General features: G+C 55.0%; 2 protein-coding genes across 12 annotated transcripts; both read right to left on the bottom strand.

Moving 5' to 3' along the window:
- Positions 1–375: 375 nt before the first annotated feature.
- ZC3H11A (zinc finger CCCH-type containing 11A) lies at positions 376–18,736 on the bottom strand. Of its 4 annotated transcripts, none has more exons than XM_075722594.1 (18): positions 18,718–18,736; positions 11,426–11,478; positions 10,832–11,033; positions 10,511–10,630; positions 9,621–9,744; positions 8,977–9,180; positions 8,543–8,659; positions 7,928–8,005; positions 7,344–7,454; positions 6,528–6,590; positions 6,172–6,267; positions 5,897–5,962; positions 4,854–5,354; positions 4,166–4,239; positions 3,121–3,445; positions 2,619–2,788; positions 2,132–2,199; positions 376–1,514 (listed from the first exon to the last, which is right to left on the bottom strand). In XM_075722594.1, exons 3-18 carry the CDS (start codon positions 10,883–10,885, stop codon positions 1,250–1,252), a joined length of 2,436 nt encoding a protein of 811 aa, XP_075578709.1. In that variant the 5' UTR covers positions 10,886–11,033; positions 11,426–11,478; positions 18,718–18,736; the 3' UTR covers positions 376–1,249. The 4 variants fall into 4 exon arrangements, with proteins under 4 accessions (XP_075578709.1, XP_075578707.1, XP_075578708.1 ...); XM_075722592.1 differs by having other exon boundaries at positions 11,426–12,914; positions 18,718–18,732; XM_075722593.1 differs by lacking the exon at positions 18,718–18,736 and adding an exon at positions 12,859–13,381.
- A 3,308-nt stretch (positions 18,737–22,044) lies between these two features.
- ATP2B4 (ATPase plasma membrane Ca2+ transporting 4) lies at positions 22,045–52,253 on the bottom strand. 8 transcript variants are annotated; one of them, XM_075722432.1, is made up of 21 exons: positions 52,049–52,253; positions 47,389–47,586; positions 46,258–46,515; positions 45,324–45,449; positions 45,028–45,160; positions 42,797–42,831; positions 41,313–41,474; positions 40,976–41,190; positions 40,642–40,884; positions 40,281–40,522; positions 39,734–39,968; positions 38,403–38,582; positions 38,035–38,122; positions 37,788–37,894; positions 35,907–36,098; positions 35,584–35,797; positions 34,914–35,125; positions 34,432–34,539; positions 33,894–34,076; positions 31,240–31,356; positions 22,045–25,731 (listed from the first exon to the last, which is right to left on the bottom strand). In XM_075722432.1, the coding sequence occupies exons 1-21, from the start codon at positions 52,242–52,244 to the stop codon at positions 25,426–25,428; spliced, it is 3,750 nt and encodes a 1,249-aa protein (XP_075578547.1). In that variant the 5' UTR covers positions 52,245–52,253; the 3' UTR covers positions 22,045–25,425. The 8 variants fall into 8 exon arrangements, with proteins under 8 accessions (XP_075578547.1, XP_075578549.1, XP_075578548.1 ...); XM_075722434.1 differs by lacking the exon at positions 31,240–31,356; XM_075722433.1 differs by lacking the exons at positions 31,240–31,356; positions 42,797–42,831 and adding an exon at positions 43,116–43,151 and having other exon boundaries at positions 45,035–45,160.
- Between the last annotated feature and the right edge of the window lie 16,119 nt (positions 52,254–68,372).

Here is a 68,372-nt window from a genome sequence, read left to right as displayed (position 1 = left end):
ATTCAAAATATATCTGCTAGGGAAAACGATCACTGGTGGCAGGGTACACAATACACCCCAGTCTCAGCTCTTTTCCGCAGGGTCACACATTCGGACTGCACGTAGACGCCCGAGGCAGACCAGGAACCTCCAGTCCTGCCTCCAGCACGCACGTCTCCAGGCAGCTCGAGCCTCAGTGGTGGGGCAGGGGCGCAGGGGAGGCCAAAGGGAGGATCCCCAGGGCGTGCCCGAAAAGGAGAGCAGTGCTGCAGCAGTACCAGGTTCCAAGATCACCGGCCCCTTGGGTTGATGCCAACGAGGGTGCGGCACGGCCAGTGGAGGTCAAAGCCTTTGACTGACCTCAAAGGTTTAAAGGTTTGAAGGTGAGTCCGAGCAGCTGATGCTTCAGACGAGCCAGCACCTCGGGGGAGCGATTCTTGGAACCAAGAGGCACTTAAACCAATTCTTAGTTTACCAATTTACTGCAGACTACGAGAGGAATCCTGACTACCCACCCCAGAACGTTATTCACATCAGCAAAAAGCACCAACCCCCCCCAAGCTTTGGTACAGTACAACAAAACAAGAGGGGCGTATTCTAGCTGTACTGGAGAGCTGCTGCTTTTCACACCGATATTCTATCATCCCTGATAATTCAAAGTAAGGCTGGAGGGACTGACCCCGACCACCACCCTTGGCAGCATGTTTGGTCCAAAACACTAGAGTAATTGTTCTGCTCCCTCCCACCCTGACATTGTCATTAAGTTACCCTAAAAGCTTAAAGTCAAAACAATAGCATACATAAATAAAATTCAAGAGTTGACATAGTAACTCCAGGCTTTAGGTACCAACTGTCCAAGAAATCAGAATACCAAAGCTTTGAAACGCGCTGAGCATTTGAGTTTTGCCAAGGGGGAAGGAAGGAAGAAGCTTTAAGTTTAAGCCTTCAGAGCATCGCTGAATCAGTAGATCAGTTCACAACCACCACAGTCTGTAGATGGGCACGTCTCTGTCCCAAAATAAACAAGTGCTTTGTCCTCTTAATGTCGAAGGTAGCCACCGATAGTTACAGAATGGATGCACAGGACCTTGACTCTGACCAGCAGGGAAATTTGGGACAACTGAGTGCAGATACTGCCAATTTCTACCAGTTCAACTGTGCTTTAAGACTCATTGCAAAGCCTCAGCTAGAAAAAGGATCACCTCCGGGTATCCAAAGAAATACAAAGTTTTAATTTTTTTTTTTGTTTTAAACCTTAAGACTATGAAGTTCAGCTGTCAATCATTTCAGAAAGTTCCAACAGGAGGTCATCCTCATCCTTCCCTGGGTCCAGGTCAATTTCTGCTTCCAGTTTGCCTCCTGAGATTTCCCAAATAAGCTTCTCAAAGTCATCATCTACAGATAAGGGTGCTTTCCCAGCCCCTGTGGAGCTCAGCCGGCGCGTCTTCGCTGCCACTTGTGGAGAAGCTGAAGTGGAGCTTGAGACCTCCGACTGTGGCACAGAGTCTGCCTGGCTTCCAATATGCAGTTCAGGACTTGGAAGAACAAGAAAGAGAGCAAATCAGTGTATGACATTCCTTAACCAGAGAGATGTTTTCTGCAAATCAGCTCTTAAAAAATGTACTTCATCCCTCCTACACCTCAACCTTACACAGGGATTGTTACTCAATTCACCTGGGGCTACTTTTAGAGTCCAATGTATCAGCAGGTACATTTTTCAGTTACTAAATCCAAAACACGGCACTATGCCAGCTACTAGGAAGAAAATTAACTCTATCCCAGCCAAAACCAGGACAGGGATTTGTCCGTGAAGACACGGCATGTGGGGTCTGGCAAAGAAGGTTCAATTTTTGCAGCCAGAGACACTTTGCCACCTTTACTAATTTGACTGTAAAAAGGTTAAGAAGTTAACCTCTGCAGTCATTCAGAAAACCCGAAGTCACTCAAAAGCTGTACCAACTTGCCACATTTTAAGAAAAGAATCTAAATAAGCATTCCTGCTAGCTTCTAGAAAATTATTTCAGATGACTTGTTCCTTTGTTGGATTTTGGCATTAATTATCTCAAAACTCTAGTTCTTCCACATGTGAAAAAACTTACGTTTCACGTGAAAGACACACTGATCAAGAAAAAGAACAAGTTGTGGTTGTTACCTGGTTTGGGGTTTTTCTCTCCCAGGTATGGAGACCAGGCTGTCCTCTGGCAAAGCAGGAACAACGGCCTAGGAAGAAGGAAGACAGTTTTTATGATACAAAGGTAAAAGACTTCTTAACAGATTCTTCCCCCACTGCTTTTCCTCCGGCATTGCTGAGCCTTAAGCAAAATACAGAACTAGGGCACTCCTGAAAAGTTGGTGTTCACTTGACGTTTAGTAATGACCTTGTGTCTTTATGAACACAGCATTAATGGACAAGATCCTTCACGCCACAGAGAAACCACAGCAGAGTATTATGTAAACACTGCCATTCGTCTAACCAAAAGCAGAAAGGTACTACAACCATCCTGTAGACCACTTCTGGATTTAAAAGGGAACAGAGACCTGTAGAACATTTCAGTTTTCCATCTTTCCTCCAAGAGGAGGGTAAAACCTGGGCATAAATTTTACCAGGGACCCACTACTGCCCCCGGCGCCGTCCTTACCACAGCTGCTTTTTTGGCTGAAGGCTCCTTCATGTCACCACCAGTGGTACTCAATGGCTTCACAGCCGCCACAGCCGAGGGGTGACTCTCAGCTGCCTTACGTTTCAGTGTCTGCTTTGTGGGGGAAGTGGCTTTCCCATCCAAAGGCTTCAGGCACACCTTAGATTTGGCTAGAGTAAAAGGAAGAGAGAACTGATAGTCATGCTCTGCTTCGGGGGGCGGGGGGGACACACCAAACCACCACAACCCAAAAAACTAACAGGTTCTCTTAACAGTCCCATAATCCTCCTATCTAAATGCATTTGACCAGCACAATTACACTGCCATTTCCCAGATTCTCAGCGGTATTTTTCCACATAGTAAACTCTGTTTACCAACAAGGCATAAAAATGAGCAAAGAAGTTACAGAAAGGAGCCAGTGTTACAATGTGAAAATTGTCATCTTCTGCCTTTCTTTCAAAGCACGACCTAAATAATTCTTTAACATACAGTCAACGCTTACTTTTAGCTTTTCTTTCCAGAAGTTGAGCTGCCTGTTTCCCTGGTGATACAGCAGCATCCTTTCCTGGGCTTTCAACCCCATCTTCCGCAGATTTCACCAATATCCTCTTTGCAGGCTGATAAGCTGACCCTGAAACCACAGTGGATTCAGGACTCCCTGATGCTGGAGTTTTATCCTTGATTGCTTTTTCAACAGGAGATGGCACAGCAGCTGCTTCCTTCTGAAGCTTCTCCTCTTGGCATTGTTTCAGTTGCCGCTTCTCCCTCATTATCTCTTCAAGGCTCTTCACTTGAACTTTAGAATTAGTTGCACTCTGATCAGAGGGCTAGAAAAAAAAACAAAAGAGGAGGACTGATAGGACAAAAATCTGTGGAGATTTCATTAAGAAAATCTGAGTGGCAATCCCTTCAAAATGGCTCCATGTGGAACAGAGCATGTTAATACCATTCAGATCTGACATTTTTTCCATAAAATGTTACCTGTGTTTTCATAAAATGTTTCCATGCTTTGCTATGGAAATACTGTTTCAAAAGCCTGCAATTGCCAACACAGCAAGCTTCTTTAATAGAGCAGAAGACTCTAGCTGTAATCTATTACATTCTTTTTAAGCAACAGAAAGTCGTACAAACTCCCCAATACAGCATTCACTGACAGACTGATTTTCTCTAATACAAAGCTCTAGCCTTTCCTATTAAAATACTTACCTCAGGATTTTATGATATCCTTCAAGTCTGACAGATAAAGTCACCGAGAACAACAACATTCCCTCCACATCAACCTCGCAGATTTTATCTGGTGCTAATAGGGTTTCTTATTCATTGTCAGGTATAATCAGATTAATTCAAAGCTTGAGGATTACAATGCTGTCTGGAAATGCTATTGAAAGTGACAGGACTTATGACTTCACTGCAGCGCTTACCAAATGCAGAAAGGCAGAAAGGTAGGAACACACTCAAACTGGGAGCGTGCAGCAAGTTACAAACAAAACATAACACAATTTATCAAAAACTATATGAATATATGTATGTCTTCACAAAGGACTCACCTCTGCAGGTGCAGAGACAGCTTTGGGAGAAGACTTGCTCAATTCCACTATCTTCTTTTCTTCTTTTCCAGGTGCTTTAAAATAGGCAAAAAAAAAAAAAAATCATTTTGTCAACAGCAGAAATAAAGAAACCTGGTTATCTCTGTTTCCTTGGTGGGTTTATATCCTCATGTCTAATAATGGGACAGAGGGAAAGGCTACAGTAGGCAATCCATGCAGCATTCGAGCTCCCTCTCCCTCAATCACACCATCTCTTTTCATGTGGCTTATATAATCTTAACAATGAGAACTTTAATATTCTGTCATTTTTGACAAAAACTGGTCCTCACATTAAGAGACATCAATAAGTGAAACAACATATATGCCAAAGAGGAAGGTAAACTTGAATTCAGCACAGGGAAAATCCCGTACCACAAACAGATGGCAGAAAAAACAGAAGAGAGAAATTAAGGCTACAAAGTTCCTCAATGAATGAGTTTTCCAGTGGAAGTACAGAAAACTGTCAAGTAATTAATGGAAAATAATATGGTTGCATATTCTGGCACTTTCTTGCCTTTTGACTTCGTAGCCTTGAACTCTTTTATACTCTAGTAAACACAGAAGGAAAAAGCAAAACAAATCCTGAGCAAACCAAATTTGCTTGATAGGGCAAGGCTTCACCAGGGCAGGTACCAAATCATCTTATTACCTATTAGCTTTGTGATCCGTAACAATCTCCTCCCTGCTGGGGCAGGCTCAGGTTGTGCTGGTGGAGTCGGCACATTTTCTCCGCTCTGCTGCATCCGCAGAGCTTTCTCCTGCTTGATTTCCTCCAAGGTTTTAATACGCACTTCTCCTGCTGCCTTGGCTTTACCTGCCGGCTCTGCCCGCTGCACTTTGCTGGGCACAGATGGAGCAAGTACGCTCTGCTTCTTGGGCTCACTCTCAACTTTTGTCTTGGTAGGAGACTCTTCTGTTTTTTGCTTCTCTTCTTCCAATCGCTTGTGTTTTTTTCCAGCCAGGGCTCCCGAGAAAGTTTTGATGCGAACTGCAGGGGAAGGTCTTGCCCCTGCGCTGGGATCTTCTGTTTTACAACGTCCTTCAGTCTGGGGTTTTCCTTGAGGTTCTCCTCGTCTCTGATTAGCTCTCTCAAGACGAATTTCCTCCAGTGTTTTCACATGGATCTCTCCTGTTGGCTTAGCAGCCTTCTCTGTCATCATCAAAAAAACAGAGAAGCACCAACATTTAAAGAGAGTCCAACAGTATTTAAAGTCTCCAAAATTTGTCACAGCACTAAGGAAAACTAGGTTTGAGTGTTCCCAAGAATGCATCTTAGGACAGTATCATTCCACATAATATTCTCCTCCTCCTTTAAGTCACTTGTATTTTGAAAACCAGTGCTATCCAGAGAGAGTTGCGACACAAAAAACATTAGTCTATTTTATCTTGTTGCTTTCTCAGACTGTGTCTCTCTGTTAGCATCTCACACTCTTGCTCCTGGCAATGGTTCTATTCTACTTGCGCGTAAGCATACTGCAGCTTCTGACGGTTCACAGCAGGAGCATGAAACCTTGATGAGGCACAAGTGGAAAACACACGCACCTAGAGCCAGATTTCTGACAGCCGCCATCAGGACAGCTTCAGCACTCGAGCAAGAGGAATCAGGCAGTTTTTTAAAAATAACTTTTAGGGCTGTATGGAAGTTCACGGAAAGAAAAAAAGAGGAAGGCATATTTAATATCCAGTTATTACCTGTCTCTGTACTGGTCTGCTCAGAGGGCAATCCTAGCCTCTCCTTCAGAGACTTGGGGACTTGAACTACAAGGCAGAACAGGAGAAGTTAGGGAGACTGCATAAATCTCAGTTTTGTGTTCACATTTCAAGATGAGACAGGAGATCACTTCACTGGGATTCAAAGTTACCTTGAGCCCTCAACCAACATGCAAAAAGAATCATTAGAAGGACAAACAGAAAGCCTAAACAGAAAAGCTGTGCATCAAATCCAGATGTCTGTTTAGCAGCTGTACCTCTCTTTGGTGCTTTGTCAGCATTCTCCAGAATCTCTATCTTCTTCCCCAGCCTTTCAGCAAGGTTGCGCTTTAGTGGAAGGACACTTTTACCAGCTTCAGAAAGACAGAAAACAAGAAATACTTTAAGAACATTTCTCTGGAGAAGGATTTTAGAACAGTCAGACACAAACTTCAATTATGCCAGGTATATTTTCTTACATTTGCCTTTCAGTTGCTAACAAAATTTGCCATTTCTGCAGTCAACACAGAACTCTAACAAAATGTATTTTCCTCCCGTGTACAGCAAAAATACCCTTAAATATAGTCATGTTTAGATGAGGGCACCCAAACAACAGCTCACAAAAAGCTCTTACCTATGGAGGCTTTCCGTTTTCCCAGTCTCTCGGCAAGATTCAGTCGAATCACGGGCTCCTCCCCTAAAACAAAGAATAATCTCCTTAGTGCACAGGAACCAGTACTCAGTAAAAACGCTGTCCTTCTAGCCCATGTCCCCCAAAAAGATGCTATTTTGGTAGCCAAACCACATAAACGAACAACTACGAGTCAAAGTAATTCTACATAGTTTTTGCCTTTAAAAGGAATTTGTGCAGATCTAAACACCACCATTTTACACAGACTCATATCACACTACTGCCCACAACTGCCACTGCCAGCCCCTTCAATGCTTCAAAAATTGCCTACTTTTATAATAAATACCCTCTGCTATAGGTCCTCCCTTTCATTACTCCTGTTTTTCAGTTATACCCTTATTTGCATACAGACACTTGTTTTGACATTAGCCTCTCTCTCTGCTGCTACTGCACTTAACCCAAACACTAATTCTGTCACATGCTGTCAACACATCAGCTCATTCACAAATCTCACTCAACTTCAGGAGCACAAAAGTCAAATTAAGCACACTTGAGAGTCTGTAGGATGGTGGTAATATATGATCAGCTATGGCTTCATGGCAGGCTGATAACAAAAACACTTCTTGATCTTTTATTGCAATACAACAAACTGAGCACCTACAAATGCTGTATCTTTCCAGTACAACCAGGGACTTTCAGCATAAAAGTTTTAATTAGAAAAAGCAGCACCAGCAGACTAACATGTCTGAATTATCTTAATTATTACTTAAGCTTTCAGTTTAGGAGCCACAGAATGGAAACAATAGTATTCACTATTACCTTGCTTTGTAGACAGAGTCACAGTTCTCACCACTGTCCGTACATTTTCCTTTTCTGGCACAGGAATAGTCCGAGATTGGAGCGGATGAACAGAAACTCCCGAAGGACCTTCTGATCAGAGCAAGCAAAACATAAGGAAGCTTAGGAAAAAAACCCAACCAAACAAAACAGAAGAACTATCACGAAGTCCAAAAACATTAGTTATTCACTACTGTCAAACATACAATGACCAGTGCATGCAAATAAGAGAGATGAGCGGTTCCTTCTGATTTGCCCTTGGAATTTCAACCTAGAATACCAGCTGCTTGAGTTTAAAAAAACAGGTTGCATGCCAAAATAGCTCAAGGCCCCCAGCTAAACATAGAAGTCTGTCCCTCAAGCAGCTCTCTGCTGCAATCATCTCCCAGTTTGAACCCAATAGTGCAAAAAACCTTCCTTTCTTTTGCAAATAATTGTATTCACCGATGCATAGCCAGCTATCCAGGTATTATCAGAAGGGGGGGGAAGAAAAAAAAAAAGAAAAAAAAAAAAGAAGGTGAACAGAAGGCAGAAGGGAAGGAAAGCAGGGGATATTAACTCATCACCTTGTTTTTTTGTTTTTTCCTTTAGTTTCTTCAATTTGATTTCTTCAAGTGTTTTTATTCCAAAATTTAAATTGTCATCTGAAAACACAAAATGGTTCATGAAACTGAGGCTTAAAGGCACATGCTGAAGAGCACAGATCCTCAAGCTTCTTACAGCTCAGAACCTTTCCAAAGTATTTCAAATAAACCCTGTCAACACTCCCCACAAGTAAGAGCAGCCACAGAACGGATAGTATGTTGGTAAGCAACTAGCACCTTTCTTCACCCCTCCTCCCACCCTTCAGGGTAAAACCTATAGTTTTAAGCATTTTAATCCATCTACACAGTATTAGATTCCTCTATCATTACACATGGCTTTCCACAATGTTTGAAAGGACACATTTGCAGGCATTTAAACTCCACTCTGTGGCTCTACTTTGTTCTACAGAAGGAAACAAGGAGGAGTCTACCTGTCTGACCCAAGGGACATATGACAGTATCAGACAGGAATGAGCTCATGGAAATAACCGACTCCACCCAGCTACCCTATGTTCTGTCATATTTTTAGAACATATTGCTTTTGAATTACTTGTCAAATTCTCCTTCCAATCCATCCTACTACAGCTGTCAGAATACCTTGTTTTGTGTTAGCATTGGATTTCCTAGTGGAAATTATCCGCAATCCATTATGGGCTTCTGTAGTTGGTTGCTGGACAGGTGTTTTAGTTTCATCTCCTTCTTCAGAAAGCTGGTCTGAAAGGCAAAAATAAACTTATTCAGTTATGCAGTAGGGATGAGACAAGATTTTTCATGTCTATGTAGCTCATACAATGACATTTCAGTCAATGTTTCATATTCTTTTTGTATTCTTAACCACAAATGTTTATAGAAGGATTTTTTTAAACAGCTGTATTGACTTGATGAACTCCTAAGAGAGCTATACCAGGAAAAAAACATATTTAGGACTCCAGACTCTCATCTATAGCGTTAACCACTACACAATTCAGGTATTCTGTGATTTATACAGTCACTTACAGCAGAAATGCCTTCAAGAAGTAAAAAATGCTCACCATCATCGTCTTCATCATCATCTGCAGCATTGATCACAACTGGAGGATGTGTGGGACTTGGGACATTTTCAGAGTTTTCCACTTTCATCACCCCCCTCAGCTGCGGAGAGGGATTTGACTGAACAGAAAGTTTGTTTTGCTGCAGTGACATCTGAGACATTTTCACATCATCTTCTGCAGACTCAGGTGGACTTGGAAGCGTAGCTAGAGGAAGAGGAGGATGATCTGTAATTTGGCCATTTAAAACTCTGACCCCAATGTGGCACTCACTGCGTAGATATGGTAGTTAAGGTAGACAACCCACCCAGCTACTGAATTTAGAGTCTCCTATTCCCCACCCCTGGTTACACTATGAACAATGGCTCCCCTTTGCACACAAGTCTCACCGTCCTACCACCCGGAAAGGATTAAATGAGGGGAAAGCAACCTGAAAGGCAACAATCACACAAAGCACAGAGAAGCTGAGCATGAAAGAAGAAATTAAATACCAGAATTACATTACGTTTAGCTGAGAGCCTACAACTGCAGGCTTCTCCCTGCACTCAAATGAACACTTACTTGATGTCTTCTACGGTGTTGTACCCACTTATAAGTAATATTCAAAATTATGTAATACTTAAAGAAAAAAGACCTAAGAAACTCACTTTTGCTTGGCGGTAAGAAGAGTCCATCAACATAACGTCCTTTCGTGTGATGAAAAGCACAGTTGGATTTCTGACAGCCTACTGGTTGATTCTCCCAGTAGCAAGGAATCTCACTGCGTTTTTTCTGAAGACAGAAAGAAAAGCTCATGGTAACATTCACCTTAAATTTGCAAAGAGACACAGTTCCACATCATGCCAGAGACAGGACTATTGCAGTGCAGCACTGAAACATCATTCCAAAGGTCAATTTATCACTAAAATAAAGTATTTCAGGGCATATACGCTAAGTTTGCATACGCTGTAACAACTACACATTATCTAGCTTTCCTACCATTCAGTCTGAGAAGACAGGCACTCTCGCACATCAGTTCAGGGAGGGTTAAACTAATGCAACTCAGGATTATTCAGAGGGAAAAATGTTTTAAATCGCCTTGGTCAAATTTATCTGAACTTCACTTTCAGAGCCTTAGCTCCTTCCCATCTTTTCTCTCCCTGCCCTGTACTATCCCAAGGGGTTAGAACACCGTTATCTGAAGGAATCCGGGACAGAAGAGACCCAGGCCACTATCAAACCTAGCCTTCAGGAGGTTAGTGCCCGCTGTTTACTACCACCCTGCTCCAGCACATTTAAGCAGTCTGATCAATGTGGTTGCTTTTGCCTCTCAAGAAAATAACGTCAGCACCTAATACAAAAATTTCTTGCCAAGATATACCCAAGACATTGATTTTTCTTTCCCCAACTTCCTCCTATCCCCCTTCCCAGTAACAGAAACCAGTATCATTTTATAGCAAGTAAAACCATCACATAAAAGCACATTCAGTCCACCTACAGCAATGAAAAATGCTTTCAGTGATTTAGTTTGAGAACACATCTTTAGGCGAACACTCACATCGATTTCCATGTGTCTGAATCTGCAGATATTCCTGAAACAGCGACCCTCCTGCCAGAGTGTGCAGACTGTTTCATTGCCCAGAGCAGCTTCACAGTGGCGGAAGGAACAGCTGTCTCCCTGTAACCAGAAGGAAATCAACAAAAAGGAAAATAAAATAGTACAGCCTAAAAAAAAAGTCCATGCTATCAGAAATGGAAGCAGAATCTAACTGCCTATTAAGTTACCAGAAATCTGTGTGTCTCCTCCTGCTCTTCCCCCTCCTCTCTTAAAAACTAAAAAGGGAAAAAAAAACCCAAAGCAAAAGAAACCCAAACATACCTTGTTACATGTGGAATAGAAATAGAAGTAGCAGTCATCTCCTTGGTTAGACATAATGGACAAATTCTTAGAACAAGCTCAGGTTCTAAGGGTTCACTCAACAGGGACTTCCTCCACTCTTGGCAAGAGCTGGCTTCACTCTTTCTTGGACTGAAAGTCTTCTACTGGCTTGGTCAGTGAAATCTTCTTTTTAAAAGTAACCCTGAAGAAAGGTGTAAGTGAAAAATAGTTAAGTAATAAGCATTTTTACAGCCACTTTCTGTTAGTCAAATTAGTCTCGAGGGGGGCAATGTCTTGAAATCAGCTGGTCACAAAAACTATCCTAATGCCAAGTCAAACTTCTGTAAAACTGCATGGGTTTTGTCAGCAAGCATTCTCTTCTGTGCCCTTAGTAATAGTTATAAGCCTTGGAGTACAGAAAAAACTACTGCGTGTGGCTGTAAGCCCCACAAGAGGAGAGTCACTTCTTAAAAAATTGGTCATACATTTGAGTTATCAGTCAATGACTAACTGCAGGTACTAAAAATTTCTATAAAATACACTGACATATTAAACATTATTTTCCAATCACCACAGATCTTCAAGTTCACATACCTGGACAACTTCAGCAAAGATATTGATCTTCAAAGACTTCCAGTTAACTTCTCCTGTAGGCCGAACCAACACTGAATCCGTGAATTAATAATAAAGGGGTAGAAAGAATTTTCCTCCTCACATTGCCAAGGGAACCTCTCATCCACAATTCAAACATAGGATGTGCTTTTAAACATCTTACAACTAATGGAGGAAGCAAGTCCATTTGAATACTGTCAGACTGGAGACAGCCAGGGTTAGTTAGCTCTTCAAAAAAAAAAAAAAAAAAACCAAAAAACCAACAAAAAAAACCCAGTGCATTTAAAGATGAACTTGTGATTCAAAGTGGCTGCAAAAATGAGGATCCATCTTCCACAGCCGGGCAATTTTAATTTTTTTTTTTTTTTTTAAATTTAAAATTCAGTAAGTTGCAATTTCTGGTCTTCAAGATCTCTTCACCTATTAAGAAAACACAAAAACCTTCCCCCATCTTTATTACCTGTACATCAAAAACATACTTGTGCGTATAAATACACAAATATGTATATACATACACATATGTGTTTATACACACACCAAGAGTGAGCAATAATAAAGTCAGCAAGAGTGAAAGTAAAAATTAGAAATTTTTGGCTATTTGCCACATAAGACTGCATAAAAAGTCTCTCATTTTGAGGGAATTGGCAAAAATGAAAGATCTACATAATATTTTGATGGATATGCCTTCGTGGCTGATGCTTTAAAACATGAGTGATTTGGGGGCCAGCACACAAATATGCATACGTATGAACATGCATACAGTATAAACATATCTATACACACAAGCGTGCACAGTATATGTTGTACGATATCCGTATCGAGAACAACTTTTAGCCCTGATCAGACACGTAGAGTTGCAATCAATTAACAGCAGGAAGACAGCAGATCAAGGGTACAGCAAGCTTTGAGAGGAAGGGAAATGCTCACTTTGCAAGTGGCATGGCTGCATGATACCAAGAATTTTGAATTATTTTGATTGTAGGACATAATTTGTTTTCTTTTTACATCAGAACAAATACTAGAAGTTTGCCATCACATGCTGTTCCCTAATCCATACAGCCATCGTTATCCGTTGCTGCGAGATCACAGAAGGTTTGAAAAGATGGCTTAGGTCCAATTCAACAGCTGATGATTTTTTGGTGCCACCAGAGCTGAAACTGATTTTATTTAGCCACAAGCAGTTTTGTTTTGTTTTTTTTTTTTATGTGAAGTCAGATACTTTGATTCTTATTTTTTTAAATATACTAAATGCCATAAAACCTGCAACCAGACCAGATAAAGTTCAAATTAAAGTGATTCTGAGCCCTTTCATTAAAATGCTGCACATTTCTGTGCAAAAGTATTTCTGTTTTGGACAAAACTGAATGAAATAGTTCTTACAAATTAATAATAAAAGGTTGGAACCTTTTACTCACACAAACACTAGTGAATTTTCCAGGGTATTTTTTTTTGGCAGGGAATTTTCCCAAATCTAAAATAAAGAGAGGAAAAGTTGGGTTCTCATATTAGTTATTGTTTTTTTGACTGCTTGACAAAGGGAATAAAAGCAGTAGTTAAGTGCAAGGTTTTCTTCCCTTCTTCAGTATCGGTGTGACTATTCACTTTTGACCTTTAGCACCTTCAAAAACAGACTTTGTGTCATACAGATTCCTATGCATCTACTTCTAAAATTACTGGTACTCCTTCAGGTAGAAGTTTGACAAGAAACATTTTCCCGTATGTGTTACCAATACCATCGATAGTTAAATTAAATTGCAAGCACGATTTTTTTTTCAGTTTGCACAAGCTTAAATAGATGGCAATTAAGGACCACTGCTTTGCTAAGCAGAGGCATTCAAATACAAATCAGAAGGAATTCATGGTCCAGAAGGCAGCACTTCTTTTCCCTAGGAAGTGAGACACACCTGTATAATGCAACATCACTATATCCACCACTACGGGGGGGGGGGGGGGGGGGGGGGGAAGAAATCCCCTCAGATTTAGCTCTTTTGAGTGCCCAAGCAGCTCAGCATTTTGTTTGTTGCCTTCCATATGCCTGAGCAGACTTCAAGAGCCGTTCAGAATTTGAATGGATCTTGTTTAAGGAATGGGAAAAAAAGCAAAACTTTAAAACAAAACAAAACCCCCCAAAAACCTCATAGTTCTAAACTCCATAAAAGTCCTTTCATTTTAAAAAAGGTTAAAAAAAAAAAAAAAACACCCAACGTTTTTGAGCTAAAAAAAAACCTGCTATCAGTTAAGATGGCAATCTGAGTGCTAAACAGAAATCAACGGAACTAACCCCTGAAAGCCTGAATAAAAATGAGTAACTCTGGTGCACTCAGCAGGTCTCTGATGGAAGTTGATAAGAATTTTAAACACTTCTTTTTTTTTTCTCCAGAACTCTAGTAAAGTTTTTAAGAGATTTTGAATTCATTTTGTAAAAAAATAATAATAATATTAAAAAAAATTACAGATGCAGTAGCTAGGGGTCAGGAAAAACATGCCAAGTGCCATAAACTTTATCTTTGCTAAGGGAAGACAAACAGCACAATGAAAGTCTGTCTAGTTTGTTTTACAAGCTTGTCTTTCCTGATCCTGAAGAAACAGCCCTATTCCCTGGCCTAACTTTCCAGCTTGCTGACCTGCCTTTGCCCTGTACCGAAGAGCAAGAAGGGAACAAAAGTTTTTTGCACCCCAACAAATGCATGAGAGAAGTATTATCGCACCTACCTATGGCTCCTTTTTGGTTATAAAGCACAAAGTATTTCACTTGGACAGTCTCTCTTGCTGCTCTGCTTTATGCCTTTAATTTCTTACAAAAATATTAAAGATGCTTAAACACCCCTAAATACCAGTAGGATGACAAGGAAAGAAGAGCAGCAGGCACTCCATGTTCTAATCCCCCTTGTCAGCCCGTCAGCATTACCCCAGCTGCAAAGCAGCCGCTGCTGATTTACCTGCTTGTTACCGCACCGCACAGGCTGGGTGTGCGGCGTGCGCTAGGCGTCACAATTTACATATGGAACACCGCGTTATGATGCATACGTAAACCACACATCTTCGCGTCGTCTGAAGCACATTAGAACCTCTTGCTAACACGTCTCATTCCCTCTATGAAAACCTAAAGCTAAGCGGTCCCAAGCTGAAGCAGAATAGTTATAATTTCTAGTCTTTACATTTCTTTTAGTCAATTCTAGCTGTTACATGCTGTCTAAACCTGGACTGGGGATATGTGCTGAGACTGGGCGTTACAGCGCTCAAGACCGACTCAGAATAAAGACTGCAAGGTTGCCAGCCCAGGAGCAAAGGTTAAAGCAGATGATCGTCTCAGCTTCCTCCACCAGCGAGTCAAGAGTCACCTTTCATCGTGATCTATGAGAGTCAGAGCCACGAGTTACCACAGCCACGAGGCACAGCTGCCCCTTGCTGGCTGGAGCAACTCTGTTTGAAGATGTGCCACTTCAGGGACCTGAATTAAGACGTTCTTCCTTAAGATGCGAGGCAAATCAATCTGTTCCTGAACGGGCTGATAGGCCTGGTGTTTCTGTAACTGTCAAAGAATAACCCTGTACTGAAGCACTCATCAGATCAGACACTGCTTCAGTACAGATCTGTCTTTAGCTTGACCCATCAAGATGCAGGAGAAGGAATTCTTCAAAGCAACCTTTAAAACAGGGATCTAGTAAAGTGGCCAAGACAAAGCATTCAGATTTGAGCGCACCACTCTACAGAAAATCAGTTTCAAGCCTAAGATATTTCACCCATCTTGCAGTTCAGGAGTGACAGTGACACCTTTGATTTGAAAGTCTTTCCCCGTGCTCTGGAAAGCCAGAAGGATGTGACCGATGGCAGAACTTGACTAAGAACTGCAGTTCCCCACTGGCCTCTACCTGCAGGCCAAGAATCTTGCACCTATCAGGCATCTGGGGCCACTGGAATGAGCTGAGAATAGTCCCATTCTCCCTCCCAGGCAGACGCTGCTCGACCTTCTGCTGTTTTAAACTCACTTTAACATATAAAAGGTGGAGAGGGGTTCACTGAGCAGCTATTTCCTGCTTCAAGTGATCCTGTGGAAGATGGTTTGAATGCTGGAGTTCCTGAAGAATTTGATGGGCCTCAGCAGAATGAGCAAGCAAATCTCTTAAGCATCTGCTAACCTGTTCACATCGCTCCTATGCTCAAAGTCCTGAATCACTGATTTTAAAATATAAGTAAAACATGGCAGCTGGCACCTAGCACTGCACACACAGCGTCAGCAGTGCTGTCAGAAGCTGGAAAGCCAGGGGTGAGGCAATTAAGGGAAAGCCACACATCAATTTGGTAATTTGGTTCTTGTAGGACACTTCCTACTACAGAAGTTTTAGCAAAGCCAGTGGGAGGGAGCTGCCTGTTTTCTAAAAGGGGTCTTGGGCTGGTGCAGCGTATCCAAAGATATCCTTGGGCCACCACTGCCAAGTGCATTCAGAGTCATTCAGAGTCATTCAGAGTCCACATATCAACAGTTAAATGTGTATTTTTGTGTTGTGCTTTCTCCAAAGCTATGAAAAATTTTTCTTTTACAATGCTGTATAGTCACGTGTTATAGATGGGAACTGTCTGGTGCCACAATCTGTATGAACTTCTAATAAGCTGGCATTGAAAAAAAGTGTCTTCAGTAATCAATATTTAAGTTCATTCTCGTATCTGAGTTTCTTCACCGCAGTACGCAGTTGAGAGTCCGAGTCCCATGGTTAAGATTTATGTCCCTTCTCCAACCAAGCACCTGCTCAGTAGGCAAAATGGAATAGGAACACCCAAGCCTGAAGAAGTTAAACCACAACTGGCTCTAAGCCTATCTGTTGAAAAGAAATAGCTCAATACAGGACCTTCATGGGGGAAAAAATTCATGTGGAACAGTAGAAACATCCAGAAGTGCTTCCCAAGCTTCAGGCTACCAACAGCACCATCAGATTCAGGTCCTGGCCCAGCGTGCAGGATGCGTGGTCTGCAAGTGTTGCTGCAACATGAACTGCCAAGGTGAGTCCCTGCCCTGCCCAACACACTTTTTAAACATTGCAAGGAGTGTGCCAGGTATACCAAGGGTCAGCTGAGAAGTTCCAGACAACAGATGTGTTTGTCCTAATTTCTGGCATCAAAAGGCTTTTGACAGTATTGCTTCCATGAAGAAAACTCCTATCTTCTCCAGATGCTCCAGGATCCGCTATTGCTGCAGCTGCAACAGCTACACTGGTACAACCCACATCTATGGCAAATCTCTTTGACGGTTCTTTACCCAGGCACATTTGCAGTCTGCTCTTCCTCTTCCAGCCGAAAAACCAACCCGCTGGCTCTGCCACACTGTCACTGCCAACGTAAGAGCTGAGAACGTACGTCAAACTCCCGCTGCTCAAACTGCTGTCTGGGGACATGGCTGAGAGACACACGTTCAGGCATCTACACCCTCCCTACAGCGCTTACAGCTGACACAGCTGGCTGTTAGCCACAGCCCAATGTACACAATGCTCTGCTTGGAGATGTCACCAAAGAGTCAGTGTCCCCAGATGAGTACCTGGCTTGCCATGGTTGATTTTTTTTTTTTTTTAAACCATATGCTGGGTATGGCACACCTGGTGAACCATGGATCCGAAGTTCCACCCAAGGAAAGTCTTTGCTCTTCTTCAGACAACAGTGCCTGCTTTAACATGCTGCGTTCAATAAAGCAGCTCTCTCCATCTTGCTCAGTGACAGCAGGCATGACTGCAGCACACACAGGTGTAGCAGTATCTGCAGGTCCCAAACCCTTAACAAATTTTTAGATAGCACCAATTTTTTTATGTAGTGGCTCTCCCTTAATGCATAACCCCTTCTCTTCCATACTTTTAGTGGGTGGCTCTCCTCTACTGTTCTCTCTGTCCACCATCTTTTCCTCCTCAATGTCCCATTGAGGGAATCAATTCCAAACTAAGGGGACTGCTAAAGCTGCTACGTCTACTCTTGGGTGAGACAGGCACACTTACGGAAAAGACACTCATTCTTTTTCTATTTCTGAAATCAATGTCGGGGCCTGGCAGCAATTTACTGTGACGATTCGCCTTCCTCACTGAAATGTTTTATTAAATCTCAAAAAGAGCCAATTTCCCCCGGAAGCAGCCATTTGGAAGGGTGCCATTTTAGATGAGAAGCAACAGCAAGAGGAAGTTTTCTCTAGACTAGCTTTCCTCCTGAAAATCCTGGCCATCCAGCAACAAATTCAGCCTATCTGTTCAGCCTGATCAGTTTAATGTGTGTCCAATTCAACCACGTGCCACAGTAGTGGTTCTGATATCGTTTCAAAATCCTCTATCCCCAGGAGATCTCCTTTTTTACAATCAAATAACACAGTGTCTTATTTTCAAAGTATGGCCCAGAGCTCAATCTCCGAGTGCAGCATGCACCCCAAAGCACCACTTCTGGGAACAATCTGTAGGCTCCACATACTGATCCTGCAATGGTAAAAATCACTTTTGCACTCTCATTATAAACATCAATGTAAGAAAACAGAAACCTCTTAGATCCAATTCTTAAGAAACAAAAACAAACGTCACCCAATTGGGTTGCTTTAAACAACCTAAAGGAGAAATTAAGATGACAAGCGGGTGCATCCAGAGTTAGTCAGATCCTGAAGGCAGTTCCTTTGGGGAATGGAGGAGCAATTTGTCAGATGACTACATTACAGCACGCCCCTTATACGCATTGCTACAAAAGGAAGACACAAGGTTTTAACCGAAAATAACGCATACTCATAAGGCACCTGCACTGGGATGTTCCATTTGCCCAACCGAACCTCTCCAGAGCCTGCCCAAGGGTTCCGTTTCCCCGGGAGACCACCGGGAGCGGGACGCGGCGGGGGACACACACGGAGGCGGGGAAGAGCCCGCAGCCGAGCCCTCCAGAAGGGCTAACGGCCGAGGAAGGGCAGGGGCGGGGAACGGGAGGGCTGCCCCGGGCTGCAGCCCTCTGAGCCGGGGGAGAGGGGACCTCGGGCCTACCTCGGGCAGCGGCTCCCTCTCCCTGAAGTCCCGGGGCGCTGAGGCCGGGGAGAACACCTCACCCCCACCACCGCTGCCGGAGGGCCCGCACTGCCCCAGGGACCCCCGCGGCCTCCCCTGCCAGCCCCAGCGGCTACGGACACCCCGGTGGGGAGGGCTCGGGGACGCGGCCTGGGCCGCCTGCCCCGCCGGGCGCGGGGGACGCGGCCTGCTTCCCCGGAGGGGACCCGGGCCTGGCGAGAGGCCATTCCCCCGCCCCTGCGGCCCACGAACGGCTCTAGTTACCGGCGAGCAGGGACTTTACCGAACCCCAGGGGGCCGCCGCCGCCGCCGCGTCGCCTCGATCCGCCGCGGCCGCTGCTCAGGCCGTCTCCTTCCCCACTGCCAGCCTCAAAGATGGCGCCTAACATACGGGCAACCTCAGCTCGCCCGTTGCTAAGATGGCGGGCGGAACGGCTTCACCCATGGCCCACTTCCGTCCGTTGAAACCGGCGGGGGCGGGGCTCCGCGCAGGCGCAGCGGGCGGGCGGCACCGCCCACCGGGATGACAAAAGCGGGGCGGGCGGGGCCCGTAAACAAAGCGGGGCGGGCGGGGCCCGTAAACAAAGCGGGGCGGGCGGCTTTTCTGCCCTTCACTCCTCAGGGGGGTCCCGCCAGCGCCTCCAAGCCCGGACAAAGCCCTTCCCTTCAGCGCGGGGCGAGCAGGGGAGTGCCCCCTTCCCGGCCGCCTCCGCCCCGGCCGCGGTGTCCCACGCCCGCCTTTCTGTCAGGGCATGCCCCCCGCCTGCCATGGTGCCAGGCCTCAGCCCCGGAGGTGGCCGTCCCCTCCCGGGCGCTGCCTCAGGGTTACGCTTTCCGAGCTGGAAGCTCTTTCACACTTTCAGTCTGGTTTCCCGGGCCGGCAGGCGCTTGCCCTGGGCCTTCGGGCTGTGCTGCGCCCCGGGGAGGGAGGCCTGGGCCTGGCGGGGTGATTTGGGCAGCAGCCGTTTCTCTGTCAGGGCAGCACGGGCCTGCTGAGGCATCACGGCAGATCACGCACCTAAACCTGCCTCCCTCCGCTTTTCCGATCTCCGTCCACTGCCGTGTCCTGCTTGCCCTGCTTTGGCCCTGCCGCAGTGCTGAACAGCCACCTCGGCAGCTGGAGCAGCGTCCGCCCTCGGGGAGAGGGTGCTGGGGCCAGCCCCGCTGCGCGGGTGCAGCCATTTTCCCCATTAAATGACTAAAAGTCCTCTGATTTGTTTCTTTCTTTGCATCGTGCCCGGACTAGGTTTAAGAAAAGAAGCGGTTGTGGCAGTGCTGTTTAATTAAGAGCTGGAGGACGCTGTCAGTACAGACACTTCCCAAAAAAGCAGGAAAGAGGGTGACGCTGCACAGTAAAGCTTTTACGCCCTGTTCGTATCACTTGGCATCAGCTCCAAGGGCCGGACCCTCGGCTGCCACAGTTTAGATTGACCTTCCTCACAGCCAGCCTTCCCCAGCTTGATTTTCTCATCACGGCTTCGCCCTGGAGTTATTAAAGACACAGAGAAGCAACAGCCTCTCCACCGAAGCCGGGGAGCTGAACAGCTCCAGTGCAGTCAGCCTGCTTGGGAACGAGAGCGTTTCAGAGGCCAGTTGCTTTTATTTCCCGTCGTCCTTCTTGTCTGAGCAAAGTGCCTCTATGGAGGCAAAATAGTCTCAGTACAGAGGCGGGGTGCAGCTCAGAGGTGGAGATCACACTCTCGCCCACGCAACACCTTAGAGGCACCGCAGACACGGCATCAGGGAAGGGGACAAGGGAGGATCTTTGCTCAAGGGCGGCTCGACGCATAGCCCAGGAGCACTGGCCCGGATGGTATTTGACAAGCAATTCTGGGCTTTGCTTGGAGATGGAAGAAGCCATGCCTGAGCCGAAGTGCTGGGCGCAGCCAGCCAGCCTCCGCCTCTCAACAGCGAGGCTCACGCAGAGAGAAAACCCGCGCTAAGAGGTGCTTTTGCAGTGGTGGGGTTGCTTTTGATCCCCATCCCTCTTTCCACCCCGCAGGCCCCGCTTTCACGCTCCGGCTTGCTCCGACGGGAAGCCCAGCCACTCATCCAGCGCTAGGAGAGGATGCGGGATTGATTTCGCAAGCTGGTGGACACACGGAGGACGTCAACAGTTACATGTGGGCACATTTTATTCTCTGGATGCACTTGCGCATTGTTTCTGCTCAACAGCCAAAGCTTTATTGATTCAAAACCATTCCCCTTCTCCCCCACCCCCAGCACGCTTTATTTTTTTTTGCTATGTACCCCCTTTCCCACCCCTCAACCATTTGTCCGCTTCCACTTTGAGTATTATCTCTGCTTGGAGTCTGTTTTCTCAAAAGAAGCCAACTGACAATTCATTCAAAAATTTTTTTCTCCCAAGAACCATATAAATTACATGCAAAACATTGTACATAGAGATTAATATCAAAATGCAATACAGATCAGGTGCACTTTAAGCTGGACTCTAGGATATGGCAAACACACCAGGGTACATATTGCTTTGAAACCACCATTTTTTTTTTAATGTCATGCATACCACATAATATTCAGTCGTTTGTTTTGTATTTTTCTGTTTTTATACAAAAATACCAGTGCTTATTATACTTAGTTACTGGAAAAGAAAAACTCAGATCTGCGTGCCCTCTTCAAAAGAAAGTTTTGTTGTGAGAGCATTGGATAAATATATATACACACACAACTGTTGGTTTAATACTGTATATATATTTATTTATTTAAGGGGAGGAAATAAACTAAAGGCAGTTTTAGCCATGGGCTTTGCTGGATGAAAATTTTATTATTTTTTGTTGAGCAGGAGGGTATCAGAGGCAGGACAGCCAGACATCTGCCAGTCTTGGTGGCAGGGGACAGCCTTGGCACAGAGGTGCCGGAGAGGAACAGCCGGGTGCCAAGAAAAACGCTGGCGTTGCCCCGCAGCCTCGCTGTTTGGGGCAGGAGCAGGAGAGCAGCGCTCCCACCTCGCCGTGCCCCGCCGGGGAGAGCTGCATTTGCAGGAGGGAGTTTTACAGGTTGCATGCTCCACGGGTCGATGGACTTGGAGGAGCTGGACCCGGCTGTGAGGAGCGATGGCAGGCAGGTACATGTGTCCTTCCCCCGAGAGGTACAAAAGCCTGCAGGGACTCTTCTTTAAGGTGCTTGGTCCCTGCAGTCATGGAGGGCAAGAGGAGTTGGCAATGGCATCTCGGAGATGCCCTCCCTGGATCTGGGATGGGGCTTTTCCATTCACCCCAACGTCACATCACCCCGAGAAGCATTTCTAAAGAGGCTGAGCACTACAGGACATCTACTCCTCAGCTGGGGAAAGCCAAAGGCTGCCCATGCTAAAATTTGGTTTAGTTTTTTTCCTTCTTGAGATCGTTTGAAAATTTTCCTCAAAGCTTATTGCACAAAACCTTTGAAAATTAAGTATAACCCCTGTGCAAATCAAAGGAAACCTTATCACGTAATGCAGATGCCTAAAAATGCCTGTTCAGCAATGCACACAGGACGTGGTGTAATGTCTTTGGTACCAATCTGCCAATTTATTTAACAGAAAACCACCACCACCACCAGAGACCCTACTGTTATTAAGAACTGGATGCAAAATTATGTTCAGAGTGTTTTAATAACAAAGCATTCCAAGGCAAGTTAACACGTATCACAGGGTATGACTTCGGTTCCTGTCTGGCATGGCACTCTCCCCCGTGCACACTCGTGGCAGTTCAAACAAAGCGGGAAAAAAAAAAATATATATCTCCCCCTCTTTCAAGGCATGTTGCAGAGAGTCCCCAGAAGTTCGTGCCGCCGACCATGCCTTTCAGCGTAGAGCACCAACCTCCCCCAACTCTTTTGTAAATGTCCTCAATAACTTAACCCAATAGTCATCTGCTGCCAGTATATCACTGAAACTAAACAGGAAAAAAAAAAAAAAAAAACCTTTACAGAAAAGATGTATGCACAATAAACATTTATACTTTAAGCAACCAGCCATACCAACATAATTTTTGTAAAAAAACCCCCATTTGTGTCATCCAACTAACGTCTAGTATAAAGATGGCTGCTCAGAGAAAAGGAAGCTGACTGGCATCCGACCGCTGATATCGCTGATACACTGAATTAATTACCTGTCACTCTGAACTGCCGTCGCACAGTCACGCGCCGTTGCAGACGCGGGATTCAAGATTTTTTTTTTTTTCTTTAAACAAAATACATATGGCTGACGTAAAAATATCAGTTTCTGATCTAAAGAAAACTATACTTTTTTGCATAATATTTATATATAATTATTTCTCCCCCTCCTAATATGGAAACTAGAACAACAAAAATATATCGCCTAAGGAACAACCAGACCCTTGTGGCAACCTGCCAGTCACAGATTTCTGGGAGTGACTTTGAGAACCTCCAAAGTTGGCTTTTTGTAAGTTTTTGTTGGCTTAAGTCTCTTTTTTTTTTTTTTTTTTTTAAAACAGGTCTGAGGTAATAAAAAAATATCAAAAGAAAAAAAGAAAAATCGGTGTATCCCCCCCAAAGTATTTAATAAATATCTATGTAAGCTTGTAAGAACACCATATTTTCACCCTTTTTTTTTTTTTTTTTTGCAAGTATTTAAAATAGAAAAAGTGATCTTTTAAGCAATGTCACCTTTAGTACAGAACCAAACCCCACAACCACCCCTTTTGTCTTTCCTGTCACCACGTGTGTCTAACCCAAGAAAACACCCCCCCACCCCCCGGTCCTGCCCAAGGTATTTTTTCAGCTCGTGCGAGGAAGGAACGGGGAGGGCAGTGATGGGTTTGTCTGCGCGGGCAGGGGGCTTGACATTGAATTTGCAACTGAGATGGGCAGTGGTGGCAATTTCCTCTTGCTGTTGGCAGTGTACGGAGCCCAGCCTTCACCCCCTTTGCCAGCACCGAGGCAGGAGAGCTGGGAGAAGGACCTTTCCTCGGCTACCTGGGGCAGGAATGGGGCGACCTTGTCCTTCCCTCCTCCCACCCCAAGGAAGGGACGAGTCGGTGCTGGGCTGGAAACAAAACAAAGACACTTGGTTTGTGTGGTCGTTTAAGGAACACTTATTTTTTGGCAAAGTACTGGGCCCTCGCGTGGCAGGCGGTGCTGCAGGCAGTGCTCGGAGAAGGCACGGGAGATTCTGCTGTGCGTTCTTAAAGGAAAGAAAAGAAGAAACCAGCCAGCCCACCCTCTCGCTAAAACCTCTCTGCTTCCAGGGATGGAGGCTGGGCAAAGACAACGACATTGTACAGCCAGTTACAACCAGGTTCCCTCTGCTTCCAACCAAGCCAAAGAGGACAAAGAAGAGAAGGCAGCAGAGCGAGCTTCCTCCAGCCCTGCCTGCCTGGGGCCAGTAGCCAGGGGTGCACCAGCAAGAGCCCATGGGGAAGAAACTAAGCCCAAGCAAAGCAAACTCCCGCCTCCTGCTCAGTCCCATGGCTTCACAAGAGGGTCAGTTCAGGGCCAACTTGCCCCCGACACCTGGGGCCTCTGCTCCAAAAAACCAGGACTCTCACCAAATGGTTACGAGAGACCGAGGTGAGGCAGGACACACAGGGTGAAGAGATGACATTCAAAAAAAAAAGCAGCAAGTGAGGCAAAGCCTCCATGCAGCACCTTCTCTGGAAGACCTGCAGCCGACCAACCAACCTACCACCTCTGCGAGGAATTGCCTCCACGGGCAAACCAGCTACAGAAGTGCTACAGAAATCAAGGGCTCTCCCATCGGCCATGGAGCCTCCCTCCCTTCCACCGGCTAAAGAGACAACTTGACTCACCCTTTCCATGATCTAGGAGTTGACCCACTGTACTGTCAATAACCCGACGCTTGTTCTCCTTTCAGCCTGCTAACGCTTTGGCAGCGACGCGCAGAGCTGGTGGGCACGGCTGGAGCATCCTCTGGGGTTCCTCAGCAGTTAACCAGAGCTTGTACTCCAAGGCTGAAGGTTTATTTACCTCAACAGTACGGACAAGCCAGAAGGGGCAAAAGTCCCTCTGCTCTTGATGGCAGGAGCCGTTAAACCTTTGCAAGGCTCTTGCCAAAAGTTTCACAGCTGTCCAAGAGCAGGAGAGATGCATCTTTTAAGACTCCCCAGGAAGGAGCCCCATTTCTCACAACCATGGGGTTTTTCTTCACCACCCTTCCACTGCCAGTTCACCTCCATCTTGCTTTGTAGAAAAATCAGAATCTTTTCCATCCAGCAAGGTTACAGCCAAGTCACCTTTGTTCCTTGACTACCAATTACTGCTTTGGAAACAGAGAGAGGAAAGTGTGTGCGCGCACACAGAGGAGGAACTGTAAAGGCTAGGTACCATTTTTCAAGGTGGAAGACTGGTGTACATCCCTGTATCTATCAACCTGTGAGTAAACACCTTCCCCCTGGCTGGTTTGTTTTTGTTTATTTTTAAATTTTCGCACTAGAGTGCTAACTCCCCCACTTCCCACTGTGAAGTTACTGGGGGCAAATCCCACAAGCAAAGAACAAACCCCAACATTAGAAGAAAACCCTATAAACCACAAGTGGAAAAAAATAAAGTCACTAAGTGCACCCCAGCCCTCGGGCTGAGAGCGTGCATGTTAGACTACAACAATTTGAACTTTCTTTGAACATGCATTTTTCAAAGTGAAAACCTCCTCTACAGACGCATGGAGCCCAACTCTCGGAGAGGAAATAACCTGGCTGCTTCACTTGGATGAGTACCACTGAAAATTAGGGATGGCGATGCACAATTTTGGCTTAGCCTCTCTCCCAACACCCAGCATCGTGGTACTCTGGTTCCCACTGCTAAATAATGGTTAAAACAAAACAAAACAAAACAACCCAAAACAAAACAAAAACCCCTGAAACAAAACACCAAAATGATATACGTATGAGCAGTTTGACACGAAGTGACCGCAGTGTGTGATCAGTTACTGGTGCCAATATCACACAGGGCGAGGGGCGAAGGTGGAGGAGGAGGGGGGGGTTTGAAGTTCTAAGGTCAAACCGATGTCTCCAAGCTGTGTAAGGGGCTTTCGAGCTCCGGGACGGTGACCTCAGCTTGATCGCTGTCCACTGCATTGTTATTTCTGTTGAGGGATGTAGATCCACCCAGGCTACCCCCACCTCGCTTTTTGAGTCCATCAGTCTCGGGGTCGTCTTCAGCGCCGTCAAGGAATGGTGTTCGAGGCTCGTCTTCCTCCAGGATGAACTCTGGGTGAGTCATGAAGTTATGGATGGAGCTTCTGGATTCGGGTTTCTCGAGGCCTTCGTACAAGGAGCTACGGAACGCATTCACCACTTTGATCTGCCGGGAGGCGAGGAGCATGGGGGATAAACAAAAGAGGGGTTAGTAGGGGCTACGAGAGGCCAGAGCTCCCAGGAGAAAGTAAAAATAATAAAAACACAGTAAAACAAAAAGCACAACAACAACAGCAACAACAGTCACCACCACTGAACAGACAGCTAAGTCAAAATGAGAGATCTATGGTGAACTAGGAGGGCCAACATGGATCAGACTCAGGCACTAGGTGTGTGATGGGGAATCAACCGACTATGGGGCGACTTCAGAAGCTGCAAGAAAAGACACAAAAAAACCCAAAAAAACCAGATCACTTCAAATGAATGGAAGCCAAAATGCATTAGTTGTCATTATGTGTGCGCACGCGTATCTGTGTGTATAAACAAGGACAAAAAAGTGGAACTACAACTCAAAAAAAGAGGTGGGTTAGACAAACAGTGGGTTCACTTCAAGGCAAAAAACACTACTGTGGGAGCGATGTGTGTGCGTGTTCTATTTCATTTTTAGACCTATAGGAAGGAATGGGCTTTAAAAAGGTGTCACAAACTTTTCAAGCCCATGTGAAGCAGTAGGTCCAAGTGGATGCCATGACCAGCAAAACCAGACCCAGCCAAACATGCAAGAAGGAAGCCAGATCTGTGCAAGTTTCCCCACATGGCTGCCACCTGGATCCCAGGCTGGAGCTCTGGATCATTCCCTACACTGACATGCTGAAGACGACCCAGCGGTTTCCAAAGGCAGCTAATTCTTTTGGATGCTCTGCACAAAAAACAATCCCAAACCGTGCTAGACAGCCTGGCCACACACGGCTTCTGTGAAACCCACAGGCTGTCAGCACCACCAAGCTCAACACATTGCAAGCAGGAGATGCAGAGCCCCGTTTGGACAACCGGGGAATGGCTCTGCTACCTCCATTGCACTGGAAGGGAGAGGTCTGGAGACAAGCCCGGATGGTGGCGAGCAGTGGATTCACTGCTTCCTCCAGTTCCTCTGGAAATCCAGCCTTGAACCCTTCCCGCTCTTGCCCTCCCTCGCAGCCAAGTCACAGTTGTTCGGATGGTGGCAAGGGTCAGATCCAGCGAGCAAAGGGGCAGGAGATGGCAGCGCAGTGGGGCCGCAGCGGACCTCTCCGCCCCGGTGCTGCTGTCGCGCTCGCCCTGGCACCCGCAAGGCAGCGACGTGCAGACACTGCCACGTCTCAGACAACCAACATACGCACCTTGGGTGCGGCAGAGCGCTCCAGCTCTCGTGGATGACTCAGGGCTATAATCACTCAAAAGATGTCAAAAGGCATAAACTGAAGGAGAGCAATGCAAGATGTGGGCTTTTGAAGCAGAGCCAACAAACCGAGCAGCTGAAGGTCTCCCAAGCCTTAAAGGACCTGATGAAATCACACACGGAGCTTTGCCTTTTGCTGCAAAGCCGAGAGCTACCCCACCGCACAGTGCCCTCCAAAGCATCCCTTGGGCTGCTCTGCTCTGTCCTACACCGATGCTCTCCCCGCTGACTCTTTCAGGCCAGAGCCAGCACATTGCCTCTCCCCAGAAGTCCCCCCCAGTCTTGCCACAGAAGGTCACACCAGCACCCTCCTGGCTCGTGGCACCCTCCCAGTCACCCGGGAACTGAGCTGTCTCCTCCCTTTATAGAGGAGGAAGCTACTGACAGAAGTTGTCAGCAGGGACCAAGCATCTTGCACAAGCTCTTGTGTATTTTAGGGAAGCAACTGAAGTCTTTGCTCTGTTAAGCAGAGTTCATTTGGGACCAGGAGATCTACTCAGCTCCTCCCCTCCAAAGGAACTGCCCCAAACCACTGTTAAGACTTTGTTCAGCAACGCTGGGAAGTCAGTAACACCTCCTGCGTTACTGCACTACCAGTCGTCCTGCTGTCTCCTGCCCCGTGGAAGCAGCATTGCTACTCACGAGCTACCTTTACCTGCTCCCAACACCCGAGGAACCCCGTCCCCACCCATGTCCCCTGCCTGCTCTCTTGGTGTCACTGTGGACTGAAGCTGGGGCACAAAAGGGAGGAGAGCCAGAGATCCCACAAAAGGGGTGCTCCTCCACAGCGTCCCTATGCTACACCCCGGGGAACCTCCCTGTCACTCGGCTGCCGGCCGAGGGAGCGGAGAGCATGCACAGCTGCCAGAGGGAGAATGATTTAGATATCCCCTTGCACGCTGATGAGGCAAATAAAGATACGTGTGCATTCTGCCACTTCTTTGCGAATGGGCTGCATATCTGGTGGGTGAACAGAGATGACACCCCTCTTCCTGGTGAGATGAGCCGGGTTAAACTGTCCACCTCGGTCTGGTACACGGGCAGGCGAGGAGGGAAGTCACCAAACAGCACTCACAAAACCAGGCCAGAGAAGTTACTCAAAGAAGAGTCTCGTGCCTGGAACCCTGGAGGTTTTACCTGCAAGATGTTCCAGGGTTACCCTCTCGTGAGGGATGCCCTTTGAGTCCACTCTCCATCTGGCTCAGGAAGATGCTGCTGCACCCCATGGGGCAGCAACGTGGCATCCCCCTACCACAGGCTCAGCACATCCCGGCTAGAAACAAGCAAGCCAGCTTTTGCATGCACACACGGACCAGCACACACGTGCAAGCTAGATGACAGACACTCATGAGATGAGCATGGGCCAGGTACCCCCCATGATGCTGGAACACCAGCTGGCCTGCGAAAATGGAAAGTTTATGTAGCTGGGAACAGAAATTCAGAGCTGTGTTCGCTGCACTAACAACCACAGTAAGATCCTGGATAAATTCAGTGTTTAGTGTGAACGCACAGGACAAGGGAGATCACCGAGCAGGCCACCTTCTACCAAGATTGGTAACTTGTCACATCATCAACATCTTGAGAACAGCAACTGCAAGCACTGACAAAAGCACTGACCCCTAAAATGCAGTGTGCAAAACCAGCTAAACCAAGTATAACCAACCTGAACAAGCTAATGAGAGCCTAGGTGACTGCCAAAGCAACTAGGTGGTCAGTCTAGCACAAGCTCAGAGGTAGGAGTAGCTTCACAAAAGCCCTCCCTGCCCCACCACCTCAAGCATCGGTGAGTCCAGACCCTATCTACCACATCACTGCCTTCAGTTCCACCAACAAACTTCTGCTGCAGCTTTCCTCAGATTTTCTTACTTCAACTTAACCATCTTTGTCAGCAACCCCTGTGAAATGAATTCAGCTGTTCCCTTGTCAAAGGAACTTAACAGCAAGGAAATGCGTTTTGAATGAGCCAGGCAGTGCAAACAAATGAAATCCTCCCCAACCAAGTTGAGAGCCCACGTCCCTCCCTGCCCGTGGTCAGGCTCACGCCTCCTCTCCACCCAAAACCTTTGCAACCTGAATAACCTGCAAGCTTAGAATTCATTCTCATTTCACACCATCACTGCAGCACCGCAATGGGCCGGACAAACCCACATGGGCAAACATGGAGATGGAAATTACATCTTCTGCACGAAGCCAGCATCAGCTCCACCACTGACCCCTGGCTTGTTTCACCCAGCTCCCTGAAACCAGGGCAAAACCCTCAAGGGAGCCCAGCTCCACTCTGCAAACCATCCCGAGGGTCATTCCCGAGACCTCCCGCTCCTCCATCACCCCAACGGGGCACAGCGGGTGGGGCTGCCGAGGTCCAGCCCTGGAGAACTCATCCCACAGAAGTGCAGTGGAAGAGAGGGACACCATTACTCTGTATGGAGGGAAGTGGAGCTTTGAGAGAGAGAGAAGGGAAGCGGCAGAGGGAAACAGAGAGAAGTCTAGGCAGAAAACAGAGGGAAGACTTAGCGACCTGGGTTAGCTTCTGGTAAAGTTGTTTGCTGCCTGGAAGGGCACAAGCTATCCAAGTTATCTATTCCCTTGCTGCAAATCGGGGAGAACATTAATCCACAGACTGCAAAAAACCCTGCATTTTCATCTTGCCCACCCAAGCCCACTACCCTGAGACCCCTCTAAGCAGGTTTTCTTCCGATTAGAAAGCCTTGGTGGTGCACAGATGCAGTCGGGAACAGAAGGCAGCTGCGCTGCTTCAGAAACACTGGGGTTAAATAAAATAAAATTCAAACATCAGTGTCAGCTAAATAGAGAGAAAACAAAATTATCAGAAATTCTCTCTTCTCTCCCACAGTGCATAAACAGTGGAGACTGAAAGCTATTCAAAAAGTCACCAAGGGTATTTCTTTAATAAGAGGAGAACACAGAAAATGACTGTGCAATAAAAAAGCCAATTATCCGGGAAAGATACACTACCTACTCATAGCCTGGCACAGCACTGCAGAGAGAATTCACGCTCACGTGCTCACAAGCCCATATACGCAGCTCACAATGAACACGGAGCGGGGCACTGCACCGGAGAGGGCTTTTCTTTGGTCTGGAAACCCACAGCTAGATCCAGGATCCAGCTTTGCCACTGATGTTCACAGCAGGGCCGTGTTTTCCGTCTCCGTCTGCATGCAGAGTCGCGTGTCTCTGCATACACCGAGAACCAGCATGTGCAGAACAAGCCGGGCACCGATGAGCCGCTGCAATGGGGCAGCGATGCTCTGGCCATGACAGGGGACCAGCAGAGCCCTGTGCTGTCCCCGCAGAGCTCCAGGGCAGCAAAGGGCACGCTTACGTGCGCGGGCTCGCTCAGCTCTGTCTCGCACAGCATGCAAGTTCACAGGCGGGACAGGGGAGGCTGCTTGCTTATCAGCCAGCTCTGAAACAGCGGGCCGAGCTGCGGGCGAGCGGCTCCGAGCAGCTCCGATGCGTCACCACCGGCCAGCTGAGCCATGGCAACCGGCCGCTCTCACACACCGTCCAGGCTCCCAACCAAGGCAGGAGGCAAACACACCTCCTCACACGTGTGCAAGAGGCAGAGAGCACGCAGGCGGCCCGTTACCACGGCTCAGCCGACCCCAGCAGCGCACTAACTGCTGTGGGAAGGTCCGAGCGGCCGCTCTGCCTCCCAACAGATTTAACAGCTTCGGTAAAGCAACGCCTCTGCCCATCCCTGCCCTCCTGGGGCATCCTGGGGCTGGGCAGAGCCGCATCGGAAAGAATTGGCAGCTTCTGGGTGCAGTGTGCCCTTTTCACAGCAATGCTTTTAGTTGCTCATGAACACACGGTTCTTTTAACAAGAACTGCCAAATTTTTGCACCCCTCAGGAGGGTGGACTCATACGTCAGTCCTGCAAAGGAGGAGAAGAGGTAAAAATGGAGGAAGCAACAAGGAATGGGCGGGGGGGGGAAGGACCAGAAAGTATTGTAAACTTGTTAAAGATGCAACAGCATAAAACCTAATTTTTTTAAACGCTCTCCCGCCCCATCCTTCATTTTGGAAATCAGTGTGCAAGTCAAGGTTTAGAGGGAGAGAGAACAGGCTGGGTTAGGTTGGTGCAGGTGCTCTCTGTGGTTATTAGAAGTCATGCATTGTAATAGACTATCACTCACTGCCCGCAGGAGGAGATGCAGCAGCAGCAGCAACAGCAGAAGTGGTGGGAGTGGAATTGACGGAGGAAAGAGCTACATGGGTTGGGCTAGAAACATTTTTTACATCGTGGTGCTGGCTCACGATGGAAGGCTGTCTCCTGAGGGCTCCCTGCAAAGAGGAGGCGCCGGTCTGGAATGTGTAAACTACGTCCATCTGCAAAGAACCAGAGAGTGAGATAGCGTCGCCCCGGCCAGAGACAGGGAGAGGGGTCGGGGATGGAGGGGAGCAGGGAGGTTGGGCAGACACACACAGACAGGAAGGAAGAAGAAGGACGGAGAGGTGGGGAGGAGGGAGGAGAGAGCCCCCCCACCCCGCGCTCCCGTAAACCCGCACCGGGTTCGGCTGGTGTTTCTGGGAGCAGAGGAGAAGTCAGCTTCCAGCCTCTGCCCTGCTCCCGCAGGTACGAGAGGGGCAGGGTGCATCCCACCACCAAGAAAGAGACTGCGGTGGGAGGGAGCGATAGAGGAAACACCTTGGGTTATCCCGACAATCTGCAGGAGGAGCAGAGAAAGAGAGAGGGTGGGCAGAGGTGCGAGCTGGAAGCCGGTGGTCCAGAAAACTGCACTGGGAAAGGGTTTCTGGTCCCTCAGCCCCACGGGATGTACAGCTGGGGGGCCAAATCCTGGGACACACCATGCGCCCGCAGCTGCCGTGGCAGCTGGCCGTGCTGGGAGACGTTTCAGCCTCTCCCCCAGGCTCACGGCTCTGCACAGGGCTCAGAAGCGGAGCTGCTATGGGCAGGCAGGGATGCAGCAAGGAAGCACCCTGGGCGGTGGGCCACAGCTGCTCTGTGGATGCACACCGAGGCCAGAGCAACCGAGCAGCATCTGGGTGCCACCGTGGCTTCCCAGACGCTTTGCAGCTTGACTGTCCCCAGCCCTGTGCCAGCCAGCCCGCTGGCAGAGCGCACAGCCCTGCGCCCGCCCCAGCTCGCCCGCCTTGGCTGCATGGCTCCTCGGGAAGGGACACCTCCTCCAGACCCACGTGCAGCTCTCGTTCACCCCACGTTCACTCTGGAGGTATTTTACACACTGCAGTTTGATCTCCCTCCACAGAGGGACCCTCGTTTCCCCAGGGCACCAGACTGGCCCGTGGGGAAGAGCCCTGCGCACTCACTTAAGAATCATAGAATCGTTGAGGTTGGAAAAGACCTTTAAGATCATCCAGTCCAACCATTAACCTAACACTACCAAGTCCACCACTAAACCAATTAAGGGTAGAGTAGCAATTTCATGTTTCCTGGCTTGGTGGAAGACACGCCGACTCGGGACAGAAGCCCTCAAGACGCTCGTGTCGGACCTGCCAGCTGCTCTGCTCGACGTGCAGGGCACCACAGCCAGGAAAGGAGTCCCTAAAGAGGCTCCAGGACGTGCCAACGCCCAGGAGCGTTTTTCGCATTGCAAGACCAAGAGCTTATTTCAGCCCAGGTCCACCACGGCTGCAGGGCGATACCTCAGAGGCTCCGGGCTCGGCCCCAGCGGCATGCCTGGCTGCTGATACTGCAGCCGTTCATACCTACCAGCCCTCCAACACACCTGGATCGCTTTTGAAACAGCCTGGTGTTCCCAGCACATCGTTCACGTGAATGAGCCAGACCAAGCCGGCAGCTCAGCCCCCCGCAGCACCAACGACCAGCGCTGCCCTGGGCCCCCAGAAGAGCCCGGCCGCCCCTCACCGCTCACAACGGGCAGGGAACAAGGCTGAACCTCACCTTGAAACCCTCAAGGCAACATCTCACAGAGGAGAAGCAAAGTTAGCACGGCACAACATTGCTGCTGTGCTCGCTCCAGTTCCTGTGTCTGGGTTATTCTGGTTATCTCCATTTGTTGGAGGGCCAGAGGAGGAGGAATGGAGGATGACAAAGCAGCCCTGGATGCCAGGGGCCACTGGGGTCCTACAGCTTTCGTCCATGGGGCGGCTCTGCCCAGGCCTCAAGGAAAGACGAAGGGCAGCAACCTCACTGCAGGGAGCTCTCCCTGCCCTGCCCAGCCAGCAGTCTGGGGGGAAAAAACACCCTTTTCAGGAAAAACTGAGTCAGGGAGAAACAGCTGATGTGAAAGCCATATTAACAGATAGGTTCTCCTCCCCTTCTGTGCTGCGGGGCCAGGAGCTCCAGGCAAGGAGCCTGGAGAGCTGGCAGGGAGGGGTGGCAAGAGCCCTTGGCCAAAGGGCCATCGGGAAGGACAGAGAGCAGCAGAGGAGCGAGACCGGAGATGGTCTCGCACAGGCAGATCCTTCCTGGCACGTTCCCCGCTGGGAGCAGTGTCCCAGCGGCGACCGAGCTTAGCTTCAAGACTGACCCGCTGTGCAGCTCCGTAAGAGCCCGGGCAGCTCCGCAGCCCCCCGCAGCTTCCGAGCCCCCTCCCCTGCTGCGCGAGGTGCCCATCGGCAGCACATCCAGCCTCTTGCAGACCAGCCTGGCCTCGAGCTGCAGGATGCGCGCTCTGCGTCAGAACAGACCGGTGCCTGCCCCTGCCCCGAGCTGTCCCCAAAAGCCAGGCTGCCCTGGTTCCCCCAGCCAGGGCAGACCCAGAAAGGCACAGGCGGTGGGAGAAGTCTAGCCCAGGAGGCAATAGCATCCTCCGAGCAGCAGCCGTCGCCTCTTTCCAGACAGAGCCCCTGGAGAGAAAGAAAGAGAAAGAAAGAGGGAGAGAAGGAAGAGCCCCACAGTACCCGCTGCCCCACAGTACCTGCGTCTGTATCCTGTTGAGACCCCTGAACCACAGGATCTGCCCACGCCGCAGCTCCATTTCAGCATGGTCAATCTCATCCACATCTTCAGGCAGCTCCTCCTCTGGGATCTCCTCCTTGGTGATGCCATGCCCAGCTTCCTTCAGGAACTTCAGGTGGCTGGTTGGGACAGTGCAGATCAGCTGGGGAGAGGCAGGGAGAGAGCGGCTCCTTAGCCTGCAGGCTATGGCAGCACGGAGCCCACCGCCAGCCTTGACCAAGGGGGAGCATTCCTGCAGCGAGCTGCCAGGACGCAGCAGAGAAATGCCACCACTGGATGTGCCCCACTGCAAGCAGGGTGGGAACAAGCTGCAGATTGGCAACCTCCTCTCCTCACTGCTGGTGTGGTACTGGGAGGGAGCATCATCCGCTTCCAAAGCTGCCTTGAATAAATACTGGGGAGAACAAGGGCAGCGGGAAGGGAGAAGCAGGCTGGGCCATGAGCATGCCATGGCACAGAGGCACGTGGTGCGTTATGTCCTTCAGACTGGCTCTTACCTGGCCCCAGAGGAGCTCTCCCACTCCGATAAAAATACACCAGAACCACTGGCTCAGGGTGAGCCCAGAGCAGCTGAACGGCTTCCCACCAAACTCCACAATGATGATCTACAGCACAGGAGAGAACAAGTCACACACTGGGGAGCTCCAGGGGCTGCACAGCACAGCCACGGGATGAAAAGGTCACCTCCAGCCACACATCTTTCCCCCCTTCCCTGGGATCATGAGAGGAGCAAGGACCTCACACCCAGGCTAGTAGCTTTGCAGGACACCAGAGGCACGCTGGCTAGCCAGCCCTGGCACCTCCCAACACGCTCTAGACCCCAATATTCAGGTTTTGTGTCACCACGAAGCTGCTGGAGAAGAATAAGGGGGCAGGACAGAGCCGTGGGCAGTGACTGCAGCAGACACGGGTCCTGCCTGTGGCATGGATCCCCTCCCAGCCCCACCATCTTATTCCCACGCTGTTCCCGCAGCCTCACCTGAGCTGCAAACGTCCCCAGCACCACTGTGCAGAAGATAGGGTTGCGGTAGATGGACTCGAAGACGTTCCTCTCCCCATGGATCTTGCGCGCGTTGATCTCGTTGAACAACTGCATCATGACAAAAGTGTTGAAGACGATGGTGTAGTGCTCGGTGGGTGGCGAGTGGAGCGGGGCGTTCCGGCCACTGTCAATGTCAAAAAACTTCTCCCCTAAGCAGACAAGGGGTTTTGGGGAGGGGATGGGGAAGGGCAGGGAAGAGAGGAGAAGATGAGATCCTGTTCCTTGCTTCTGCTCTGCACTGGTGGAGGTGGAATTAGGATCCCAGGCTCTTGCTGAAGATCCCTTTACCCAGCCGGAGTCCCCCATGCTAGCCCCACTGAACCCTTATTTCCTTAAAAACGTTGAAAATCTGCTGGCCTGGCTAAAATTGTCTCTGCACCCAGTGAGGTCTTGAGCAGACCCACCCCCTCAATGTAAATCCTCTCCCTTAACACCCCTCTGTTGCCCATCCATTAAATAAGCTCTGTCCTGGCCAACGTGTGGTCACCGAGTGACAGCTGAGAACAAGGCTCCCCAACACTGGTGAAGAAAGGCGGCTCACGAGGCAGCGCTGGGACTCTGCCCCTTTCCTTCTCCCCCCGCCATGTCTTGGGGCCTCACAGCTCACCCGCAAAAAGCAGCGTGAAAATGATAGTTAGCTGGTACACCGCGTGTCCCAGGATGTTCTTCATCATGGTGCGGGAGATGAGCGGCTTGTTGCGGCCGTACGGCTTGCGCAGCAGCAGGGACTCAGAGGGGGGCTCCGTGGCCAGGGCTAAGGACGCGAAGGTGTCCATGATCAGGTTCACCCACAGCATCTGGACAGCCTTCAGGGGAGAGTCCTGCAGAGAGACGGCGGAGAACACGTCACGCCACCAAAACCACCCTCTCTTCACTCCCTGCTTCGCAGGAGCCCCGGCTTTCCTCCTGCCGAGCCCAGCGGCCCCGTACCTGCGTGATGCAGGCGCCCGTGAACGCCACGATGACGGCCACAACGTTGACGGTCAGCTGGAACTGCAGGAACTTGGAGATGCTGTCGTAGACGTTGCGTCCCCACATCACCGCCTTGACGATGCTGGTGAAGTTGTCATCCGTCAGGATGATGTCTGAAGCCTCCTTCGCCACGTCCGTGCCTGCGATGCCCTTAAGGACCAGGGAGAAAGCGATGGGGTGAGTCACGGGGCAAGCTCCACGCTCGCAGTCTGCCCAGCTCCGCTTCTTCGCAGAAACAGCCCCGAGAGGAAAAAAAATCCGCCGGAGCCAGAGGAGCCAGTGCCAGTCCTGCCTTTGACAGCGAGTCCTGCTGCAGCTGCACCGACGCACCCGAGAGAGAGGAGGCTCCAAAGCAGCGAAGCCTTCAAGAACAGACACCAGCTCAGCTCCAGAGTCAGCGGCAGCTTTACAGCCTGCCACCGTGAGTGCCCCAGACAGGGGCCACAGCACAGCAAAGCTGGAAAACAGCTTCTAAGGGCAGCTTCCTCCTTATGCCAGGGAACACGGGGATCCCTGGCTGGGCATCTCTGCTGCAAGTGAGGGTTGGGACCCCCAGATGAGAGACAGCGAGCTCAGCAGCCCAAAGCCCCGGTGCCTTCTGCCCCGTCCGAGGTGGATGGCAGCCCCGCAGCGAGCAGGGCTGCCTGCAGCCCCCCAAAAGTCACCGGCAGCCCCCCAAAAGTCACCGGCAGCATCTCAGCCAGCCAGAGTTTGCTCCGCAGGAGCTGGGCTCCCTGCATTTCTCACCGCTGGCACACAGAGGCGCTCTCTTTGCAGTAATTAAATGCACCAAAGCGATGCCCTTAACGAGCAGCTTCCCTGGTGCTTCCCCAGAGAAGCTCTCTTCAGATTTGCAAGACCCATCTCAGACGGGAACCCCTGGGCTGTGGCAGGGCATGAGCTTCGGAGCAGGCTGGGCAGCCCAGCCGGAGGTAGCCCACGCGCCGTTCAATCCCGGCTCTCTGGAGACCCAAGGGCAGCGCAGCCCCGGTGCCCAGCCCCCAGCAAAGCCCGGTGCCTGGCCAGGGTCTGATCCTGCACAGGGGGACAAGGAGCCCTGCTGCATGGTCCCCAAGAGAAGACAGAACTCACCTTCTGCTGTTCATCCTAAAGGCTCCAGAATTGCACTTGGATATTTAACACCTTCCGAAAAACCCCTACTCCCCCAAAATTTCTCATTTGCTCAAAGCTCCCTACATGGGCTCAGAAGGCTCTACCCAGTGTCTCCTGCTCATGTACCTAACTTAAACAATTCACAGGAAACCCTTTAAAACTGACAGGTTTATTTTCTTGCTTCTTTCGGACAGGGCAAAGAAAAGCAGCAAACCAGGAGATCAGAGTTCTTCATCGTAAACCAACTCCCCAAGTCAGTGCCAGCACCGCGCTCGGAGCCTGGGCTGCCCGTTACGAGCCTGGGTGAAGAACCGCGGGGATAAACCAAGTCACGCTGAGTTATTGGGCTCCCACAGCTCTCCCGGACCCCAGGGCTCAGAAACCGGGGCCAGGCAGGACCCTGCTCTGGGTACTCTGCAAGCACCGTGTCACCTTCAGCTTGACGCAGTCCTTCCAGGGGGGCCAGAGGAGCCCAGCCCTACGCCAGGCTCTCAGAGGATTGCTTCCCATCAGCCTTTCGCTAACATCCTACAGAGTTCATGAGAATTAAATCAAACCTCCAAAGAAGCTTTCTTTTTTTTCCTTTTAAGCCATCCTGTAGATTTAGAGGAGAGTTTCGCTGGTCCAGAAATAGTTTTAAGCGTTGAGAATAACCAAGTGTGCCATTAGTTTCTCACCCTGGAGAGCGAAGGCCACCCCCGGGGAAAACCCACCGCCCGTCCGTACCATGGCAAACCCAACGTCGGCTTTCTTCAAAGCTGGGCCATCGTTGGTGCCGTCCCCGGTCACAGCCACCACCTGCCTCTGGTCACCAACAGTGCTGTCGATAATTCCTGAAACGGGACAAGCAGTTCAGAGAAAATAAGCCCCAGGGGCAGGCTCCCGGCACAGATTACGCGGCAAAAGCACCCGGGCGGAGCAGAACGAGACGCTTCGGTGAGGGGCAGCGCCGGGGGAGCTGGCAGGCGCTCACCTTTCACGAGCGTGTGCTTATCTGTCGGGGAGGAGCGGGCCAGCACACGCAGCTTGGGCCAGATCTTATCCAGCTGCTCCTGTTCCACCTGCAGGACAAGGCACATGTGAGAAAGGGCAGGGACCCCCCCAAAAACCTTCTGCCCCACCAGAAAGCAAAGCCCAAATGGGGCACAGCGCCTTCGCCTCCAAGCACCCAGGCACCCCTGCAGCTGCGCTGGCTGAGGATCCCGGCAAGCGGGGGGACCAGCCGCGTTTATCCAAGGAGAGAAGGAAAACCCAGCAGGATTCAGCACCTCACACTGCTGGGGCTGTCGGAGAGGCCACCCACACCCACTGCAGAGCAGGACCCAGGGGCTGCTCTCCCACCTCTCCCTTCTCGTTGCGGATGAGCCGGTTGAACTCCTTCCCCTCCAGGCACAAGAAGTCCTCCCCTGGCAGCAGGATGCCACACTTGGTGGCGATGGCACGGGCGGTGTTGATGTTGTCCCCCGTCACCATCCGGACAGTGATCCCTGCACGCTGGCACTTCAGGATGGCGTCCGGCACCTGGGGGACGGGGACAGAGTTGGGGGAGGACAGGCAGGGCAGGGCGGAGCGCTTGGGTATCTCAGGAGCCAGGCGGCTCCTCTCCCATCCTCCCTAAAAGGATCTGGAAAGGGCTCCGGTGGGGTCACGGACCAGCAGCCCACCTGCATGCACCAGCAGCTCAGCTCGGTGCTCACACTGGGGACGAGATGCTGAACCAAAAACTGCCCCCCAGAACCAGCTCAGCCGTTTATCCCTGGGGTGCGAGGACCGGAGAGGATGCCTGCCGCTGCGCCGCAGCCCCCTGCCCTCGCCACGGCTCCAGCCAGACTCGCGTGCGTGTCCGGAGCAGCTCCTCCGGCACAGGCAGCATGAGATTTTCCAGCCCCTGCCCCAAGGGGAAGGCAACCTCGCTGCCTCCTCCCCGTCACGCCGCGGTGCTGGGCGCCAAGGCCCGGCCCGGTGATCCATCACAACGGGGGCATTTTGTCCGCCCCCTCGCACCGCTCCGGCAGCACATTGCTGCACTAATGGGTTTACCTATTACGGAGCAGTGGAGGAAGAGGATATTAGTGAGAAATTAGCAAATTGAATCAACGGCCTCCAGAGCCGGTGCAGACAGGGCATCTGTAATGCAATTCCCAGACCCAGATACTTGAACATCTAATCAGGAAAGATGCAAGCAAGGCAGGAGGGCAGGGGCAAGCTCCAAAATGTAATCAAGAGGCAGGTATCAGAGGGCTTATTGTATTAGCCCAGCTGCCTGCCTGTCACCCCGGTGGCAGAGGCAGAGGAGGGCAGCAAGCTATGAGGGAGGAACCAGCTAGATCAGCCCTGCCCTCCTCCAACACCGTTCTGTCACCCCTATGTCTTGTCTCCATGCACCTTTTGACTGCATTTGGAACCAGTCTGGCTTGTGCACAGATCCCCGGTAGCAGCTGGGGGGAAAGGTTGGCTGGAAACACCCTGCCACCAGGTCATTTTGTCCAGGTATGGGAGAGAAATGCCAGCAGTAGGGAGCTGGTAGCGTGGGGCACTTCAGGGATGGATGCAGAGGAGGCTCCTTGTGCTTTCTTAAGTGGCTCGTGGTCCTGAGCAGCAGGGAAAGGGGCTCCTGGCCCAAGGAATGGGGCTGGGGTGGAGGACAGCCAGGGAAAGCTGGGATTCGGTACCTCCGGCCGCACAGGGTCCTCTATCCCAACCACAGCAATGCAGGTCAGGTCAGACAGGATCTCGTTCTCGCTGTCCCAGTCCGGCTCGGGATCAGCAGGGAAGTCACGGAAGGCCAGGCAGATGGTCCGCAGCCCATGGCAGGCCATGGGCTCTATCACCTTCTTCACCATCTCATCCCGGTCCTTCACCTTGAACACCCGAGGGTCTCCGTTCTTGTCCAGGATCCTGGTGCACCTACCACAAGGACCGGGATGGAGGGTGAGGGAGACCGGTGGTGGCACAGGCTGCCGGCTCAGCGATCCACTTGCCCTGTCACCCAGGTTCCCCATTTGCAAAACAGGGGCATTCCCCTTGCCCACAGCTCCCTACAGCTTTACCAAAGCCACCCTAAGAGAATTAAACACTTTGCACAGCAGCACCTCCTGACAGCTACCTCCCCACTTCACCCTTCACCCCACAGCCCTCCAAAACAGCTCCGCGGGTGCATCAAGAGCCTAAAGGCCACAGGACAGGGAGAGGACTGGCATAGCAAGGGAAGACGGTTACTTGCGGAGGATGATCTCGGAGGCTCCCTTGCTGTACATGCGAAAGCCACCGTTGCCGTTCTTCAGCACCGTGCTCATGGACTTGCGCACCGAGTTGAAGGTGTAGACCTTGTAGAGCTTCTCCTCCGGCACTTCATTCCGCACAGCCTGGTAATCCTGCTTCAGGTCCAGCACGAAACCCAGCAGGGCACACTCAGTCTTGTTCCCCACTTGCCGGGGTAGCCCGCCTTCCTTCTCGGGTGGCTGGAGAGGAAAAAGGGAAGGAAAAGCAATGTCAAACCTGGGTACGGCAGGATGGGAGCTGCAGGGACGGTCAACGGTGGGAAGGCCAGAGGACACGAGGCTGTGGTTCTCCAGCTCACCAGGATCTTGGATGTGTAGGCGGAGTTGATGGCGACACCGTTGACGATGAGGTCCAGGATCTTGGGCAAGATGGCTTCAGGGTCAGGAATCTGGCGGTAGTGGGTGTCCCCCACATAGGCCTGCACCACGGTCATGCGGTTCATGGTGAGCGTGCCCGTCTTGTCCGAGCAGATGGCGGTGGCATTGCCCATGGTCTCACACGCATCCAGGTGTCTCACGAGGTTGTTGTCCTTCATCATTTTCTGCAACAGGCACCATGACCAAGAAGGTCAGAACCAAAAGCGTGAATTTCCCCATCATGCCCCCAGCAGCCCCGCTGCATCGTGGTCTCACCTTCACGGAGTAAGCCAGGGAGATGGTGACCGCCAGCGGGAGCCCTTCAGGCACAGCCACCACCAACACGGTGACACCGATGATGAAGAACTTGACGAAGTACTGGATGTAAATGGGGGTGCACTCCGCCAGCCAGGGCCGCCCCTGCACCCCAAACGTGTCGATCACGAAGTACAGCACCAAGATGATGACCGTGATGGCCGACATGATCAGCCCTGGGCGAAAAAGGGACAGTGGCAGGTGAGGGGACGCAGGGGAAGGGGACAGCCCCTTCTCCCCGTGATGCTTCCAGCAAGAGCTCTGGGGTGACAGCTTGTGTCGGGCCACCGCCACTCACCCGCCTTCCCGATCTGGACTGCCAGGCGCGTGAGCTTCCCTTGCAGCACAGACTTCTCCTTCTTGGGCACCTTCACCTTCTTCTTCTCCTTCTCCTCATTTTCCACCCCTTCCTGGCTCTTCAGGGGCTGGATCTCTAAGGCCACACCATCCTGAGTTTTAGCTACAGCCCAGGGCAAAATAAGACACCACGTGTGAATAGGAGAGAGACCGGGAAAACCTGTAGGACACCACTGAGAAAGATGGTGGTGGGAGAGAGAGAAAACCCAGAACAAGAACCATTCCCGACGACAGACGCACCTGAGCACATGGAAACCTCGTGTCCCGGGGCCCTGCCACCTCTCTATGGGGCAGCTTTCTGCCGTCTACCCCAGCCCCACAGATAAAGGATCCTCAGAGCTGACAGCGGCGATGTGACCCCTGCACCGGTCACACCTCTAAGGCAGCGCTGCAAGAAACCCTCTGGCCAAGCTTTGGGGTGGAGGCAGGCCTCTTCGAGCCTTGCCTGCGGGCTGCTTTACGCCCTGCAGCAGATGGGGAGCGCTTTGGGCTGACCCCAGAGAGGCTCCGGTCCCCCCCCCCCGTCCCCAATGAGCATCCCTGGTCTGCGCCCCGCTCCCGCTCGGTGCCGCCTCTGCAGCGCCCCGTGGGCAGCTCGGCAGGAATCACTTGGCAGGGGAGCGACTGAGGGGGTGAGATGGAGGGGGATGGTTAGAAATTTGGATGGAGTTTGAAGAGGAGTGAGCCAGCTCCTTGAATCCCAGCCCTGAGCCAGCCATCCGTCACGTTTTTAGGACCCGAGACAGCCAGGCTTTCAGCTGCTATAATTGGTCTAGTCCAGCTGAAGGTCTGCACCGGGGAGACCCAGGTCAGCTGGAATTTTTGGAGAGGCATGGGAAGGGAAGAGGGTGGGGACCCCCAAGAGGCTGTGCCTCAGCTGCCGGGGCTGGAGGAGCAGCAGTGGCCCCATAGCTGCCTGCAGCCGCCCTGGGACCTGTCCCTTCCCGGCTGCTGCTGCTCGATGGCTCGAGACACCCCGGAGCTCAGGGCAGCTCCACATCGGACACCTCCACGGTTACGACACACCCGACATGGACAAAACAAGCACCCGGACACAGTCTGACGGGAAGGAGGGAAACTCAAACTGCTGAGAGGAGAGAGAAAGAGAGAGGTGGAGAGAGAGGTGCAGAAATGGGCTTCCTCCACAGCCTGCAAAGAACAGTGTGAGAAACACTGGCGAGGAGACGCTCACGGAGTCGAGGCCATGGGAGGAGAGGGTGCAACCATCACGTTGGCCAGGCCCCGTGGGACATTTCATCCCAGGAATGGCATGAGGGGACCCATGTCTCTCCCTGAGCCGTGCCCAAACACAAACCCCGCAGAGGGATGGCTTCTGGGGGGCACAGGGGCTTCAGAGCCACCAGCTCACAGCCGCAATTCACGTAAACACGGATGAGATTTGCCTCGAGAAAGGGATGCTCTTGCCAATGGTCTGCGCTGCTGGGAGAGCCCTGTCCTCCCTGCACGAAGGCTTGCCCCACTCAGGGGCAAGATGGCCACGGGGGAAGCCGGCCAGCCCCGTCCCCGCTACGCACAGCCCCGCGGTGGGGTGCCAGCGAGCACCGCAGTGCCGTGCCGGGGCCGCCGGTCACGGGACCGTTGCACCCTCTCCCAGGACAACGAGGCGAGAGTCCCGCCGGAGCAGCAAAGAGCACAGACTGATGAGAAGAAGGAAGGAAGGAAGGAAGGAGGAATGCTCGGTAGTTAGTGTGGTGCTGGTTCAAAGGATGGAGAGGCTGGTTACCTTTGTTGCGATTTTCGGGGGCTCCGGTTTTTTTACCTGTTCAAAGAGAGAAAGGGTGGAGGGCTGAGCACATGGACCCACGTTCAACATCCAGCTGATGGGACAGCCTGGGGTCAGCCCTGCTCCGAGGGGCCACGCACCGCTCCAGCAGCATCCATGCGCAGGGCTCGGCACCCTGCGGTCACCCTCCGGGCACCACGCGTGCCTTGGTCCGCAGCTCACGGCATTGGGGAGGCTCTGGAGCTCCCCGACTCCCCCAGGCACCCCAGCCCTAAGGCTTCAGACTTCCCCACCTGCAAAGCACCCGCTACAACCCCGGTCAGTGCTTCAAAGGGTGCCAGTGGTGTCTCAGACCCTTGGGGAGAAGAAACCATAAGTGGAGCTCAACCTCCGTGCAGCACGCACCGAGCGCCGGTGCTCCCTGCCTCCCGCTGCCACTGGCCACAAGCGGATCCACGCAGGAGGCGCAGATTTGTCCCCTGCCGTGGGCAGCGCTGTGCCCGTAGTGGGGGGCTCTGACCCCCGTGTCTGCGGTGGGCAAGGTCCACACGCAGGAGTCCTCAACGTGCCTCCAGAACACGAGGAGCACGGGGCTGCTACAATCTAAACAAGCCTTGCACGATAAGGGGTTTAGAGACCTTCCTCCCATCGCCCCCCAGCACCACAGTGGGGGATAAGCCCGTGAAGCCCCCTGCCCCACTTTGCTCCCAAATCGAGGGCTGCAAGGCACAGGGCACAGAGCCGGGTTTGCTGTGGGGCTGGGTGACAGAGTTTGGGGGCTGGGAAAACACCGAGCGCTGTGTCTGGGCACCTGACAAGCTGCTGCTCGGCTCCGACAGCAGTGCCGTTCCCACGTCTCACCCCGTACTCCCACCTCCAAGCTGGCAGCTAAACCCCAAGAGCTCCACAGCCGCCGAACCGCAGCGATGCGAGCCAGCCGCCCGCCCCGGGTGAGCAGAGCTGGAGAAACGCAGCGCACACGGGGCCCAAAGCCAAAACGGCTGCCAGGAGAGGCCCGGCAAGCCTCTCCCCGCATGGCATCGCCTCTCGGAAGGGCTCCCTGGCGCAGGGACACCTGTGCAGCCAGCGATGCCAGCCGGCAGCTCCCTCCTGCCAGCTCCTCGCACCTCGTGGCTGCTCCCAGTGAGCCCAGACCTGCTGAACAGGGGTGCGGGGACACGGGGGAGAGCCGAGCTTCCCAAGCCTGGCTTGCACCGCTCCTGGCTTTTAAAGCTGGTATCGGAGCTGGCACAGAGCAGGGGAATAAGCAGCAAGACATGAGAGCCGAGGCAGGAAAGCATTCAAGTTGCAGCGTGATCAGGAACACCTCGGCCCACCTGGCTGCTCTCCTACCCTCCACCCCACAGCACGCAACCCCTTCTCTCCCTCTTGCCATCCTCTGCGCCTCGCCTCCTTCCCCAGGGAGCTCAGGGGATGCCAGCAGAGATCTTCAGCAAAAGTCCTCAGGGTGCTGGGTGGGCTATGAACATCCTGCAGATGACCAGGACTCACCTTCCCACCATGGGGCGGGCAACGAGCGCCGTGCCACGGCACCGCGGGGCATCGCTATCGGCCGCTTTTCCCTCTGAGCCTCAACCCCCACCCTGCAACTCCAGGCTGCAGCAGGCTGGAGAAGAGAGAGTTGGAGCAGTGTCCGAAAGAGCTGGCGAGAGGAGGTCTGGGTGCACGGGGGGCTTTCCTCAGGCAGCACGATCCCCACGCTACGGGCGAAAGGGCAGCAGGGAGGGATCCCCCGCCCCCCCACCTCGAGATCTCGCTGTACCTGCCTGGGTCATGGGTGCTAACATGCAAACGCATCCCACGGATGTGGGCGTAGCTTGTTGCACACCAGTGGATGCTTCCCAGGAAAGGGAGAAAGGCAAAAGGAAGGAAAAAGCAGTTTCAGTGGATCTCCTTACCTTTCTTCACCTTCTTTTCCTCATCTCCTTCTCCCGCACCCAAGAGAGTGAAGATGATTCCCGTCTGGGAGTTGATACCCACGGCAGTCACCACCATCCTGCCGGAGCCCTCCATCACATGGGTACCTGGCACAGCAGGAAGGCCACGATGAGACAGGCCACGGTAAGACTGGCACGCCATTCCCATCTCCTCCCCAACACTGGGACACGGGAGCAGTCACTGCTCCATCATGGCACAAACCCAGCCCAGCCCTGCACTGTCCACGCGAGAGCTGCCCGGGATCCTCACCTGACAGCAGCATGGGGTCTTTATCCAGCGATTTCTTGACTTGGTCTGACTCCCCGGTCAGCGAGCTCTCATCTATTTTCAGGTCATTGCCCTGGATCAGGATCCCATCGGCTGGCAAGAGATCACCTAGGAGAGGAGCAAAGAGGGGGGTCAGCCCCAGCCCGGCCAGCCGCAGCTCATCCCTGCCTGCCCCGTCCCATGAGGAGGCTTTGTGCGTCACCAAAAGGACTCAAAATTCAGTCTCAGACCAAATCTAGAGGGAGGAGAAGCAACAGATGGGTATTAGGAGACAGATGGGTATTATAAGATGATATCCAATAGCTCCAAAATCTTCACTGCTGTATGAAAGCATTCATTGTGAGGACGTTTGCTCAATCAGACGGTGCTTCCCCCATCTGGTTTTACTGAATCAACACCACATCCTTCCCAAAGCCTCCTGATACAGCCAAACTGTTACACGATCCCATCATCCACCCGCCGAGGAAGGGAAAAGCCCTATGTGAAAATGAACACCATGTTGGACCAATCTCCTTCCCGACAGGAATTGCATACCCCCTGGTAAAACAAGGAGCAGGACCTAGTGTAGCCCTTGGGCTACATCTCCTTGCCAAGATGATAAGATGATGTTCCTCCTTGCTAAGGAGATGTTCACCAACAAGGACATAGTTGTGAAAAGGAATCGCTTTTGAGACCAGCAGGTCGCTAAAGCAACCCAAAGCTGCGTGCCGGGCCTGGCTTAGCTCTGCCAGCCAGCTCCAGGCTAGCAAGCAGCAAGGGCAGTGGAGCATCTCCCATTGCTCCTGGCCACGGCACAGCGCAAAATGGAGTGCCTGGAGGAGCCGCGCTTCCCCTCAAGGCAAAAGGGCTGGCAAAGCAGAGAGGAGGAGCTGCCAAGGCTCCCAAAGCGCAGGGACAGACCCCAGCCTCCACTCACCGTACTTGATCTGCGCGATGTCTCCGACCACGATCTCGGCCACTGGGATCTGAATCACCTGCCCCTTACGGATGACCGTGAACTTCTGCTCCTGCTCGATGCGGCTCTGGAGGCCACGGAATTGCTTCTCCTTGCTCCAGTCATTGAAGGCGGTCACCAGCACCACGATGATCACCGAAAACAAGATAGCCGCCCCCTCGATCCAGCCAGCCTGCGACTCGCCCTCATCCTCCACGCCGCCCGTCGACTGGCCGCACACTGCAGATGGAGATGAAAACTCGTTTGCACAAGAAGACACTCGCTTTCCCCCGAGTAACACACGCAGAGCAGAGCCTGGAAGACAGTTACTCCTCCCTCCTCCTCCCTGAGCTGGTCCAAGGGCTTCCCCTGCTCTCAGGAGAGGGTTTTTATATCCCTAGAGGCATTTGGGTTTTTCCCCCCCTCTTTTTTTTTTTCCACTTTTCATTTTTGGCAGAGGTTGGGCTGAGAGAGCCAGGACAACTGGCTTCTATTTCCCGTTGCAGCACCCAGCCCTCCCTCCGCTGCGTGACCCTCGGGTGAGTCACCATCTCCCTGCATCTCCAGATCCCTGCCCCTGCTTGACTCCTCCAACGACACAGAGATCCAGGGCCGGGGGGGAGAAACCCGCCCAATGCCGTCGCTCCGCCACACGTGGGGTGTCACGGCTGGGAGGATCGTTCCCTGGTCGGGGGGAGGTACCAGGGGACAGCCAGCCTTGTCCCTCCATGCCCAAACCGAAAGAGAAGCCCCATGGGGCTTGGGAAGCCACCAGACCAGATGGACCCCTTGGTCTCTCTGAGCATCTTTTGGGGGAGCAGCGAGGAGCAGCTCTGAGCCACATGATGTGACAGCTGTGCCCAGACACATCCCTCAGCGCACGTCCCTGGACGTGGACGGGACCACGGCGAGGACCCCAAGGACGGGGAGAAGCCACCGCCTAAAGGGTGAGCATCTCCCTGCTCCATCTGCACCAGGCTGGAGGGACCCACCGGGTGACCTTCCGGAGACAGCGCCTGTCCCAAAGCCCTGCTCCCACACATCTGGGCACGGCAGCTCACGTGGGGCCCCCACCGAGCACCCCACCACGCCGTGGGGACCCCGGGGACTCACGTTCATTGTCACCGCCCGGAGGGTGGTAGAAGGACAGGCCCAGGGAGATTATGGCTGCGATTTCCAAGATGATCAGCGTGACGTCCTGGAGTGCCTCCCACACTAACTGCAGGAACGTCTTGGCCTTTTTGGGAGGAATGAAGTTCTGGCCGAAGACCTGCCGCCTCTTCTCCAGGTCGGTCGGGTTCCCGGACAGGCCTGGAGCGGGGAGAGACGGAGATGAGGGCAAACCCCACTGCTGCCCCCCACCAGCACCGGTGGGACCCCCATAAGGAGCAGCTCCAAGCCTGCACGGGGGGCAGGAGGTGCAGGCAGGGGGAAGCCAAGGCAGGGCTTTGCTCCCATCACCCGTGGGACAGGGGACACCCAGCCGATGGGGCAGGACGCTGCCGGCACCGCGGGCAGGAGAGCGTGCGTGGGCCAGGGCGAGCACGCCGAGCCGCCTCTCCCTGGTGCTGCAGCCTCGCGAAGCGCCCAAGTGCCAGTTAATGCCAGTTGGCACTGGCCGGCTTGTTTACATGCTGCATCAAATTAGCCGTAAATCTGGCACCGTGAGCGGCGCTTGGAGCTGTTGGAGCCACCTGATCCCTCTCTCCTGCCAGCTTGGAGGAGCAGCCGCCGCGCAGAACGACTCGGCGCAGCAGGAGCGTCTCCGAGCTCGGCCGAGCCCCACGGATGCGTCACGACCGCAGAGGCTGGGACAGCGTGGCCGGGCCAGCTCCCACGGGGAGCTGGTGGAGGAGACGCAGGGCTGCTCCTGCTGCTGAAAAAGGGGTGGTGGGAGCGAGGAAAGGGGCATTAAAGCCATTAAAACGCTGATGGGGTCCAAGGTGAGAGAAGCCTCCCCTGCTCAGCACCGCCTTAACTGAGCCCTGCGCTGAGCCCCCCTGCTCTCCACCTTAAGCTGGCCCACGGGGCTGCTGCCAGCTCCCGAGATGCAGCGGGCAGGCGGCCGAAACCCCGGCCCTGGGCACCTCTGGTGCCTGGAGCAGCCTGGCAGCGATGCCCTCCCGGGGGACCGAGCCTTCCCGCTCGGGGGACACGTCCCCACCAGCTCTGTTGCATCCCAGCCGGGAGGAAGCAGCAGGATGAAGCCCGTTCCCCCCCCGCCCCACGCATCCCCCTTTCCGCCGCGACTACACCCCGCGGCTGCAGGGAGGGGATGCGCTGGCACAGCAGCCCGGGCAGGGCAGCAGGATCCTGGGATCTCCCAGCCCCGACGGCCTCCCCAAGCCCAACCCATGGGGGAACGCTTCCCGCCCAACGTCTCCAACAGGACGGATGGAAAATATGGCTAACTGCCGTGGCTTGACTCACGCTGGCGCCAGGGCCAGGGAGGCACGGCGTGTGCTGCGGGCAGGTGTGCCCGGCACACGCGTGCTCCCGCACGAGGATGCGGGATGCTGCCACGGGGCAGGGGAGGTTGCACACCTGGCTCCTCCAAAGCCCACGTCCCACCCGTGGGCATGCCCCTAGAGCTGCCCCCCACCCTCCTGGGGCAATTGGAGAGGAGCGGGGCTTTCGATTTATCTGTGCTGACACAGGGAGGGTTGCAAAGAGCGGAAGCTGCGGGCACCTAACTCCAGGCACACGCTGCGGGTCTGCGCTGCCAGCAAATCCCTCCTGGCTGGGGCCGCTGCAGGGCCTGGGGGGGAACCAATTAATGGGGGAGTGGATTAGGAATTTTGGATGGAGGCCACAAGCGACAGCAGGAGAACAAAACCCCTGTGCAGTCACCGGTCCCTGATTAGAGGGGAGGCACCGCAGCCCAGGAAAGTTGCTTTTGGGCAGCAAAGCTTTCACACAAGGAGCCCCCCCGGCGCAGGCTCCTCGCCCCGGCTCGGGAAGGAGGTGGCAGCCCCGGGAGCCGCTACCGGCAGCGGGTGAGTCAGGGCAGTGTTTGCTGACACTCGTCACCCAGGGGAGACCGGGAAGGGAGACGCGCTAATCGGTGACTCACCGAAGCCGCCTGTGCTTCGCCGCCGCTGCCGCCCCGCTCCCCTTCCCACCCTGCCCGAGCCGGCTCAGGGACGGGGCTGATGGAGGAGGTGGAAAACCAGCGCCCAGCAGCGAGCCATCCCATCACCGAGCCGCTTTAGGAGGAGCCCTAAGGGGTTGGGGTCCGCCGACACCTTTTAGGGCAAGAGCCAGAGCAGCAGGTCCCAGCGGCCCCCCGCACCGATGCTGGCCAGACACTCCCCGAACAAACGCTGGTGCGGAGAGATCCCGCCCTACGAGGACAAACCACCCAGGGGACCCCTCGGGCCGAAGGCAGCCCCCCAGAGAGATGGTGGCCAGCGTCTGCCCCGCGGGGCCAGTGCCAGGCTCGACCGAGGACGGCCAGCGCTGCAGCACGGAGAGAGGAGCAGCAGCGCCGAGGGGCAGGAGCCGCACGCACCCGGATGGGATGAAACCGCTCTGGACACTGCCCACAACGGGCTGCCATATTTTATGGTGGGGCAGGAGGTCTGGGGGACTCCCTGGGCAGGCTCTGCTGTGCCAGCAGCCTCCTCCCGTGACACCTGGGCCACATGCTCCCTGCCTGCATGGAGCGGGACCTGCGCACCATCCCAGCGGGATAACGAGCAGGATAAGGAGCATGGGGCTGCCTATTGCAGCGTGGAGCTCAGACGCGCACCCCGTGCCCACACACGCAGCAGTGCCCCGTCTTGTGCCCGTGGGTCCAGCGAAGCTCCCGAGCTTTGGCCGGGCAGTGCCAGCTGGGGAAGGGTTTGCAGGCAGAGCGGGGCTCGGGGTCATGTCTGAGTCAGCCCCAGCTCTCCGCAAAGGGCTTTCCAGAGGGAAAAGGTCCCACAGCACACGTGCCAAGACATAGCTGGCATTCCCCAGGTTGCGTACCTTTCGCTAAACCACGGCTGGGGCATCCCACCTGCAAACACAGCCTGAGCTCGCCTGCGCTGCGCTCCCCGGGGCGAGCAGCCGCCTGAGGACCCCGCTCCCCGTTTCCCAGGCTTTGCCCATGGATGTGTCAGGCAGGGGCACGCTCCTGGCTTGCAGCTTCCCGACCTGCCGGGGCTGCCCTCATTGTGGCACCGTGGCGGTGCCGTGCCATGCACCGGGTTCTCGGGTAGGTGCCCGTGGAGGGGCAGCCCTGGCAGAGCAGGAGCCAAACACCCTGCTCCGATGGGATCGGACCAAAGTGCCGCAGGCTGCCTTGAGCGTTCGCTCCTCCTAAAAAATCCCAACTTGTGGGAAATAACCTTTCTTTGCTTTCTGTGCTCAACAGGATGGGGTTTGGGACAGGCAACAAAGCTCACCTCCAGAGCAAGAGGGGGAGGCAGGGATCTGCTGGGGGCACGGGATGCAGCGATGCCAGCCAGCGCCTGGAAGCAGCAGGCGGGATCAAAGAGCAGCCCCGCGCCTCACCCTCAGCAAGAGCCCTCCGGCCAAGGCAGAGCCTTTCGGGTTTGCTTCCCCCACTCCCCTCCCACCCCAAAGGAGCGCGCTCTCAGTTTGGCAGGGCGAAGCGCATTGTTTTGCGACCTGGACTTGGTATTTCCACCGGGACTCCCCCCCTTCTCTAATGACATCCCGATATTGTCTCCCCTTCCCGGTCCCACTCACAGCTGGGAAACACGCTAATCCCCAGCTTACGGCACTAATAATAACCCACAGGTTTTCAGAGCCGAGGTGCAGCCACGTTCCCCATCCCACACAGCCGCTGCGGGGCCGCATCGTGCCACTGCCGTTCCCAGCCCCAGGTAAACCCTTGGTGCCGTAAGCAGGGGGTCTCTCCCCCCTGTACCCCTTTTAATGCCAAGGAAGGGGTGCATCGTTGTGCAAAGACACCTGCAGCCACCCCACGCCAGAAGCCCCAGCATCTACCCCTCGATATGGGGACCCGGAAAGGCCAGCCCGGACCATGGGGAGGAGAGGTGACATCCTTCCAGCGAAGGCTCCCAAAAGTGAGCTGGCACCCACAGGCAAGCATCACTGCCACCGCTCAAACCTGTGATGCTCAGAAGCACCCAACCAGGCTTTACGCTCCCCCAGCTGCTCAGGAAGCCCTGCGGGCCCGAGGGAAGCCCACGTGCATCTCCCCATCCCCAGCAGCGATGCCCTTTGGGGATGCGTTGCCCGTCCCTCGGCCGGGATGCTCACACCCTGCAAATGAGCTCCACGCAGCGCGGCCGCCTCTCCGGGCACGCTCCAACCTTTACACTCTCCTTCACCCACACCCCACGCAGCCCTGCCGTTAGCGCTGTCAATTATTAAACGGGGGAAAAGCTGGTGCTGACCTGCGGGGCAGCAGCCGGGCTGCGGAGAGGAGCCCCCTGCACCCCTCTTATGCCCCGTCAGCTCCTCACCCCTGCCTGCATCCCGCCTCCGCTCCATCCTCCCGGGGGACACATGGCTCCAGGCTACGCCTTGGGGGAAACCCCAGGGAAGAAGCTTCTCTTTTTTTTCTTCCTCCTTCTCTACCTTAAATGATTATTAAGACCATCTTAATAAATCGGCTCGTCTCCCGCAAAGCTTGCGAGGGATGCCCGGTGCAATGGGAGCACGCTTTGAGCTCAGCCGCAAGACAGCCACCTGAGCCACCCCTCTCCAGCTTGACCCTCGCGTGGCTCCAGCCCAGAGACGCCGGCCGGACCCGAGCGGGTGGTCCCACCTCGCAGACCGTAAGACGGCCACTTACCTTCAACTGGCGACGTCTTCAACCTCTTGCAGACGTTCTGCACGCCGCCGTAGGAGTCATTGAGCCGGGCAACCGCCTCGGCGCTCCTCAACTCCATGAGGTTCCTGAGCTCCACCATGGAGCAACCAAAGTCCCCCTCATGGTTGCCTTCAGCAACCGAGTTCCCGGGGTGGTGGTCGGCCACGTTGTTCGTCATCTTGCCGGCGCGGCGGCGGCGATGCCGGCTCGCGGCTCCTGCAGCACCCTCCCTCGAGGGTCCGGCGGGGGGATGCTCGGTGCGGCTCCTTCCCTGGGGGCTGCCCGGGTGAAGCGGGTGCCTCTAACCGAGCCCAACTTCTCCGGATAAAGGTGTAAACAGGATGTGCATGTTACCGCGGAGGCGACCTTAGCAACGACCAGCGTGCATCTCCCGCAGAAGGAGGAGGGCTCCCTGGATACCACAGCAACTGGAGCTGCAAAAACAAGGATGGGAAACAAAAATACCGGCATTAGGAGGTCTGCTAATAAACGCACGCACCCCACGGGACGGGTGAGTGGGTGCAACGGCACCTGAGGGTGGGCGCCGGCCAGAAATAACGTGGGTTTGGATGCGCCGGCTTGTTCACCTGGCCCCAGGGGTCAGCACGATTTGACCAAAAAATCTGGATGAGCAGAAGTTGACTTTAGAGGGAGCTCAGATGGGCTCGGCACGGACCGGGGCATTTCACAGGCGCTCGGCCACGCCGCAGGGAAAACCGGCGGCGGCAGCTCCGGCAGCGTGCAGGGCCGGGCAGGAAGGGCGCCCAGGTGGTTCTTCGCTCAACCCCCAGCTGCCCTGCCCAAAAAAAAAAAAACGCTCCCATTCAGTTTGGTTTAAAAATACATCTCGGCAGTGGAAAACAGCTGCTTCCTCCGCAGGCTGCTGTCCCGGGGCGGGAGCACCGGCTTACCACACTGCCAACAGGTAAGCAGAAGCAAGCTGTCGAGCTAGCCAGCACCGGCGGAAAGGGGCTCGCAGCCCCCAGAAAACTTGTAATCAGCAGAGAGATTTAGCAGGAGCCGGAGAAGCGACTAAAACCCACATGTGTCTGTAGAATGAAGAAGCTCTCGCATTAATGACGCCCTTTCAGGCCATGTCTCGGGAATTCCTCTGGACTCTGCGTGCACGCTCTCGCGCCGTTCCCTCCAAGGCAGCGAGCGGGCTCTCGGGCTCGGCCCCCGAACTGCTGCCAGCCAGGTTACACCCCAGCCCTGCCAGCGAGGGCGGGCGAGCCCCAAAACCGCTTCAACCCCGAGCGCTGCAGCTAGGCAGGGACCACGAGCATCCCGCAGCTCCCCCTTCCCTGGGGGTCTGGGGTCCCCCGCTGGCATCCCAGGCGGAGGGGACGGGTGCTAGGGACAGCGAGGGACACGGAGGGAGCAGGCGGAGCAGCACAGGCCGGAGGGGGAAGGGGCTTTCTCCCGCCCCAGGCACCCTCTGGCTCCACTCCCGAGCTCAGATGCCAGCAGCGACGCTCCCAGACACCTCTCCAGCACGACAGAGGCAAAGAGCCTGCAAGGGAGGCTCTTTATGGCGAGAAAATAGCCTTTCCTAGAGCGATATAAATGAATAACGGAAGGGGAATGGCCACTAAGGCAGCACTGAGGCAGAGGTCCGGAGGTGGCAGAACGGCCAGAGCAGCCAAGCAGCCAGATGAGAACGGGAGCAAGGAGGGAAAACGCTGCGTCCCGGGAGCACACGGGATGCACCGGCCCTCGCAAACCCAACAGACGGGCACCAGACCATCATGGGGCCGTCCCAGCACCACCCCACAGCAAATGACCCCGATTCCAGCCCCGGTCACGCCGGCTTTGCAACCCTTGGGCCAGCAAGGCCCCCAAAAAGCAAACCCCACCCTGCACACCCGACCCAGGGCCTGGGCCCTGCGAGCAGCTCCCCAGCAACGCCCAGGGCGGCTGCCGGCGTTATCAGGATGCAACAGGCACCAAGCAAACCTCGGGGCCAGCAGCGATGCCACCACCACGGGAGGCTCCTGCCCAGCAGCCGCAGGCAGGGACGGGGGAGCGCAGGGACGGGGGGAGCGCAGGGACGTGCTCCCCCCCCCAGCACTGGGGCTCCCGGGGCACCCAAACTTGCACCCTCAGGGCAGAGCGCTGCGGCTGCCCCATACAGCGGAGATCACCAGCACCCGCTGGAGCACCGGCACCCTTGCCCATGGTCACCCCACGGCTCCTCGCGGAGCTGAGCTCATCTATCATTTAAAGGCACGAAAGCTGCAGGCAGCGGGAGGTAGAAGACGGCCGGTCCAATTAAGCAGACTCCTGCTGATCAAGAGGAAAAAAAAAAAAAAAAAGATAATTCCCCCCACCTCAACACACTAATTTTTGCCTCTTTCATAGCAACTAACATCTTCTGAGGAGAGCTCAGAGGTTAAGAGGCAGACAGTTAATTAATATTGTTAACGGCCTAGTCCGTAATTACCCCGAAGGGGCCCACGGGGCACACGGATCACCACCGGCCCGTGCCCAGCCACGAGGCTCCTCGAGAAGAAAGGAGGGACCGCGGCGGGGGAAGGCTCCAGCCGTCTGCTTCGAGCATCCTCCTCCAGCCCCAGTTTGGGGCCAGACCCGTTCCTGGGCTGCCTCTGCCCCACCCGCCGGCACAGCGCAGGCTCCCGCGCTCCTCGGCCGGGCAGGATCGGTGCCGGGCAAGGAGAGTGGCGCCCAGGCTGCCCTAACAGCTAGCGCTCTGACGAGCGACTAATGACTCCGGCAGCGTTCAGCAGGCTCTGCCTAACTCCAATAATTCCTTTCCAGAGCCCCTGGGCACTGGAGAGGGAGAAGTGCTCCCCAAGGGTCCCCTCGGCGCGCAGGGCAAGGAAACACAGCCCGGGTGGGAGAGCCGGAGCTGGAGCCCGACTGCCCTGCACGGGACCGGCTGCACGGGACCCCCGAGCCGCTGGCACTGCTGCGTCACCTCCCACATCGCATCCCCGAGCCGGACAAGGGGAGCTGCAGACGAGGAGTTTGGGGGTGGCAGTGGCGAAGGACGCGGACCCTCTCAACCCGTGGGCCGGGGTGCGAGCAGGGGGATGGAGTGTGTGCGCTCCGGGAAGGAAGGAAGGGCTGGCGAGGAGCGGTGAAGCCGATGCAGTGCTGCAGACAAACCTGCCCAGAATAATAAATGGCTGCATTACACCTCTGTCCTGGCTGGGAAGAGCGGCCGCAGGCCAGCACCGGAGCAGCCCTCTGCGTGCGCCCGCCCTGGGCGGCGGAGCGGCCGCTGGCACGAGGAGAGAGACCCGCTGGCTTTTAAGCATGGGGGAGAGGAAAGTGAGCTGCTCAGAGAGGGACAAGGAGGAAAAAAAAAGAAGAAGAAAAAAAAAAATGAGCTGGACCTGTCACATGTGACGCCTTCAACCAAGCCACAGGCGGTCCCGCTGCGATGCCAGCGGCGCAGCCCACGGCAGCAGCCCGGCACACGCCAGCCTGGGCACAGCACGAATCCTCCCGGCTCCGCTCGGTGCACTCGGGCCGGCCCCCGGCAGGCAGGCGTGAGCACCCCCCCGGCCGAGGAACGGAGATGGAGCAAGCCCTGACCACGCTCAGGTGTTTGCTTTTTTGTTTTTTTTTTTTAACCTGTGAAGGAGGGGTAAGCCTGCACCCCAGTTCAGCTCCCCGCGCATCTCGCTCCAGCCTGGACGTCGCCCACCGCCCAGGGCACACAGCACCGCGCTGAGGAACAGCGACGCCAGCCACCCTGCCCAGAGCCGCACACCCAGGCCAGCAAGGCGGCTCGGTCAGGCAGGATCAGGCCCACTGAGCAAACCTCAGGCCGTTTGGATCCAAGTTTATCACCTTCCCCAAGCACCTGCCCAGCGGCATCGGTACAGAGCCCGCCCGCACCCCAGCCCCACACGCTGTCCCTTGCGCCGGGACCGTCCTGCCCCTTGGGCAGCACCCGCCGGGCTTCGTCCCCTCTCCTGCTTTGGGGACGGGGTGCTGGAAACACTCCGCTGCCGTAGGTTGCCATGGCAAACTCAATGTAAAGCTGTCAGGGATGCTGTTTATGTTGTCAAGTAGGGAGAAGAAAAAAAAAAAAAAAAAAAAGCCAGACCCTGAAATTACCCTTCCTGGCCTGGGTTTAAGCTTTTTCTCTTTGGAAATTAAAAGCTGAGGTCCATCCCCAGCAGAGAGGCTGTGCTGAGCCCCGGAGCACAGCCACACGGACAGACCGACTCTCCAGACGGGCACACAGGCTCCAAAATCCAAAATAGCCAATTAAACCAGAAAAATGGGCCTGAAGCACCTTTCACTGCCTGCTCGCTGGGAAGCGTCCTGGGAGAGACTGTGCAGCTCTCCCGGCTCTCCTTCCCACTGCACCATCCCCACCATCGCTCAGCACCCGCCGTCGGCTGCTGCGAGCCGTGGTTCCACGTGGGAGCGATGCCCTAACGGGAGACGGAGCTGAAAAGCCACCGGAGTGGCTGCATCTGCCAAGAAAATCACCGGGAGAGCCGTGTTAAGCACTGCTGCTGGTGGAGGGTGTTTCGGGAGGGGAAGGGACCCCGCCGGGCAGCCGCTGCAGCCCCTCGCAGCGGGGAAGGAGCAAGCGTGCAGGGAGATGCCGGGGAGCACGTGGGGCTCCCCGGACCGGGGTGTCTGTAGCAGGACCATCACGCAACACCTCCTGCCTGGCTTCAAGAGAGACGAGAGCCTTGGGCAGATGCTGCTCTTGGCAGGCGTGGGGCGGGGGGCACGCGACTGCCCACGCCGGTGGGGTCCGTCGCCAGGGCCGAGCTGAAGCGACATGCCCAGGGCGACACGGAGCAAGAAGCGGTCCCCAGGCCGTGACAACACCAACTTAGGGCCAGGGATCGGGGGGGCCCCTCCCCTGCACACTCACCAAATCGCAATGTGCAGATGGCAGCGTGCACGCTTGCTTGTTCCCAGCAACACCCATGGCAAGCCTTCCCACTCGCTGGCCGTACGCTTAACCCTTCCCGTGCCGGGGTCCCGAGGAGGACACCCAGAGCAGACAGCCGGAGAGCTACCGGGCTCCTCGGTATCATCCCCTCGGGAGAGAGATGGGTGGAAAGAGTCGAGACGATGACTCACGGCAGCAAACCGCACGCTCCGGAGAGCCAGGGCTGGTTGCCGAGGAGCAGGGGCGCAGCCCGCAGCCCGTTGGTGCATCCTGGGGAGGATTTGCACCCTCGGGACCAAGCGCTTCCCCCAGCACTCGCTCGCAGCCAAGCGGGGAGGAGGTGCAGGATCGCGGCCGTTAGAGCCAGCAGCAAAGGGCAGGGTGTGGGAACCGGCACCCTCCGCCCCGACGCCACGGAGAGGGGCCATGTCCCGAGCAGGGGACGGCGGAGGAGGCAAGGGGGAACAAGACCAGCCTGAAACACCCCGGACAGATTCTCCAGGCACGTCCTCCACCCACAGCATCCTGCGCCAGCACCCGTGCAGCGAGGGAGCCGGCTCTGTCCCTCTTCCCCCGGTAACGCTGGCGTCCACCTCTCCTTGCTCCTTCCCCCAGGCGCCGGTGTCGAGACCGGGCATCGTGCCCCGCCGGGGCTCCCCTGGGCAGGCACCTGCGTCGCCCACGGAACGTTACGTCCTCGCCGGCGCCTCCTGCCACCGCGGCATCCGCTTCCTTCGTGGAGCGCGCTGCCTCGGGGCAGGCAGCGTGGCACCCGGGGAGGGGGCGGTGGCGCTTCCCTCCCCAGTGGGGCCACCCCAGCGCCCACCAGCGGGAAACCCCCCGAGACACCCAGCCCACAGCTGCTGCTCCCCAGGGTGCCGCACGTGGGGATGGGTAAACGCAAGAGCCAAAACCCTGCCGCGGGGGGAGACCCCAACGACTGCAAGACCCTCTCGCTTCCCTTGCAATGCAGCGGGGGAAGAAGCTCCCGGCCTTCATCTTGGAAGAGCGGGGGGACTAAACGTGCCCCCCCGCAGGGCACTGCAGCTGGGAAAGGAGCCAGCAAAACACCCAGGAAGTGCTGGGGCCTCGCATGGCCCTGGCAGGGCTCGGCGGCAGCAGCACCGTGCCAGGGGAAACCGAGTCACGGTACAGAAGCGACCTAGTCCGGAGCGCAGGGCTGATGCTGCAGCCCAGGAACCAGCGTTTTCGCTACAGAGACACCAACTCCAGTGGAAATTCGCTGCGGGGTCAGGAGGAGCTCAGGGCTTCTCCTATGCTAACCCGCTGGCAGCCCCTGCGGCGGCACCCCGGGAAAGGCAGCATCTTCTCCTCCCGCATCCCCACGGGGGGAAACCGCCGGCCCCACAGGCGCAGCGGCAGCTCCGCAACGCGGCAAGTTAAAATTCCCGAACTCCCACGCGGTACCGACTCCTACGCACCTCACCGTCTGCGAGCTGGGACGCCGGAGGTGACGCGAGGGTGGGGACACACACACACACGTACACACAAAAAGCACCCGGTTACCACAGGCAATGTGTAACGCTGTCGCACGCGGTCGCTGGCTCGGAGTGACACGCGCTGTCAGAGGCGCGGGAAGGAGCTGCTGGCCCCAGAGATGTCACCGCCACCAGCCCCAGCTCCCCGCCCTCCCCTGCCACCGAAGCATGAATTGCACCAGCCCACGGATGGCAGCGCCCGTAGTATTTCTCCCACACACCTCCACCGAGGCACATGCTTCCCCGCCGACGGGAGCGGGGCGAGCGCTCGCTCGGGTGCCAAGAGCGCAGCGAGCGCGCGTGGCGTGCGCCGCGACCGCCAGCGCATGTGCCAGCACATGCCCTGACATGCAAGGGCGCAAGTCAGGGCTCGCGGGCCCCGAACAAGCTGTCACCGCCCCCCAGCCGGGTTTGCACGCTCATCCTCACGCAGCGTGCACAATGCATGAACGCCGGCACTGAAGCCGCCATGGATGGGGAAGAAACCAGAGCATCACCCTGCCCCGAGCAGCGTCACACCGTCGCGCCATCCTCCTCCTCTTCTGCCTCCCACCCGGCTGTGGGGACCAAAAGGAAGGGTGGCGACTCCGAGACACGCACCGGGGGCCAAGGTTACAGGGAAGGCACAAGTGAAAGGCAGGCAGAGGCAACCTCCTCCAAAAGTGCCTCTCCCGTTGCAGGCCACTCCGCAGGGAACACGAGCAGCTGCCGTCAGCCCGCTAATTACGGCTGCTGTAGCTCCATTTTTGCTGGTATTTTTCCTCCTGTTAAGGAAGGTAGGAAAACTGTTGGGTTTTTTTGCATGCCCAAGGCAGCAATTACCTCTTGCGAAAGGCAGGGAAGAGGCTGGAGGCAGGAGAGCACCGGGCACGCTGCGGACGTATGGAACAAGCACGGATGCAGCGATCCGTGATGTGGCTCCCCAAAACCTGCTGCCCCGAGTCCGCTGCTAGCCCGGGGGCCAGGGCAGCCCCCGGCTCGCACTGCCTGAGCCCTGGCATAACGCATCCACGTGCGAAAGCCACCGGTGCAGCCACCGGAGCCTCCTGTGCCAGGGACTCAGGAATCTGCCCGCGCCCCCGGGCTTCCCCGCGCTGCAGGGTGCAGCGGCCCAGGAATTTCAAGGGGGGTGGAAAAAAAAAGAAAAAGGAGGGAGTCTCCAGGCGAGCTGTCAAGGGGAATGTTTCCATCTAAGGCCTTGGTATTTCTCTCCCGGCGCCTGCACTAAATCACCCCAGCTCCTCTCATTATTCTTTTGTGCTTTACAAGGTAGCACAGCCGGCGAAGGAATGCAGAAGTATGCAGAAAGCGAACCCCAGCCTCTTCTGCACCAGCAAATACCTGCAGCCCTCCAGCCTCCGGCCTTCAGAGGGGCACAGCATCCCCGCCCGCCGCCCCTCCACCGGTGCCGGGCACCTCGCCGAGGCAGAGGAAGCCGGTGCCGGATGAGCCGGTGCGTTGCAGAGCCCCAGGGCGCCCGGTGCTGCCAGACCGGGGGGCTGCGCTGGACCCCGGCGAGAGGTTTCATCCGCCCTTTCTCCCTCCCTCGGCACCAGGAAACAGGTTCCTCATGGAGCACAGCGGGCACCCGCTGCCAGGCAATAAGGCATCAGCTGGCACATACTGGGCAACTCTTCACTCCAGCTCTTTTTTTTTTTTTCCTTCCCCTCCAGTTGAATCTGTCTTGCAGTGCCCCAGTGGGGAGGGGTCCAGGGCAGACAGCTCCCACCAGCCTGCCCCCCATGCACCCCACGGCCTCTCCACTCGCAGGGGTCGACCTCTCCTCCGGGACTTCAGCCCCACCACAGACCCGGTCCTGGGCTTGTCTTAGCGCCGTTTTACAGCCTACGGCAAACAAGCAAGTCCAAAGCAACGCAGGCAAAGTTTTGGGATTCGGCTGAAACAGGGCAGCAGGACTTGAGGACAGAAATAAGGCAGCACATGAGGCCTGGGGCTCCGCAGCAGCTTCGTCTCTCAAACTCCTCCCGCAGCACCACTGCCCCGGCTGTGCCGCTCCCGGGACGGACGTCGAGCGATGGTCACGTCCCAGCCCTGCTTTCAGACCAGCCTGGATCCTCCTGCTTCACGGCACACCTGGACGCGCGTCAGTCTCGGTGCCCCGCTGCAGAAGGGAGATGACACCCGGCGATCCTGTCGGGGCGGGTAGGCAGCCGGGGGATCCCATCTGGGGACCCCAGACCTCATCCCATCCGCAGGCAGACGCTCCGTCCCTGCACAGCTTCCCCCAGCTCCCGCGTGGCACAGGGATGCCGGGGCTCTCCCAGCCGGCCCCCGGCAGCAGCGGTGCCGATGCACGGAGCACAGCTGGGAGCAGCCGCCCCCCTGAAGGAGAGGGCACGGGCCACGAGGACGGGATTAAAACCAAGGACTTGTGCAGAAAGCAAGACAGGGGAGAGCCGAAAGCCCTGCCTCGAGGGATGGGTGCTCGCTGCTCCAGAGGCCTCCCGAGCTCTTCCCGGGACAGAGGCACAGCTGGAGGACGCTGGCGCTTTGGCAGGAGCTCAGGCAGAGCTGAGCCTGACCCAGCTTACCCGCAGCCCTCACGGCCAGCCCAGCACCGTGCCGCTCAGGGGAGCAAGGGCAGAGGCAGGGATACTCCAGGCAGCTCAGCCCAGCCCCGCTGCATTCACCCATCCCCACTGCTCCGGTGCCCGTGGGTGCCCATCGGATGGGGCAGCCCATGAGCACCGGGGGCAGGTGCGCTCCAGCGGGCACAGGACTTGGGTCCCCGCACATCCCTCACCTTACACAGATGGGGAAACTGAGGCAACAACACAGCTGAGCACAGCATCAGCCCGCTCCCAGCCTCCAAGCAGGGAGGAGAGCCCGGCAGTCCCGACTCCCACCTTTCCACACCCTGGTCAGGAAGCGAAGGAACAGCTTAGCTTAAAATAAAGTAAAAACCAACAGGCAAGAACCGACCTACAGAGCACGAGGGAGTCTCACAAGCAAAACACCCAAAGAACAAGAGAGCTGTCAGCCAGGACACATGGGTACAGCCATGATATTTTTAGCAGTATTACACAGGGACGGGGGATTCCTACCCTGAAGATCCCCGGGGGGCTTAAAATAGGTCTCGTCACTTCCTCCCAGCAGCGGCTGGGCGAAGCATCTGTTTCTGCTGGAAGCCGGGAAGAGAGGCTGAGCCCTCGGGTCTCGGGGCACCCCGCAGCACCCCGCGACCCACGGAGGCATCTGGGTGAGCGCAGCACTAACCTTCTCCGCCGGAGCACCACGATGAGCTGCTTCCTCCTGCCCCACTCGGTGAAGAAAAAAAGCCCATGCAAAAACCAAACTAGCAGTAATAATAATTAAAAAAAAAAAAAAAAAATACCCGTCTCGTTCACAGCAAGGGAAGCTGAGGCAGGGGAAGCAGAGCTTGTTTGACAGCACGGGGACAGTCGGTGGCTTGCTGGGTTGCACGGCCCACCCGGAGAGCAGTGGGACCCCCAAAGCGTGGATGCACCAGAGGGGAACCCCAGCAAGTCCAGCTGCCCCACAGCAGCTGCCGGCAGCGGGCTGGGACAGCAGGAGGGGTGACCCAACGCTCTGATCCTGACCCCAAGGCTGGCAGCAGCCCTGGGGACACGGCAAAGAGCTGGGGACAGAAACGCCCCTCCTGCCGCCCTCGCCACGTGGGCAAGGGGGACGGGATGGGTGCCCCTGGATCCGGGGGCTCGGCACCCACAGCTCCCAACCGTCCCAGCTCCGAGGGCTCCTGCGCGGTCCCACTCCGGATCACATCCCAGACGGACGGCGTGCCAGCCACCAGGTAACTTCTCCGATCCCAGCTAGCAGGTATCCCTCATGCTGGACCACGCCAGTGGCAAATCCATATTTTCCCATTTAAAAGTCCAAGCAGAGAAGGGATTTTTCCAGACAAAGGGGAAGAGTGAGCAACCAGGGGGGGCTGTGAGCCCCCTCCCCACCCCAAAGGGTTAAAAAATAAAGCCGGCAAAAGTGTGTCTGCGATAGGAAAAACACACGCGCTCCCAGGGAGAGCGCGCCGGCTGCTTGCCGTTTCCCTTCCCGACATGCCCCGCTCCTGGGAAAGTGTAGGCTGTTTTCCATATATAACTGCAAACTGTTCCATGCAGTAAGAAGTCTAATTAAAGGGAGGGAGGGAGAGCGGGAGAGACACAGAAGACCGAAAGGCAATATTTATACGAGGGAAGAAAGCCTGCATCCCGGGCACCAAATTAGACCCTTGCAGAGCAAAGCCTGTGATATCATCAGGAGATCAAATCTGGGCAGAGCGGCAGCTTTGCCGAAGAGGCAAATCAGAGCCTGGAAAATATGTACCAATAAATAAGAGGAGAGAGCCAGATGGGCCAAGAGAGCACGGGGAGGGGCAGGGGAAGGAAAAGCTAATCCGAGCCAGTTGCTGGGATAAGGCAGAGTGCCGCGGGAGGGTGCCCATACACCCCCGGCCCCCTGCTCCCCATTCCCCGCTGCCCCGTGCATCCTGCAGCTGGAGAACCAGTTATTTAAGTAAATAGCAGGAATCTGCTTGAAAAATAAATATTAAAGTAAAGCTGCACACGCAGGAACAGGGCCGGGGGATGTGAAATGCCAGGGAGGAGAGCGGTGCGCTGGCACGGTGCAGGAGCCAGCCGCCGCGGTGGGTGGGGAGAGGCGAGGGGGCACCCGTTCCGGGCACCCACCCCACGCAAGGGGTGACCCACGCAGCACCCAGTCCTCACCCCGCTTAGACACGCCGGCCCTGGCTCTCCCACCCACACGCGGCTGCATCCCATCGCCCCGATGCTTCGGGGGCACCCCTTTGCCCAGGATCCGCCGGGCAGGAGGGGTGTGGGGGGAGGCACGTGGGGCTGGAGAGGGAAAACCCGCACCTGACCTGCTCCTGAAAGCCTCTTTGTTAGAGCTGCGCTTCCCACAAGCGCCAGCCGCAGCCCCACGGTAATCCACAGCCGGCGAACACATTCCCGGTGCTATTAGGTCCTCGGCCTACGCTAAGCGTCAATGCATTTGAAAACCGTTAACGTGCTTTAATTAAGTGCTGATATATTAAAAAGTCGCCCTACCTAGGCTGAGCCCTCGCGGAGAGGCTGGCTTAACCCCCGGCCGCGGGGTTTGCTGCATCGCTCGGTGCCGCCGGCGGCAGCACCATCGCCGACATCCTCACAGGTGCCGCGTGCTCCGCTCCCGGCAGCGGCTGGGGACCATCCCCTCCGCACCCCAAAACTGGACCAGACCTGCTGCTATGCCATTGCCACCCCGACCTGTCGGCGGAGCTCTGGCACGCTGGGCATCGCCATTCCTGGCACTGCCATTCCCAGCGCCCGTCCCCACCTCCGCGCTCCCCATGCACGCACACACACACCCTTACGCCCCAGGCGCCCAGCACCGTCCTGACCTGCCATCCTGTTTACTCAGCGTCTCGAACCGCACACGCTCCCTCCCCCTGCGCTTCGGGCAGCACCTCGGAGGCTCCCAGCTGCACCTGTAACCCAGAGAAACTGGGATATCCCTTTCCTCAAGTGCCAGCGTGAAGTCGCTGGCGAGGCTCCCGCCTCCTGCATCCCTCCAGCCCCTCCGGCGCTGACCCACACCCCGGGCTTTGCCGCTGCACCCGTCCTTCGTGCCCATAAATTGCACCTCACAGTGCTGGGGCAGGGCAGCCTGCAGGTTGTCGTCCCCCGAAAAAAAAAACCTGCTATTGAACCAACAACAATGCCAAGAATCCCACGCTTGGGTTGAGCTCTGGAGCAGAGACACTTGCTGCGGAGCCGGGACAAGATGCGATGGGGACAAGTCCAGCGTGCTGCACGGCGGGGCTCCCACAGCCCAGCACCCCCACCCCAGCGAGCAATGCCCCCCGCTAGCGCAGAGCCAGCCCCGAAGCCCTGCAGCCTCTGCCCAGCCTCCAAGCAAGAGGAAGAAACCAGCCCCGCATGGCACAGCCCAGCCCGGCACGGCCCCGGGGTCACCCGAGGTGACGGCCGGACACCAGCCACTTTGTACTGGCTGGACCTGGAGGTGCAGGAGCTGTGGGAGGCTTTATAACAGCCCCTGCCCGTCACCGGCACTTATACAGGTGGGTATCTAAGCACCGGCGCTAATCTGGGGATAATAGCAGCTTTAGCAGCGATAGGGCAGAGATTACTGCCGCAATCTGGGTGTTAGGGGCGTTTCGTTGGCAGTAAGCAGCGCAGCAGGCAGGCAGAGCGAGCAAGGCACGCTGCGGGGAATAAAGCGAGCGGCTGGCATCGCGACCCGGCTCCCGGCAGCCCCGCAGCGACAGCCGAGCCCAGCGCCGGGCTGGTACCGGGGCACGGGAGGCAGATGGGCTGGCCGGTGCCCGGGGAACGCGCTGCCCGCCGTGAGCCTGCTCGCCACCCAGCCGGGAAAATGCAAAACCCACCCAGCGCCGGGGGTTTTGCGTGGACAGGATTCCTCCTCCTGCTGCCCCAGGCATCCTACCCCGGATCGCTCGGCATGCTGTAATCCCCTCCACTCCCAAAGCTCTGGCTCCTCTTCCCTGCCCCCACGTTCTCCCGGCTGCCCCATGCACACGGGGGCAGCTGCCCGCAGTAGCGGGGTCCTTCACCATCCTCTCCATCGGCCTTTTGCACCGTCCTCTGACCCCAGGCAGGGTCAGGGCAGGTGGTTTTGCTCTCTGCATAACAAGGACAGTGGGAATGCAAAAAGCAAGTCTCCCTGCCAGGGGAGCCGGCTCGGTTTGGGGTCCCCCAGCACCGTTCAGGGTCCCTCAGCACCGCCTGGGCTTGTTCTGCCCGGGGAGCACCCTGCTCCCATGCAGCCCCTCGAGGACCCACCCAGACAGGGTCCCGGGGTGAGGAAGATGACACTCAGGGAAGCTCATCCCCTCTCTGCCTGCTTTTCTGGGTCCCTTCTTGGCGATGCTCTGCCCAACCCGATCACCTCAAGCAGGGACGGAGCACAGCGAGGTCTCAGGGGCTGAAAAACAGCGAGGCCGGTCTCCGCAGGCAGCTGCGTCCGGGGGAGCGGGAGGAGGAAGGGAGGATCCCTCATTGTCCTTTCCAAAGGGAAAAAGGACAGTCCCCTGAATGGAAGTGCCAGGCAGGGCAGGAAACACCTCCAGCCTCCTCGCTCCAGGCTGCATCTGCCCGCAGAGAGCGGAGGACACCTGCGCGCAGCACCAGTCCCCCCCGTGCTGCAGAAGCGCGATCTGCAACATCTTGCAAGGATTTGATGCATTTCACGTTCAACTGCAGGAGCGAGAGGATCCCCCGGCTGCTGCCCTGCAGAGAAACACCCAGATGCTGCAGGGGAGGGGAGGGAAGAAAAGGAGGAAGAGGGGCCATTCCTGCACCGAGCCCCGGGAAAAGGCGGTGCGGGATGCCCGAGCTGGTGCCCAGCGAGGCGAGACCAGGCGCACAGAAGATGAACGCATCCGCAGATGACAGGCGCGGATGGGGAGAGACGGAAAGAGTGGGAAAACAACGCCAAGAAGGGAAACAACGAATGGAAAGAGATGAAAGGCAGCAGGTCAGGAGTTAGCACAACAGAATTCAGCAGCGGACGTGGAGCCGGAGCACGGTGCAGAAGGATTTTGGCTCACCAGTGCCAGGCCCACGGCTGCACCCAGGGGACCGGCTGCACCCAGCCCTTGAGCACGTGCTGGGTACCAGAGCAGCCACCTCTCCATCACCCCCGGACGAGCCTCCCCCAAAACAAGCACCTACAGAGCAACATCTCAGCACCCCGACCCACGGCTCCAGCCTCCTCCCCCAGCCGGCAAAGCAGCCGTCTCCTCCGGGAGCCGCGCTCAGCCGCATTTGGCACCCAGCACACGCCGAGTAATTCAAGCTGCCCTGGGAAGAGCAGCCCGCGGATTTAATACTCCGCGGAGCAGACAGGCATTTGCAAGGCCAGCTCCCGGGGGCGCAGCGTATCCCCGGGGATGCCGAAGCAGGTAGCAGGATGAGATTATACAGCTGGTTTGGGTTTTTCTTTTTTTTTTTTCCCCCCCATGGGGAGGTGAGCAGGTCTTGGCTGCTTGCTTTCTCCTTCCCGCAGGAGATCTCCTGCTCACTTGGGAAACACCCCCAGGTGCACTGCAGCTCCCCAGGGAGGAAACGCTGCCCGAACCGAGTCAGCTGGTTTGGTCCTTCCCTTCATTTTTAAACAGTCCATTTGGGGTCAGATTTAAGAGCAATTCGTCACTTGGGAAATAACACCACTTCAGGCCTCCTCCCTCAAAAAAACCTCAAAAGACATCATTTAGGCAAGCTTAATTTGGACAACTAAAAATAGCCGGCACTAGTCACACTGGAAAATGCAGGCTGCGGAGCTTCACACTTTCGTAGCTCGAGCTGGGACACGGGAGTTTCTGGCTGTGAGGGGGGACCCCCCCGGCCCCACAGATGCGTCCCTGGGCGACCAGCACAGCCCTGCTTCCGCAGGGGAACGGGGTGGGCACAGCGGGACCCACCGGGACCCATCCCCGGGGGCCACCAGCGCCCCGCACAGCTGCTCCGATGAAAGTTTTGGGTCCCTGCACTTTCCCAAGCAGGATGCGGTGACTCACAGCCACGTCTGCACCAGGACACCCAGGAAAGATCGGCCACGCTTTCAGCTTTTCCGCAGCCAAGCCAAGTTTCTGGTCCCGGCTCCCTGCGGCTGATTCACCCCCGCTTCCCCCAGCGTCCCCAGGCAAACGCAGTCAGGCCTCTCTGCCAGCTCTTGCCCGCACACGGGATAAAGCCCCTGCACTGAGTAATGCGTAGAGGCGGGTTGTTATTACAGCTTTCCTCCCGTTCTGTAGCAGCGGGGCTGCCGCAAGCGATGCGACCCTCGCGAGGAACAATTCAAGCCATGCTGCAGCCTAGCAGCCCATCGCACCAGCAGCTCGGGGCTCCTCCGTCGCCAGCCTGGCTTTACCGACTGCCGGCATCGCCGAGCCACAAATCCAGCCTGCCCTCGTTTCCCTGCAATCCCCCTCCTTGCGCCAGCCTCCCTGCTCCGGAGGAAGGAATAATATTTAACTCGGGTTCACACTGGAGCACGAGCTCCCTCCCAGCCTGGGTCACCCCCAGGCTGTCTCCATCACAGAGGCCATGCCGGATCCGTGCTCCCGGCACAGCCACGTGCCCACCGGAGAGCCCAGCGCCAGCAAAAAAACCCCTCTGGAGCGGGCGGCACCGGGCTGGGAACCCCGGGGCAGCTCGGCACGGCGCGCTGCTGGCTGCCAGCTGCAGCGATATGTCACGGCACGGTTCCGCACGCAGCCGGCGCCAAGGCGGCTCTCCCGGCGCGTGGGACCGGCGGGCAGGCTGTACGGGTGCCACGCTGATCTGGGAGCCTCGCTTAGCAAAGGAGACACCCTGCCCTGAATTTCACGGCCAGCAGATCCTGCCCGGAGCCATTCTCCTCCCCTGGGGCACAGCCCGGCTACAGCCGGCAGAGCCAACGATAAGGTGGGGGCTTCAGCCCCTGCAGAGCGGAGATAAGAGGGGAAGATGCTCGAGGTCCGAGCCATCATCTCGCTCGCCCTCGCGTCCCTTGGCTGCCTGCAGCGGTGACAGCCTGCGAGACGGCACGAGCAAGAGAGCGGTTTTCCCACCACCAGTTAAAAAGCATCCGTGCAACCTGAGATCTGCCTGGAGCAGCCGAGCGCTCGAGCAACCTGGGGTTACTTTTAAGTAGCTGGTGAGAAGGTGGGAAGAGAGCTCAAGAGCCAGAGCATGGCGACGCCGTGCCACTAAGCCTCTGGGAGGGCTGAAGCAGAGCGAGACAAAGCATCAGTGTTTCCAAGCAGGAACAAAGGGCAAGAAAAGCTGAGGGCAAGCCCGGGGCTGGCCAGGGCGATCGGCACCTCCTGGGCAAGCGAGGGGTAGAGAAGGGACAGTAAAGCTCTCGCTGCTGCAGCGGGGTCCTTAATTAGCATCTT

Source organism: Pelecanus crispus, chromosome 17, assembly GCF_030463565.1.
Source record: "Pelecanus crispus isolate bPelCri1 chromosome 17, bPelCri1.pri, whole genome shotgun sequence".
Classification (NCBI taxonomy): Eukaryota; Metazoa; Chordata; class Aves; order Pelecaniformes; family Pelecanidae; genus Pelecanus; species Pelecanus crispus.
This window is presented reverse-complemented; position numbering and strand designations above follow the sequence as displayed.

Bases quoted from the DNA above. Each gene is read 5' to 3' on its own strand.
- ZC3H11A (XM_075722594.1), bottom strand. From the start codon at position 10,885: ATGTCTAACCAAGGAGATGACTGCTACTTCTATTTCTATTCCACATGT. The intron at 6,268-6,527 runs GTAAGAGCTTTT...GTCTTTCTGAAG, and splicing joins AAAACGGAAAGCCTCCATAG to CTGGTAAAAGTGTCCTTCCA. The intron at 5,963-6,171 runs GTACAGCTGCTA...TCTGCCTTGTAG, and splicing joins TGACAAAGCACCAAAGAGAG to TTCAAGTCCCCAAGTCTCTG.
- ATP2B4 (XM_075722432.1), bottom strand. From the start codon at position 52,244: ATGACGAACAACGTGGCCGACCACCACCCCGGGAACTCGGTTGCTGAA. The intron at 41,191-41,312 runs GTGAGTGGCGGT...TTTTTCGCCCAG, and splicing joins AGTCCAGATCGGGAAGGCGG to GGCTGATCATGTCGGCCATC. The intron at 34,540-34,913 runs GTGAGGCTGCGG...CCTGTGCTGTAG, and splicing joins TGGGGACGTTTGCAGCTCAG to ATCATCATTGTGGAGTTTGG.